This window comes from Bufo gargarizans, chromosome 6, assembly GCF_014858855.1.
Source record: "Bufo gargarizans isolate SCDJY-AF-19 chromosome 6, ASM1485885v1, whole genome shotgun sequence".
Classification (NCBI taxonomy): domain Eukaryota; kingdom Metazoa; phylum Chordata; class Amphibia; order Anura; family Bufonidae; genus Bufo; species Bufo gargarizans.
The window spans coordinates 363591048-363663136 of NC_058085.1; the positions used below are offsets into that span (position 1 = coordinate 363591048).

A 72089-nucleotide genomic window follows, 5' to 3' on the forward strand; every position below is an offset into this window, starting at 1 on the left:
GATGCCCTCCATCTTGAAATGTCTATAGCGAACGAAGACATTTAAGTGTTTGAGATTTATGACTGGCCAGAACTGGCCACCTTTCTTTTGTACCAGGAAGATACTGCTCAGAACCCCTGTGAAGGGACGGGGAGACAATTCTATGGCTCCTTTGAATAGAAGGGATGACAGTTCTGAATTTAGGAGCGACCGGTCCGAGGTCGGACCCCACGAAACAGCGGGAAGGCCCTGCGGGGTGGATACTAGCTCGATGGTAAATCCCCGGACCGTAGATAGGACCCACTGGTCTGAGGTGATCCTTGACCACACATGGGAAAAGTGACGGAGTCTTCCCCCAACCTGCTGGGAACTCAGGAGCGACACACAAGGATGACTTACCATATGGGCGCCTTGAGCCCGGAGTGCCACGGAAACTTCTGGAACGGGAAGGACCACCGCGGGACGGAAAGAAGGTGGGTTGGTACCTGGAGTCCTGCAGCGACTGTCGGTAAGTAAAGGAGCCACGGCCCGTGCCTCTGGGCTGAAAGTTGGAGCGGCCGGACAATCGGCCCCTAGGATTGCCGGCCCTGGAGGAAAAACGCGCCTGAAAGACGCGGCGCATAGAGGTCTGCGCTTTATCAAGGGCCGTAAAGGCGCCAACATACTTCCCCAGCTCCTTTATGAAGGGGTCTCCAAACAATAGGCCTTGCGCCTCTTTCCCGGATTCCGTCAGGGATAAATTTGCCAATTTAGGCTCAATTTTCATTAGTATGGCCTTTCTTCTTTCAATGGCAATTGAAGTATTAACATTGCCTGCTAGGCAAATCGCCCTTTGGGCCCAACCGCTAAGATCCTCAGGGTCCACCTGGGTGCCCGCTGCCTTAGCAGATTCGGCTAGGTCAAAAATTTTGGCCAGCGGACCTGTCATATCTAGTAATTTGTCCTGACAGGCTTTTAATGCAGAATCCAACCCCTTACGCGGGTTGAACCCCGTTTTAGCTAGGAATTGAACCACTTTAGGGTCCACACTAGGTGTCTCACAAATCCTGTGGGGAATCAGGGGTCTTGGGCACTCCGCCCGAAGCTTACTGCGAGCTTCTTTGGAGAGGGGAGTACGAATCCTCGCTTCCAAATATTGCGCCACATGAGTGGCGGGAAGCCATTCTGAGGACCTAGGATGGTGTAACTGGTCCGGATTAAATAGGGGGTCACCCATGGGATCCAGAATTGTGTCCTTGCCGGACTCTAGAGGGTCTATATCGGTCCCCGCTAATTTAGACGGGTCCTCCTCAATAGCAGGATCCACTGCCACATCAGTTAAATTATCTTCCCCAGAATGAAGGGGGTAATCATCATACGCCTCCTCAATGGACTCTGCGTCCGAATCAGAAACCTGCTCCGGTAAGGACCGGGTGGTCTTCCATGCACGTGCCCTTTCTGCCGGGCGTGAATTAGCTCTTTTGCGCGATTTGACTGCGCATTCATTGGATGGGCCGGAGCCCACATTCACATTTGTTCTGGAGGCAGGAGGGGGCATAACAGGGTTAGTTTGAGCCCTTAGGGCCTGGGATATAGTGTGTGATAAGGACACTGAAACTGTCCCCATAGCAGCTACTATTGCTTCTGAAATAGACTGCTGTAGATTAGCAGCCTGCAACTCCTGGGCAGAGGCATCATTAACCCTCTGAGGAGGGGAAGGTGAGACCTGACTGGATCGTCTCACTGGTACCGAGCTGGCCGGGGACACAGGGACCATAGACATTTTGAGATATATACCTGAGGAGTAGGTCACCCCACCAGATAGAAGAATAAGAGAACGCTGGCACAGAGAGCAGGAACCCGACGAGCGATGCGGACAGCGCACTGAGATACAGTGAGCCGACGAGGAGCGCAGGAGTAAGACTCCTCCCCTTCCAAGAGAGAGACCAATCAGAAGACAGGGAGGAGAAAGATGGCGTCCGAGAATCTCGCCCAGAAACGCGAGATCTCGGCGTCAGAGGGGAGAAATCAAAGATGGCGCCTGAGAATCCCGTCCGACGAGATCTGAGACGCCGAAGCCCGGGAAAACAGAGCGGGAAGGCACAGGTAAGAAGAAGGAGAAGGAAGTAGTCAAAATGGCCGAAAGATAATTAAGGGGCTATCGAAAACGGCACCGAACGGCCGGAGACCGACCCGGTGTCACAGGGGTGAAACGGGAGGGACCGCAAAGCGGCACAATTAACCCCTGCAAGCAGGGACAAACAAACAGGGTACACAATAAAGAAATGGCACTGAAAGATAAAACTAAGAACCCCTGTTCCAGAAGGAACTGGGGTAAAAGATATAACCCAAAAACAATCTCCAAAAGGTACCCCTTAGAAACTAAAATGGAGAAAAACCAATAAGACAGTAAAATAGAAGAAATTTTTTAAACCACTTATCTGAGCTGGAGCAGCAAAGAAAGAGGAAGTGTCCAGCCAGTGATGTCCCTTATATAGGGGTAGAAGGGGTGGAGCTGTTACCATGGATATTCTTATGGTTTTTTCTTCAATTGTCTTTGCTGCTATTTTCCAGTAAAGAAAGAGTTAAGCAAATACTCGCCTCCGTGTCTTGTAATAAAATACTGTTCCTATGTACAGGAATATAACTACTATAATACTGCTCCTATGTACAAGAATATAACTACTATAATACTGCCTCCAATGTACAAGAATATAACTACTATAATACTGCTCCTATGTACAGGAATATAACTACTATAATACTGCTCCTATGTACAGGAATATAACTACTATAATACTGCTCCTATGTACAAGAATATGACTACTATAATACTGCTCCTATGTACAAGAATATAACTACTATAATACTGCTCCTATGTACAAGAATATAACTACTATAATACTGCTCCTATGTACAAGAATATAACTACTATAATACTGCTCCTATGTACAAGAATATAACTACTATAATACTGCTCCTATGTACAGGAATATAACTACTATAATACTGTTCCTATGTACAAGAATATAACTACTATAATACTGCTTCTATGTACAAGAATATAACTACTATAATACTGCTCCTATGTACAAGAGTATAACTACTATAATACTACTCCTATGGACAAGAATATAACTACTATAATACTGCTCCTATGTACAAGAATATAACTACTATAATACTGCTCCTATGTACAATAATATAACTACTATGATACTGCCCCCTGTGTACAAGAATATAACTACTATAATACTGCCTCCTATGTACAAGAATATAACTACTATAATACTGCTCCTATGTACAAGAATATAACTACTATAATACTGCTCCTATGTACAAGAATATAACTACTATAATACTGCTCCTATGTACAAGAATATAACTACTATAATACTGCTCCTATGTACAAGAATATAACTACTATAATACTGCGCCTATGTACAATAATATAACTACTATGATACTGCCCCCTGTGTACAAGAATATAACTACTATAATACTGCTCCTATGTACAAGAATATACCTACTATAATACTGCTCCTATGTACAAGAATATAACTACTATAATACTGCCCCCTGTGTACAAGAATATAACTACTATAATACTGCTCCTATGTACAAGAATATAACTACTATAATACTGCGCCTATGTACAATAATATAACTACTATGATACTGCCCCCTGTGTACAAGAATATAACTACTATAATACTGCCCCCTGTGTACAATAATATAACTACTATAATACTGCTCCTATGTACAAGAATATAACTACTATAATACTGCTCCTATGTACAAGAATATAACTACTATAATACTGCCTCTTATGTACAAGAATATAACTACTATAATACTGCCTTCTATGCACAAGAATATAACTACTATAATACTGCTCCTATGTACAAGAATATAACTACTATAATACTGCTCCTATGTACAAGAATATAACTACTATAATACTGCCTCTTATGTACAAGAATATAACTACTATAATACTGCTCCTATGTACAAGAATATAACTACTATAATACTGCTCCTATGTACAAGAATATAACTACTATAATACTGCTCCTGTGTACAAGAATATAACTACTATAATACTGCTCCTATGTACAAGAATATAACTACTATAATACTGCTCCTATGTACAAGAATATAGCTACTATAATACTGCTCCTATGTACAAGAATATAACTACTATAATACTGCTCCTATGTACAAGAATATAACTACTATAATACTGCTCCTGTGTACAAGAATATAAATACAATACTACAATGTATAAGAATGTATTATAATCCTGTTTATGTAGAGGATGCAGATCACTGGCCTGGAGCAGGACATTACGGATCCGGTAGAGCTGTTTATGTTATATTGTTCAGTTGTATACTGTTTACTCACACAGTCTGGATATACAATGTCTTGCCTTTTCCAGCCACTACACGTATCTCGGGGGCTTCTGTGTCTTAGTCACTAATTCCTCTCCACATTCTGAGCTCCTGGATCTCGATGTGTTAATCCTTTTTTTCCTGTTAAACCAGTATGACACATATGGGATGGTTAATGAAGCTGGGAAGGTTGTATGGCGACAGCGGTGGTGTCTGCAGTATTCTATTGTGCACATTGTTGCAGCGTAGTCTTTTATGTATAGCCTCAAATACTATGGCTTCTTTGGCCACTGGAGTAACATGATGGTCTCGGGGCCCAGCTATGACCTGTTCACTATGAGAGGGCGCAAGTTCGACTGCACCTCTACACACTGGTTGCACCCTTGGCTTTGGGCAAGCGAATGAGTGGGATATGGACCTGGAAACGAGCAGTACCGGATTATAAGGATTCCTGGGATAATTAGTATTTGAGCCCTGTATGGCGGCATTATTTTAGCACATCATAAGAACAGCTGCTTATTGACTGTTTCACTGCGTGTGATAATAAAGAACTGAACAATAATAAATGTAGCAAAATCCACCATTGGCTATAAGCAGGCATGCTCAACCTGCGGCCCTCCAGCTGTTGTAAAACTACAACTCCCACAATGCCCTGCTGTAGGCTGATATCTCTAGGCTGTTTGGGCATGCTGGGAGTTGTAGTTTTGCAACAGCTGGAGAGCTGCAGGTTGAACATGCCTGGGCTATAGTAACATTGTAAGCAGAAGGTGGAGCTGTGGATTTTACTAGGACTTGCACTTGCTCTTGGTGACCACAAGGGGGAGCTACTTGTGTTTCAAGTTTCTTAAAAACCTGCTGAACAGCCCGGAGCGTGGCCACTGCTCACAAGGGAAATGTCTCACATATTTGCAGATTCTTCCCTCTTGGCTGTAAGTAGAGAAGACTAAATATTGTGACGCGTTGTTCTTCGCCGTGTGTGACGTCTGTGTGCTCGAGGTGAACGCTGGGGTGTAATAATAGTTAGACCGGTCACTACGGTCATTTTCTGTTTATTTCTTACGTCTCCTTTGACAGGAAAAGCCCCTTTATCTCGGTGCGCTCAGCTGCGTCCCACTCCGGGCGGAGACGTCATGTTATATGTTGACTTTTCGTATCACAATATTCCTTTTCTATTATTGAGAAGCAAAACCTGTATTGTTATTATATTTGTTAGATTCTTCCCGCGCCGTGATGTAATAGTGCCGAGGGCCGGCGGAAGCTGGGGTGCCGAGGGCCGGCGGAAGCTGGGGTGCCGAGGGCCGGCGGAAGCTGGGGTGCCGAGGGCAGGCGGAAGCTGGGGTGCCGAGGGCAGGCGGAAGCTGGGGTGCAGAGAGCCGGCGGAAGCTGGGGTGCCGAGGGCCGGCGGAAGCTGGGGTGCCGAGCGCCTGCAGGAGCTGGGGTGCCTCGAGACGCCCACGCGGTCACCTACAGTAACGCGGCTGTGCCGGACAGCCTCTCTCGTTAGAGAACACTCGCCGTGACACTGTACGCCGGGAGCAGAATAGAACGGCTTCTAGAAGTGCGACGAAACATAAAATCAGGTTTAATTGTAAAAAAATAAATATATAGATTTACATAGATAGACAGTGGAGTCCAGCTAATATCCACCGCTACCGCTGTGCAGCACGGACAGGGAGCGGCTGGTAGGTTGTCACAGGTGAATTGCGTTATGGATTTCGTTACCACGGACCATAACGCAATTCTATGACGGGAGGCATTCTGTTATTCATTCCGTCATAATAGAAGTCTATGGGCTGCAAAACGGATCAGTTTCATAACCGCAAATTCACTCATCTCTACTTATGATGCTCCGTAGTCTCCACGTCGCTAATTCGGAGTGGCGACATTTGTCGACTCGCCATACACTCACCGCAGCAGCACGAGATCAGTTCACACTGCGCAGTGTCAGAAATACCGCCACCCAAGGGCCCAAGCCAATAATCATCCCTTTACACAACTCTGATAAGGGCTCCTTCACACACTGCAGATCTTGTGGCAGAAAATTCTGCGACTGAAATGGAGCTTGCAGAAATCCATGCGCTTGCTGTCTCATTCAAACGATTAGAACGGATTTTCAGTCGCGGAATTTTCTGCCACAAAATCTCCCCTTTTAGGACTCATGCACACGACCGTATGTATTTTGCTGTCCGCAAAAAATACGGATGACGTACGTGTGCATTCCATAATTTGCGGAACGGAACAGCCGGCCCCTAATAGAACAGTCCTATCCTTGTCCGTAATGCGAACAATAATAGGACATGTTCTGTTTTTCTGTGGACATACGGAAACGGAATGCACACAGAGTAACTTCAGTTTTTTTTGCGGAACCATTGATATGAATGGTTCCGTATACGGTCCACAAAAAAAACGAAAAAAAAACGGAACGGACATGGAAAGAAAATACATTCATGTGCATGAGCCCTTATCCATGAGAGCAGCAAGCGATACGCGTCTAACAAGGTGCAGGATAAATACACTGTCTCTTAGGTCTGCATCATAGAGGTTAATAAGTCAAACTATATTGATTTTTTTTTTGCCCTTTTTTTTGCCCTTTTTTTTGGGGGGGGGGGGGGGGGGGTTCTTTATCCTCAGCACCCATTCACACACATCTGCAGAGTTGCATCACTACTGGACTGGAAAAATCATGGCCAAAACCACATGCTATACTGGTATTCTTAAGATTTGTTGCAGGAATTTCTGCAAGTAAAAAAAAAATAAAACAAATTTCTGCCTCGTTCAGATTGTGAAGCAAATTGGCCAAGTGTGAATTCCCCCTCACAATGGGGGTGGGGGGGGGGGAATCCCCCCCTCTTCCCCCCTGGCCTGCCATGTTACTACTCTTGCAAGAAGTAATAGGAAGCAGCGCAGTGATTTGCACAAGCGATCAAATGATCACAAAAAAAAACACAAAAAAAAAAACACACTAACAAGTATTAATACAAAACAAAAAATAAAAAACAAACAAAATTGGTATTGCTGCACCTGAAACAAAATTTCATTATCTTCCTTTATCCTGCAAAGCTGGAAAAATAAATCATTTGTCACAATTACATTTTTGGGTCACTTTGTCTCCCCTGCAAAAAAAATAGAAAAAAAAAACCTAAAAGCTGTATGTAACCCAGAACAAAACTAATAAAAAACACAGTTCACCCTTCAAAAACAAAACAAGCCCTCACAAAGCTTTATCAAAGGCCTCATGCACATGGCCGTTGTTCTGGTCCGCATACGAGCCACAGTTTTTGCGGCTCGGGTGCCGACCCTTTCACTTCAATGGGGCCGCAAAAGATGCGGACTCTGTGCTCCGTTCCGTGGTCCCCCCCAAAAAATATAACATGCCTTATTCTTGTCCGTTTTGCAGACAAGAATAGGCATTTCTACAATGGGCCGCCTGTTCCGTTTCGCTAATTGCGGAAGGCACACGGGCGGCTTCTCTGTTTTGCAGATTTGCAATTTGCAGACCTCAAAAAACGGAATGGTCGTGTGCATGAGACCAAAGGAAAATAAAAAAGTTAGGCCTCTTTCAGACGAGCGTAACAGATTAGGTCCGGATGCGTTCAGTGAAACTCGCACCATTTTGCAAGCAAGTTCAGTCAGTTTTTTCCACGCGGGTGCAATTTGTTTTGATGCGTTTTTCACGCGCGTGATAGGAAACTGGAGGTTTACAAACAACATCTCCTAGCAACCATCAGTGAAAAACGCATCGCATCCGCACTTGCTTGCGGATGCAATGCGTTTTTCACTGAAGCCCCATTCACGTCTATGGGGTCAGGGCTGCACGAAAAGCTCAGAATATAGAACATGCTGCGTTTTTCACGCAACGCAGAACTGATGCGTGAAAAAAAAAAAAAACACTCATGTACACAGACCCATTGAAATGAATGGGTCAGGATTCAGTGCGGGTGAAAGGGGCCTTATAGGTGCGAGTACATGTTTTTTTAAACACTATATAAACTTGGTGTTGGTGTAATAATCGCACTGAATACAGTGATCGTGTTATTTGTACTACGAAGTGGTCCGAAAAAAATACGGATGACGTCTGTGTGCCTTCCGTATTTTGCAGAACGGAGCAGCTGGCCCCTAATAGAACAGTCCTATCCTTGTCCGTAATGCAGACAATAATAGGACATGCTCTATTTTTTTTCGTGGAACAGAAATACGGAAGCGAAATGCACACAGATTTTATTTTTAATTTTTTTGCAGCATTGAAGTGAATGGTTCTGCCGATGAACGGACACGGAAACAAAATACGTTCGTGTGCGTGAGCCCTTAAAATGAAACTCAAAAAACAATGGTGAAATTGCGGAATTTTTTTTTCCATTCCAGCCCACCACCTTTTTCAGTTTTACAATACATTAAAACATTCAAAAAAAAAAAAAAAAAAAAAAAAAAAAAAAAAGTTATGGCTCTTGGAAGGCAAAAAAAAAGGAAAACAATGCCACCAAAATTGGCGTGGCCGTGGGGGGCGTAGGATCTCAGACCTGACATCTACATTTTCTGATGCATTATGGCGACAAACTGATTTGCAAAAAATGCTTTCCCATGGTCCGGAATGGACGGACAGTCGGTCATGCCACTGGGTAACGACAGATTCCGCAAAAAAACTGTTGAAAAACCCCCATCTGGGAGCTGTAGTGGTGGCCAAATTGGTTGTCACCCAGCTTTCCTGGTAAAAGACAGAAGTCTACAGCAGAACTCGGGACTCATGGGGGATTTCCTAATCTTTAATCTTCTTAAAGGCACAGTGCCGCTCTCTCCCCAGGTATGGCAGACGTCTGGTTGGCATGTCCTCCTGAGCGCTCTCTGCTGCATGTATTGCTGTCTCAGCCTGTCCCTGCCTGTCTGCTCCACTGACGTCCGAGCCTTTGTAGGTGTGTCTCACCTGTGCCTCCCCTCCCCCACCCCTCCCTGACATACTGCGGCTGTCTCACCTGCCTGCTCTCCTCTCCATTACAGGAAATACCTTTATTCCCGGTGGGACCGAGTGTGACTGTCACATCCCATTGATCGTTAGTCGTTTAGAGGGGGGGCGAGAACCTGCTGTGGACCCCCCCTGGGATATCTGCGCAGTGCACCGGTAAGACGATAAGCGGCATTTTGCTTTTGCTCTTTCAGTTCCTCCCAGTAACCTTTACACCCATCCTGTGCTCAGTGCTGCGTATACTGGCGGTCTTCACCCTGCACTATTTCCTAGGCCATGCTGGGAGTTGTAGTATCACAACAGCAGGAGAGTCGCAGGTTATGGCCCCCCTGGTCTGTAGTAGAACTTGGCTTTTTCCTGATAACATGCCGATGGGCCCTGCAGAGCCCCGGGGGGCCACGAATTGTAAAGTCCAATTACTTGTAGCTGATCTGTAACTGAGGTGTAATGTTTAACCGGATCTCTGACCCCCCTCCCTCGGAGTTGTCAGGACCAGGGAGGGGGTCAGATTCCACCCGCAGACCTCAAAATCACAGCTCGTCTCCTGGATAGTGAGATCTATCAGTTAACCATTTTACACCGGCCAGTGAGGAGGACCAGAAAGGGTTACCACCAGCGTGGCGCCGACGTGGACCCTGGTGACCGCTTATCAGGTGGGCGAAAGTTACCCCGGGACAGAGGAGGCCGCGCGTGACGACGTGGTTTAGGGGACATGTTGTAGTTCTTTTCTTATTCATTGTTTACCTTTTTTATTTTTTACGCAGCAGCCATGTTGTTCAGTGTCCATAGTCACCCTGCAATAGGCGAACCGCGACTAAAGGTTGGGGGAATGCCCACAAATGTATTTTGGCAATAACCACGTTGTATATTTTTAGCATGTGATCCCATATGATATCACAATGTGTCTTCCCTGGGTACGTGAGGTTATGGCGTGCATAATATATCTGTCCTGGCCTTAAGGCAATGCGTGCGATAATAACCACTAGTGCCCAAACGTCCTGCCCTGCGTTAATGCCCGTATGGCGGAGAAAATGCTGTGTGACATATATGACGGTACCCTCTGTCTACGTACTACTATCAAGCTTGCATCGCAATATATCACGTGCCATAAGTCACAGTCTAAGGCCTCATGCACACGACCGTATGTATTTTGCGGTCCGCAAAAAATACGGATGACATCCATGTACATTCTGTATTTTGTGGAACAGAACAGCTGACCCCTAATAGAACAGTACGATCCGTGTCCGTAATGCGAACAATAATAGGACATGTTCAGTTTTTTTTTTTGCGGAACAGGAATACGGACATATGGAAACAGAATGCACACGGAGTAACTTCCGTTTTTTTTGCGGACCCATTGAAATGAATGGCTCCGTATACAGTCCGCAAAAAGAAGGAACGGACACGGAATGAAAATATGTGCATGAAGCCTAAGGCCATGTTCACACAGCCTGTGCACCTCGGGGAAACCCTACATGTATCAGCTGTGGAATCTGCAGCAGATATCTGAGGTTGACCCTTGGATTTCTTACGCGGCTTCCCAGTCTGCATTCGCTCGGATCCGCCTGTGGATTTAGCCTCCTTTATGAGTCAAATCTGCATGTGGCCACCGTGGGCATAAACTGACCTGATCGTCGACTTGTGATCCACGGCGCAGATTTCATTTATACCAGTGAAACAGCTATGTCAGGCAACAAAATCCCCATCAGTAAATACAGCGTGAACGCGCCTCAGGGTACATGCACACGGCGGGTTTCCATAATTTCACTGCATTTCCGCACCAAAATCCGCTCGTGTTACTGGCTGATTCGGTTGCGGAATTTGACACGGATTTGCCCGAGATGTAAGCCTTGCCTCCTTTTACACGTTTAAAAAAAAAAAGGAATGTTCTAGAGGGAAGAGCCTTAATAAATATGACATTTGGCGTTTCATTTGAGGAATATGGCGCAAGAACTGAGGTACATCGTGTTGTCTTTGCCGCAGTTCGCCACCATTTTTCGTATATATATCTGACTGGCGTAATTACATTGATAAATGCACCTCAAATGTACGATACGATGTGTGCTGTTCGTATTTTTATTTTTTGTGGCCCCCATAGAAATGAATGTGTCCATGGATTGGACGCGGACTGAAAATATGATTGTGTGCATGAGGCCTAAGGTGTTCACTTCTGTATAAATAAAGCTTATTGAAATGATGACCCGATGAGCTGTTGCTGGGACCTCCCCAGGGCAACACTGCAACTAAAGACAACATATCATATATAAACTAATAGAACATAAAATGGAGGCGTTGCCCATGGCAACCGAGCGATCTCCTCACTGCAGTAGAAAACTGAAAGCTAGAATCTGATTGGTTGTTATGGGCAACTGCACTGACTTTGTAGATGAGGCCTATCTTTCTTCTCTCAATAAACTTTATTTATACGAAACTAGAGGGCAACTTGTCGGCATCAAAGGAGTTGGTTGTACTTATTTGAGTCGACTTTGTCCCCTAAGTTTTGTAAAGCGGCAATTTTCACAACACAAGTTGGTGATGTCGCCCCAGTTATGAATATTCAGACAGAAAACGACTCCCATCATACACCACTATTATACTCATTATTTCGCTGTCTGGTCACCGCACCTCCACTAATTATAGAATTGCATTTTCTGGAGCCATGGTTCCTGGGTCATCTGGCAGCAGGTTCACGTAATAAAGTCGCAGGGCGTGAGCGCCTCCGGGGAGGAGTCTGGCTAATTTTATCTTTACAGATACTGGTACGACAGCATGGCTAAATTGGGCTGCACTGGTGCCGTGGGGGTTAACAGAAAGTTCTTGGCGTGCCACTGCCTTGTCGCCTCACCTCAGACAGGCGGTCGTGAACTTACCTGTAAAAAAAATAAAGTGATTCAGTATCTCTTATGCAACTACAACTCCCAGCGTGTGCTGCAGGCCACTGGCGCAGAGGAAGATCAGAGTTTTCTGGATTGAAAATTTCTGCAACTTTCTGACTTTATTGTGCGACTTGCACCATTTGCATATACGGATAATGGATAAAACCGTTACAGGCCTATCGGTCTGTATGGTAAGCGCGGTGCTCATTCCTTAACCCTGCTTTCACACCTGAGCGTTTCTCAAACGCGCATTTTACGTGCGTTTTTGTCGCGCGTTTTTATGCGCGTTTTTTGTAATAGTAAACGCGCGTTTGAGTGATTGATTGCAGTGTCCTATGGCCACAAACGCGCGTCAAAACGCCCCAAAGAAGCTCAAGAACTTGATTATGCGTCAGGCGTTTTACAGCGCGATCGTACGCGCTGTAAAACGCCCAGGTGAGAACCATTCCCATAGGGAAGCATTGGTTTTCATGTGTTGAGCGTTTTACAGCGCGTTTGAACGCGCTGTAAAACGCTCAGGTGTGAACTTAGGGTAAAGGTCTGTTCAAACCTAGCAGTTGTGATGTGGTTTTTGATGCAGTTGTGGTTATTAAAGGTGAAAACAGTAAAAATTGCGTCCGCATGGAAAATCGTATTAAAACCGCATCATAGTTTTTTCCCAATGTGGTTTTAGGGTTCATGCACATGACCGTATCTGTGATGCAGTCTGTGTGTGGTGCACATTATATTGCAGACCCATTGACTTCAACGGGTCCATGGTCCGTATTGTACAAAAATAATCTTTTTTCAGATTCGGAAAGCACGCGGATAATCCATCCAAAAGTACAGAACATGTGCTATACTTGGCCGCAAGATGCGGACCATTGACCTGATAAAGTAAAAAAAAGTTGCAGACCACAAAATACATATGGTTGTATACATGAGGAGTTAATCCCACCTCAACTGCTACGTGAACCTTCTGGTCCGATTTTACGCGCTTCGACTGACGCCCTGCTCTGCCATAGTGGCCACCATTTTACAAAATCATGCGGCCATGTGGTGACCAGAATTTATCTACCCAGTCTTAAAGGGGGTTCTCCGGAACTGGGAACCCAAGTTGACATGGCAGGGTACAAAAAGTTATTATTTTTATTTTTTTTCCAAGTTTCACCTATTACAGGCACTCCGAGTCGATTGGAGCTCCCTTCCCTGCCACTTCCAGTCACCGCTGGACAATCAATGGCCTCAACTGTGACATGTTCAGGCATGGCAGGTGACCACCACGGTGATGTGCATGTAGATGGCATGTCACAAGCAGAGGAGAAGGGAGCTCGACTCTGGACCCAGACAGCTGAGATTTTGGTTTTAACTTTTGCACCCTGCCCAGTCATCTTAATGGAGTTTACTATTCTCCGAGGACCCCTTTAAGCTATAGGTACTATAATCATAAGCCCCTCTTCCACTTGCCTGCAGGAAGTCGCCCTCCTCATTTATGTGGCTGGCATTCCTCCTACGATCCAGTCCTACTACGGTCCTTTTACACTGGGCGTTGATCGGAATGAACATTTTCTCAATAATTGCCGCTTTTATATATGGCTCTGACCACCCGATGAACGATCGATCGCTTATTCTATGATAGTATCTTTTATCCGCCATTATTTCATCAACAAAACATCAGCCTGTGTAAACGGGATGTGCTGGCAACAAATGAAAAGTGTATAAGGAAGAATAATCGCATTAGCGATCATTCATCCCCATTCTAATGATTGCTGATCAGCATGTTGTATCTTTTGATTTAGCGCTCAGAGGATCTGCCCGTGTAAAAGGGCCCTAAACCTTTCTACCTGCAGGAGGCAGTGAGGTTAATGCAGAGACCTTTGTTGGTGCCCATCAAGCCCTGACCACCGATGGACACTCCCTTTAAATAACCTTTTCCGTTGTGTGTTTATTTTTCGTTTTCTCTTTTGTCACTTCTTTTGCGTTTCTCTTGAAAGTAAAGTGCAGGGCTCCATCACCAATCCAGCATAAAACTTCCTGGAAGATGACAAAAGTAAGAACCTAAACATGTTTACAAGTAGGGTGTCCACCCGAAATGCGTAGGTCTTGCTTATGTTTTTACTTTTGTCATCTTCCATGACTTAATAAAGGAAGTTTTGTGCTGGAACCTTGCACTTTACATTCTGGACTCTAGCAGGTAGCTCGCCCTGCATTTGGTCCATGCACCTAGAGATGTGGAGAAGGTGATTTAAAACAGAAAGTGATAGCTCATAAAATTTTTGCATTTCTCTTACAGATGGAGTGACAATGGAAAGTACAGATGAGCAAGGACCAGAGCAGGAAACCATCAGCTGGCAGACAGCTGTGAAGTCTACGTGCAGAGGAACAGGAGAGACAGAAGGCAGAGGCCTCGGTTATGAGACAGCCATGGAGTCAGACTCTGATTTACTGGAGAACTTGCGGCTGCCTACCTTGGAAATGCTGCGTAATGAAATCATAAATCCTGGGACACAGGCCAGTCTGTCTCCCTGCCATGAAGAACTGTGTCAAGGATCACATGACACATCATCGTCTAATGATGACACAGCAGAAATACATGTAGCCACCTCACCTGGTGAACTGGAGGCATCTCCTGCTGTGGTGGAGACCACTACCGAGGAGAGACCTCTAGACAGTGAAATGAAACACCATAAAGAGAAAAATAAGACTCCCTTTGAGACATCTAGTGATGATACGGATGAATGGGAGACCGCCAGCGAAAAGAGTGTTGTGCTTGAACCTGAGCTGTATGATGAAGAGAAGGTTGGAGATGCTGAATCCTGTGGTCAAGAGAAGCACAATGAGGATGCCGGACATCATGGTCAAAAAAATATCTTGGAGGACGCTGGGCTTCATGGTCTGGAACTAGTCACTGAGGATGCTGGGCATCATAGTCTAGAAAATATCTTGGAGGACGCTGGTCTTCATGGTCAGAAAACAGTCACTGGGGATGCTGGTCTTCATGGTCAGAAAACAGTCAGTGAGGATGCTGGTCTTCATGGTCAGAAAACAGTAGGTGAGGACGCTGGTCTTCATGGTCAGGAAACAGTCAGTGAGGACGATGGGCTTCATGGTCAGGAAACAGTCAGTGAGGATGATGGGCTTCATGGTCAGGAAACAGTCAGTGAGGACGATGGGCTTCATGGTCAGGAAACAGTCAGTGAGGACGCTGGGCTTCATGGTCAGGAAACAGTCAGTGAGGACGCTGGGCTTCATGGTCAGGAAACAGTCAGTGAGGACGCTGGGCTTCATGGTCAGGAAACAGTCAGTGAGGACGCTGGTCTTCATGGTCAGGAAACAGTCAGTGAGGACGCTGGGCTTCATGGTCAGGAAACAGTCAGTGAGGACGATGGGCTTCATGGTCAGGAAACAGTCAGTGAGGACGATAGGCTTCATGGTCAGGAAACGGTCAGTGAGGACGATAGGCTTCATGGTCAGGAAACGGTCAGTGAGGACGATGGGCTACATGGTCATGAAACGGTCAGTGAGGACGATGGGCTACATGGTCATGAAACGGTCAGTGAGGACGATGGGCTACATGGTCATGAAACGGTCAGTGAGGACGATGGGCTACATGGTCATGAAACGGTCAGTGAGGACGATGGGCTTCATGGTCAGGAAGCGGTCAGTGAGGACGATGGGCTACATGGTCATGAAACGGTCAGTGAGGACATTGGCATTTATGGTCAGAAATCAGTCAGTAAGGATGTCGGGATTGATGGTAATGAATTAGTAAGTGATCATGAAATTCATGGTCAAGAAATGATCAGTGAGGATGCTGGGCTTCATAGTCATGCCATAGTGAGTGAGGACGCTGGGCTTCATAGTCATGCCATAGTGAGTGAGGACGCTGGGCTTCATAGTCATGACATAGTGAGTGAGGACGCTGGGCTTCATAGTCATGCCATAGTGAGTGAGGACGCTGGGCTTCATAGTCATGCCATAGTGAGTGAGGACGCTGGGCTTCATAGTCATGCCATAGTGAGTGAGGACGCTGGGCTTCATAGTCATGCCATAGTGAGTGAGGACGCTGGGCTTCATGGTCATGCCATAGTGAGTGAGGACGCTGGGCTTCATGGTCATGCCATAGTGAGTGAGGACGCTGGGCTTCATGGTCATGCCATAGTGAGTGAGGACGCTGGGCTTCATGGTCATGCCATAGTGAGTGAGGACGCTAGCATTTATGGTCATGAGACAGATATTAAGGATCCAGGGATTCATGGTCATAAGGCAGTGAGTGAGAGCGCAGGTTTTCTTGGTCAGGAGAAACACAGAAAGATTGATGAAGCTCTGTTGGAAGAAATAGGGAAAGATGCTGAAATTCATGGACTGGAAACAGTGAATAAGGATGCTGAACCTCATGGTTATGAGACCAGGTCTTATGATCATGAGACAGTCAGTGAAGATGCTGAACCTCATGGGTATGAGGCAGTCAGTGAAGATGCTGGACCTCATGGTTATGAGACAGTCAGTGAATATGCTGAGCCTTATGATCATGAGACAGTCAGTGAAGACGCTGGGAAGTATAATCATGAGACAGTCAGTGAGGATGCTGGGCAGTATGGTCAGAAGACACTTAGTCATGAGATGTTCAGTGAGGATGCTGGTTCTGCTGGTCTGGATACAGTAATTGAGGAGGGTGAGCTTCATGGTCATGACGCAGTCAATGAGGAAGCTGGATCTCATGGACAGGAGACAGACAGTGAGAAGGCTGGGGCTTATGGTCAGGATACAATTAATGAGACGGCTGAGCCGGCTGGTGAAGAGATAGTCATTGAGGAGGCTGGGCCTCAAGAACAGGAGACTGTAAATGAGGTAGATGAGATTCATGGTCCAAAGTCAGTCACTGAGGAGACTATGCTTTTTGCTTTACAGATATCCAGTAAAGGGGCTGGCCCTTTTAGTCATGGCAACAAGATGACAGATAACAGGGAGGTCACACTTCATAGTCAGGACGCATCTAATGATGATATAGAGTCTTATGGTCAGGAGACTGTCAATGAGGAGGCTAAGGCTTGTGAACAGGAGATGGTCCATGAGGAAACTGGGTCTTTTATTCTTGAACCAGTCCATGACTTGACTAGGTATCCTAATGAGGACACAGTCAGTGGGTTAGTAGCTGGTGACATGACTAGGCCTCATGGTCTTAATGCAGAAGGAGAGCTACAGGGCAATGAGACACTCTTTGGGATTGAGAGTGAGGAGTTTGATGAAGACTGTAAGACTGCTGTTCCTGACCAGGCACTGAATGACGAAACCACCGATGATAAAAAAGGGACCTTAAATACAGAGCGACCATACGAAAATAGATTGATAAAAAGTGGAGAAATACTAGAGACTGATGAACTTGACCGCCATGAGACAGTTTGTCAAGCAACACTCAATGTCTGTGGAGAGAGAGATTCTGATGAGCCTTGCGATATCTACATAGAAGCCATCAATGAAGAAGTCCTGAATGTCTCTAAAGAGTCCTTTCATGAAGAGACACAGTTTGTCTATACGGAGAAAGACCATGAAGAAAAACAGGATATCTACAAAGGGATTGAAGGTCATAAGATGCAAGGCATCTATATTAAGGCTGTTGAAGAAAATGCTTTACGGGGTATACCTGACCCTGAGGATACAGAAGCTGGAGATGCCAGCATGATGGACATGAAGGAAGTTGTGAGTGAGGACAGAATCATCACTAAAGAGTCTAGTGAAGAAAGTGAAATGGCCAAAAAACGAGTTCAGATGAAAACTAATCAGGGCTTCGTAGGATCTTCAAGACTCCTTGATGAAAATGCCACCTTTGAAGATGAGCAGGATTATTATGTTTTCAAACAGAGATGGGATTTAACAGAAGCATCCAGTAAACACACACTAACTGAGGATCTAGAGCTTGCCTATGTAGAATTTGATAGGCTTGAAGACAAGCTACATAGTAGTAAGGATCTAGTAGGGACTGGTGAAGGACTTTCTGAAGATAATCCTAATGTATTGGACCAAGACACAGTGCATGAGCTGCAGTATACACAAGTTACTAATGATTTGTCATCAGATATGGACTGTACAATGAGTATCGAAACTCAACTGGATGTTCATAGTCCACGACTGATGGAAGAGAAGAGGCAAAATGAACCTTCTGAAAGTCTGTGGCTTGGATACAACGCAGAGCTCAATCTCCAAAAGGTGTCTTCTGGTGTCCAAGAAATCAGTGAACCATGTTTGCACCTATCAGTAGTACATACAGAACAAACCAGTGACTCAAAAGATGATTCAAGCCTCCAGCATCCGAGGTTAAGTGATCCAGAACCGGTTCCAGAAGAGGAAATGACCATGTTGGACACTCATGGTAAACTAAGTTTCTCACACGTGGATCATCATGTTCAAGAAGTTCCTCCGGATGAGCCTGACCACTATAAACTAGAATTTTTTCCTGTCAGATTAAAGGACATTGGGATTTTATCAGACGATATAGTCCGATCTAGTTCAAAAAGTAAAGCTCATGAATTGTTACAAAAGAGTATAGAGTCAAAATGTATAAACAGACAAGAAACCATGCAAGAACCTTTCAGAGAGTCATGCTACCAAGAAAGTACTTTGAGTGATGTTCATCCTGTGATTGGCTCTGGCCAAGACTCTAGTTCAAAAACTACAGATACAAATTTGGAAAATGTCAAACTCGTAAGAAGGCAGCGGAGTAACACAGATCCTTGCTTGATTCTTGACCAAGAAGAAAAGCCACAAGCCAGCTCCAGTACTGGAGGTTTATCGAGGGGTCGATTGAGAAGTGTGACTCCTCCTTGTGACAAATTTACCTCTTCTTATAGCCCTACTTCAGATGAAATTCTCACGCAACCCACAACCTCTGTCTTGTTTCCAATGCAGGATGAAAACAAAACTAAACATGGGACAACAGATACAAGATCAGCAAAGCAAAATACGTTCTACCCTACGCAAATATTTAACCCCATGCTTCTGCTAAGTGACATGCAAGAAGAGTCTGGGTTCTACCAGAACGAGAACTTTAAACAAGGCGACATGGAAAATACAAGTCAAGGGACCTTCCAGTCAGCACCTAAAAATAATCAGGTCCTTCTTCGCAACAAGAACACCAAAAACATTGTTGTAGAATCCAAATATTCCCTTAAATCTACTGAGGGACCATCTGATACAAAACCAATGATGGCTCCATCAGTGGCCCCTGTGTGGCTTCCTCCTCAACCCACTCGATACGTAGGAAATTCTGGTGGGGTAAGTGAAATTAGATCTATGAAACCATCAGAGAATCCCCTGGTGAGACGGCCCACCATAAGGCATAAAAAGAGCAACGTTGGAGCTAAACCAACTGCTAAGAGGTTCAGTAACTCAAACCTTCCTGCCATTCCTCAGAGAGATTATCCAACGGGACCAGGAATAAGTCAGTTACCAAGGATCCAACCAGTTAATATCAACAAGGTCCAAATTTCCTCCAAAAATAAACCTTTACCTCACCAGCAAAAGATTTCAGAAGAGTCTGATCAATCAAGAAGTTCATCTTCCATGGAAACAGTAAGAGGTAGGTGACAAGGTAATATTATCATACCTTGAAAACTTTTAAACATTTATAGTGATATGATGGGTTGACAAGGTGTATCACATTCTGACCTTTGTTCTAGTGTAGTGTCCTCTCTTGGTGGTGTTTGCGAATTGATCAAGGACTAAATTACAACCACTAATTGAAGACAGTGGAGACCATTGGTCTACAGGCTTATGCACAAAACCATATAAAATGGCATCACTGAAGTTTTGTATGGTGTTCCATAACTGCTCCATATGGACTGTGCCTAAAAAAAAAACCTCACAAAATACTGCATCACACAATGGTATGGCAACCACCATAGGAAATATAAGAAGCATATTATCCATTAAGAGCACATGGATCTGGTAGGGATCTGTACCCTGATCAAATGCATTAGGGTCACACAGCTGTTTGCAGAACCGTTGCAGTCTCTGGTTTTATTCACAAGGCCATTTTTTTTTTTATGGTCTGTGAATAATGGCTGTCAAAAAAATAGGACCGACAGCCCCCATACAATTAATTCCAGGGGGCGTTAAAAACGGACCATTTCAACCATTTTTAACACCCATTCTTTTTTCACCGTGAATGTAGCATTGGGCTTTAAACCATTTTTCAAATCCAAGCCATGTCTCGTCCTTACAAAAGATTTGCCCGGTTTCATGTGACCATACTACTTGGACCTCTCACGGTTCATCTGAACAAAACTTTAGTCAACATAGGGTTCTATGGTGATGGGGACTGAGAGAGAGGGGGTTGCTGGTACCATAATGCAGACATTAAACTAAGGGCCTATTACGGCCATCTTAAAGGGGTTTTCCAGGACTTTTAATATTGGTCATCGATATCAGATCGGTGGGAGGGCAGCTCAGTCTTCCCTTCACTGTTTACCTGCTCTTTGTCGATATCGCAGCCGTGAGCAGGTGTAATTACAAGCATTCACTTTTATAGGACGGGTCCTTCCTATAGGCTAATCATCAGGCTGCCCCTGTACAAGAATGGCAAGTACAGGAGAAGACCAGCAATAAGTAGTAATCAATATGCAGATCCAGGGGCGTAGCTAAATATAAGCTCAGACAAAAAAGAGTGGTAGGACAGCACCACTTACTTGAATTCATTCAAGAGGCTCTGCGGCGGTGCTCGTGACGTCAGGTCCCGGCCTCATAGACCCCACAAATACCAGAAAAAGCGAAGAAGGTCACGGCACTCAAAAGGCTATTCAGTGTTTTTATTACACCACAAAATCAGCAGCTGATTTTGTGGTGTAATAAAAACACTGAATAGCCTTTTGAGTGCCGTGACCTTCTTCGCTTTTTCTGCTAAATATAAGCTAATATAAACTGGTCTTTACTTTATGCAGCTTTCATCCAAGTGAGATACAGCAATAGTCTGAAGTCCCAGCAGGTATTGGCAATGTGTGGCAGGAATCTATCTCTTCTGCTTCTATCATATGCCTGGAGCTCTCTTGCAGGATAAGTCGTCTGCTTGTGGCTCTGTAATGTGGCAGGAATCTGGAGTCTTCTGCACTATCTTCTGCTGTATGGGGACTGACTAGCTGAGGAGGAATTTGGCTTGTCTTGGTCTCTGGACAGTACTCACAGTTGTGCTCACAGGGTATGGTTCTTTCTGGAGTTCTTAAGGTGGCTGCTTGCTTTCTACCAGCTGAGGCTGAAAGGCTCAGACTGGGAATGATGATCTTTTGTCTCAGCCGAGACAAGATACTGGCTTGGATCTCTAGAACTGGGAGCTCCTACACGCAAAGCCTTCCCCTAGCAGGGGTGGCTGACACACTAACTGAACTTCCTTCCCCACCCATGAGGCAGGATGTGGGAACATTCCACACCTCCTCAAAGAGGGGGGAGCTAAACTGGAATGTACTATTCCAGTCTAGAAACACTAAACTGAACTAAGTCCCTGATAACACATTGCTGCCACCTGCTGGTGTACATGGAAATTACAGCAAAATATATGTAACTGGCTTATAATATGCACATTTGTGAGAATATTAGATAAAATCACATTAGATGACAGTACAAATACACTTAACAAGTTGTAGCGGGGTAAAAGAGTTTCGTAACTAACTCTGGGATGTTACATTCCCCCTTACTTCGAGTTAAGCCGCCCTCGGCTTATGCTTAGGAGGGAGAAGAAGAACCAGCTCTGGGGTACCCAGGGCCGTCTTTAATATTGATTGGACCCTGGGCAAAAATTTACATGGGCCCCCTGGATCCCGCCTTCCCACACCTTAGCAGGCAATCACGCCCTCCACCACAACACAGACACAAAAAATCCACACATCTGGTAGAGTCCAGTGAATGACTGTAAATACTTCCAGTTCTGAAGACTCCAGCGGCTCAGGGTCAGTGCTCTGGGAAGCTGGGCTCAGGCTGGTAGTGGGCACCGCTCTGCAGGAAGGAGACCAGGGCTCGGCTCACCCTAGTGTTACAGTGCACCCCAGCACCCCACAGTATGCAGTATAGCACCCTATAGTATACAGCACCACACAGTATGCAGTTTAGCACCCCACGCTATACAGTATCCCACAGTATACAGCACCCCAAACTATACACAATACAGCCTCCTACACTATACAGTACAGCAGTATTGCACTCCACACTATACCGCACCGACAGTATACAGACCCCCACAGTATACAGTACAGCAGTATAGCCCACCACACAGTATACAGCCCACCACACAGTATACAGCCCACCACACAATATACAGCCCATTACACAATATACAGCCCACCACACAGTATACAGCCCACCACACAGTATACAGTAGTTTACAGTATATTAACCTAACAGCCCCTGTCACCTTTTTCTGATGTAATCTTTACACAAAAAAGCTCCACAGTTAACTTCTGCAACACTCAGTAGGACCTGTGATGACCTCATAGCCATGTGACCAGTAATTGCTAGGTTCCTGGTCACATGGTAATGATGTCATTAAGGTCCTAGATCACAACTCATTAAGGTCCTAGATCATTAACACAGTACGATCATGATGCCTGTGTAGCCGACAGCCTGACACCTGGGGCAGTAGCTAGCAGGGCTCAAGAGGCAGCTGCCTTGGGCCCCCCAGGAGCAACTGGGCCCAGGGCAGCTGCCCCTTTTGCCCCTTGGTAAAGACGGCCCTGGGGGTACCCAATAAAATACAAAGTGCTACATGTATTACACATAAAGACATACATAGACAAACATATAATGGCTATCCCAAGGTTCCTGCTCGCATTAGTAGGGTGTCCAATTCACAGTTTCCCTCTCTCGGTACAACCAGTGAACCAAGTACTGCACTAAGCAAACATTACTGACTGACTTTGAAGTGTTCTAAGCGCTGTAAACACTAAAGAAAGCATGGGGGTGTCTTTACTCAGTAATCCCACCATTATGTAATGGAATGCCCGCAAATGAAAGGGTGGCTTTATCCTGTATTCCCTTTCCTGCACTAAAGTCTGAATAATATGGCTTATAGCACGCAAAGGCTCAGAAGGGGAGGTATTTAGCATCTCCATACACTTCTGGCCATGTCACAGGAGGAGGGTAGTATAATCCTATGGAACTCCTGGAAGTAACACCTCAGGATGGGAGCAATTCTGAACATATAACAAACAGGAAGGAGGGGTCTATGACTTCTAACCATTCCCGAAGCAGCGGGGTTACCCGTGTAGTTACTGGACCTGCCAGGACTTGCCACTTGGTCCTACCCTGCGTACCTAGGATATATAACTCCAGATGTAGAGCATTAGTATTAAGCGTCCGCATAAAGGCAGTCCGTATAAAGGAATGAGAGAATGAGCTGTAAAATAAGGAATACGTGAGTAAGTTGCTACAGTTTTGGTTAAGTGCAATGTTAAGTGCAATTGTCACAAATAGTGCAGGAAGGTCACATTGTGCCACCTAAAAGAGAATACACACAATGGGCATGTTATACTTAAACGTTACATAAAATGTAAACTGGTAATTAGTGCAAAAATATTAAATAGGAAATCACAAAGAGCTCAGGTATACGTTTGAGTCTTTTCTTTGGGTGCAAGCTTGTAATGTTGCATTAAACATTTTTTAGTAAAACTAGTGCAATTTTATTAATGCAAGAGTAGGCTCAAAAATAACTTGAGTCCTTTGACTTGAAGTGCTTGATGTTGAATCCTCTGGAAACAGATAGTCAATTGTAATCCAAAGGAGATATAAAATAGCAGCTTAAGAACCATAGTTCCACAAGGTTATCGTGTAACCTGAGACAGGGGGTAAAACAATGAACTTGGACGTGAGGGGTTAAATGATGATGGGGGGAGTCGTTACAACTCATGACCATCAGGGTGAGGACAAAATAGGGCAACCTGAAAGAGAAAACGTTAAAAACACTGCCAACGGGTCCTCACCCGTCAGAAACAGTCCACGATGTGGCTCCCATTAGTCCTTATTTGTTGAAGAGGATGCATTTTTAGAGAAGGACATCCATGTCCTCCTCACTGCTCGAGCTACTGAAGCGCATCAGGGGGCGCTCTTGCCTCTGGTAGCTCAGGGTTTGGTGTTGGCTGTGAAGACAGCCTGAAGAATGCAGCTGTGACCTGCTGCAAGCCGGGATCCCTAGCCGGTGCAGAGGCGGTTAATACCTCCGGCTGAAGGGGTTCTGGAAGGCTACTTGCAGGTGCCTGGCGCAGCTTCCAAGGAAGAACATATGGCTGCACCATACTTTTTAACATATATTATAACCACTTTAAACATAATACTTTTAACATATATTATAACCAAGAAACCGTGGGATCCTAGAAGGCAATCTGAGCATCCGGTCCACGTTTTTTAAATCATTTTTTTACCCTCGGCCGCACTCTCCGACCCAAGGGCCCCAAATGCACGATTTATATCCCTGCAGGGCTATTAACCCCATCAGGGTCCCCAGTTTTCCATTTACCACCGAAACCTCATAGATGCACGCCGTAAAGATAAAGCCATGCACCTATACCAAAATATTGCCTCCCAGGTTCCCCTTCTTTAGTGCCACCAGACGACATAGGTGTCACCTCACCTATGCTCGTCACTCCACACCTTCAAAGCAGTCTCCAAACCATCGCGCAGGCCTAGCATCCACATGTCAATTCCAATGTCATTTAGATGCACTCCATCAGACCTCAAAAACAAAGGGGATGCCTCCTCCAAGTCCTTATGCCGAACCACAAAACCCCCATACCGCTTCACAAATCGGCCCACCTCCCTATTGACCTTGGCCCTAGCCCTGTTTAACTTCTCCACCGACCGTGCCATCTGCCAAGCTCTCCTTGCCACTATATCCGACCACACCACCAACAAGGACGGATAATCAGCCCACAACCGCAGCAAATCCAATTTTATGTCCCTAATGACGTCTCTGGAACGACGAACACCCAAATCATTCCCTGCAGCATGAATGACCACTATATCCGGAGGGCGATCAAGAGAAACATAAAAACTGAATTCTGGCAACACCCGTCCCCACAACAAACCTCGCAATCCAATCCAGCGGACCTGAAGCTCATGGGACTCAAAACCCAACTGCCTGCCGTTCCTCCGCACATCTGCTCTCTGGGCTCCCCAATAAACATACGAGTGGCCAAAAATCCAAGCCAGGCATGTGGTGGGCACTACAAAACAGAACAAAACCAATGAACAAAACAGCAGTTAACAAAGTGCAACCCCTCATACCTGAACCCCCACCGAGCCTAGCTAACCGGCTATCCAACAGCTCACCCTGTCACAGTAAATGAGGCCTAACATAGGAACGGAAACACGCGGATTCCCACCTACCCATACGCCGAATCACATCGTCCCCCAAGCCCCACCGAGCAGCCTCAGTAGCAGCTCCAATCCAAAAGGAGTGCGATGCAAACTCCGTGGCTTGGAAACCCGCCGCCCCCAAACACTTCCTAAAAACTGCCACAAACTGATAACGGGACAAGGCCGACCCGTCCACGTGCACAAAAAAAGCCCCTTCAACATCAGGCCGAACCCCCCAGAACTCCTCCAAACCACAGAACCCCACAAAGGGTGGCGCACAAAACGCCTCCCCCGCCCCTCCGGATCAGTTTTCGATCTACGCACCAAACAATCCAATCCTTCCGGGCAGCGCACCACATCCCCACCCCTCAAACCTCCATCTCCACCTATTTCTTGCCACCAACTCGGAAAGCCCCGAAAAATGCCAGTGAAAAAACCGCACGAAAAAGACACACCTCATACCCTGACACACAAGTAACCCCCACCTGGCTCCACAACAAATTCAATATCTCAAAAGAAACCGGGCGGCGCGTATCCCCAGTGAACACGTCTCCGATAACCCTTCAATGCCTGGCGCACCATAAAACATTTAGACACATCCGCCATTCCCCTCATGCGCAACCAGAAGGATATCGCCGACACCTGTTTCGAAATCACTGAATAAGACGAACCCGCACTAAACGCCAATCCTACCATATAAATCAGAAGCACCCGAAACTCCTCAACTTCTACCCACGCTATCACTGACTGAATAAGCCCCACCCCAATTTCCTCTAAACTCACATTCCATAACCCGCTCCACCCCTTCCTTTCTCCTACTGGAACACTCCCCTCATAACATAATTAACCCTATCCGCCACTTACTTCCCCCTAAGTCAAGCCGCATTTCGCTAAGGCTGCGCCCCGCTCCATTGCTTTTCTTCTTGTAAAGATCTCACTTTCCCTGCAGAGCCTGGGTCTTCCTGCCAGGTCTCTGGGGTGACTGCAGGGGTTAACGGCTTAGCCAGCAGGGTCACACCGGCAACAAAGGGGCCTCGGACGGAGCGCATAGGGGTGTATTCTACCTGGTCCCCTGCGTACAGGTTGTGACGGGCCTGTGGTAGGTAATGTCGCTTGAATGAGCGGCGGCCCACAAAGATCTCTGACCCAGAGTGGCTGTCCTGGAGAAATCCCACTCCTCTCTCCACTGAAAACCAGAGCACAGTACCAGTGCGCCTGGCCAATTTGGGGTCTCCTGGCTGGGGGTCATCTACTACTTGCTTCACCCACTCTTCTACGGTGGATTTGGACTCCCAGGCCGTCTGGGCATTAGCGGTGATCTCCCAGGGGACTTCGGGGTTTAGGCATCCCCGGGAAGCGGTGCAGGGGAAACTACGGACCGTGCCTGGGCCTCAGGGAGTGCATCTGCTCCTACCTGATGTTGCGGCCGGTTCCTCCTGGTAGTCATCGCGGGCTTCTGGTGCCGTCTGCGGTGCAGGCTGGTCCGAAGCCTGGGCAGCTACGTCAGCGGCATTCCTTCTCTGTCAGCAGTACTGGCGGAGGGATCCACTGCTTCCGGGCTTGCAGCAAAGACGGAGGGACCACTTCTCTTCACTAGTGTTGAGCGCGAATAGCGAATATTAATTGCAAATATCGCAACTTCGATAATTTGCGAATATTACGAATATACTGCTATATATTCGTTATATCGAATATTCCTAATTTTTTACATCTGAACAAATGATTCCTCCCTGCTTAAAATGCATGTGGTCAATGAGTCATTGGCCCACAAGCAAGAAGCAGGGAGGAATCATGACTTTAGATCAGGGGTGCACAACGTTTCCTGGTTGGGGGCCACATTGCCAGACTGAACCAATGACGAGGGCCGAAATGAAAATTTAAAGGTGTATTAACAACTGAAATTTTGTACTTATGGCAAATTGAACACATTATATACCATTAATGTCTAGTTACACTTCCAGGACTCCCATCTAATGGGAGAAATACATGAAAAATACATGTGAGCCGCCACAAGACATAGGCATACATGTCTGTTACCAGATGGTTGGGGGCCGCACAGAATGGTATCAAGGGCCGCATGTGGCCCCCAGGCCGCAGGTTGTGCACCCCTGCTTTAGATGTTGAAAAAAGACTAATATTCTAAAAAAAACAAATATATAGCGAATATATTAATTTTGAAATTTTTTAGAATATCGTTTTTTTTTTTTTTTTTCCTCCAAACAGTACAGTTAAACCCGTTTGACATACTCCTCCCCAGAAGCGTCCCCGTCACCATGGGAACGCCTGGTGGTTAGAATATACCATCGGATCTGAGTTAGAGCGTGAAAACTCAAATCCGATGGTATATTCTAACACAGAGGCGTTCCCATGGTGATGGGGACGCTTGAAGTTAGAGTATACCAACAGGCGCATACATACTGGCCCCCTGCTGCCTGGCGGCACCTGACCTCTGACAGGGCACTGTGATCCACACAATTAACCCCTCAGGTGCCGCACCTGAGGGGTTAATTGTGCGGATCACAGCACCCTGTCAGAGGTCTGGTGCCGCCGGGCAGCAGTGCGCCCCCCCACCCCCCCACTATAAAAATCATTCATGGGCAGTGCGCCCTACCCCCCCCCCCCCACCAGTATTACAATCATCGGTGGAAGTGCGCCCTCAATTCCCCCCCCCCCCCTCCCTCCCCAGTATTAATCATTGCTGGCAGTGGGCCCCCCCCCCCTCCCTTCCCGATCATTGGTGGCAGTGGCAGTTCCGATCGGAGTCCCAGCAATGTAATGCTGGGGCTCCGATCGGCTGCCATGGTCAGTTAGTCAGCATTGTACTTACCTGCGCTGGGGCCGCAGGGCGCTCCTTCTTCTCAAACTCACAGGTCTGTGTGGCGTATGCCTATAGCAATGCGGCACCTGAGGGGTTAATTGTGTGGATCACAGTGCCCTGTCAGAGGTCAGGTGCCGCCAGGCAGCAGGGGGCCAGTTAATATGCGCCTGTTGGTATACTCTAACTTCAAGCGCCCCCATCACCATGGGAACACCTTTGTGTTAGAATATACCATCGGATTTGAGTTTTCACGATCTAACTCAGATCCGATGGTATACTCTAACCACCAGGTGTTCCCATGGTGACGGGGACGCTTGTGGGGAGGAGTATGCCAAAGGGGTTTAACTGTACTGTTTGGAATGGGAAATAAAAAAAAATTATATTCTAAAAAAAATTAAAAACAATAATATTCGGTATAGTGCTATATATTAGTTTTTTTAGAATATTCGTCTTCCTTCAACATCTAAAGTCATGATTCCTCCCTGCTTCTTGCTTGTGGGCCAATGACTCATTGACCACAAGCATTTTAAGCAGGGAGGAATCATTTGTTCAGATGGAAAAAAATGACGAATATTCGATATAACGAATATATAGCAGTATATTCTGTAGTGCTATATACTCGTTTTTGACCAACACCTTTTTTCGCATAAAAATTTGCATTATGCGATTTATTTTTTTGTTTTTATATTTATTTTTTCTCAATAAAACAAATATCTCGAATACGAATATTCGCGAATATATGACGAATGTTCTACCATATATTTGTGAAATATCGCAAATTCTAATATTGCCCCTGCCACTCATCACTACTCTTCACCAATTGAGAAAGCTGAATCTCCGATGGGTGGTCTTCATATATTGGCTCTCCTCCAATAACCATCTGGTTCCATCTTGGTGAAGGGAGCGCCATCTTCCTTGGCTCCACTGTCGGGGTGTTTTCAGGAAGTGAGGGTGGAGCCCAGAGGGAGGAGTCTTCACTCCCTTGGCTCGCAATACAAAGTTCTTGGTGGGCAGGCTTTAGATTTCCCGCTTCTAGGGGGCGTATTCGGCATCTTTGCGCTCTTAAGAGGGCGTTCCTGAGTTTTCCTGCTTCTGGGCATGAAGAAGCAGCGCCATTTTGCGAATATGGCGAATTGACCCTTTGATTTCTGGGGGCGCACGTTTTAGCGCTTTCTGGCACATCAATAAAGCAATAAAGTCAGTTTTCAGGGTTTTGGCACAATTTTCAGATTCTGCAATACTGTGAAACATGCAATTTGATCCGGTTAAGCACACAATTCCGTTCTGTTGGCACACAGCTCGATCCTGTTCCAGTGACGCCAAAAGATGCAGTAAGCCGGATTCGAATAATGCACTCTGATGCTATAATATGCAATGACTGGGTCAGGTGTGAATGATAATCTATGGTTTTTGTTTGTGACGCCAATTGCAGCGTGCGCAGGGTACAGTCACAGGGCCCTTTAAGGTGTTGTAACTCACGTACCAGGTTAGAAATGCCAGAGTGGGGTAATGTCTCTGTATAGTAGTGGGTATAGGGTCAACTGAGTCTCCTACATGGGTACGCCTGGACTCCTGGATCCTGGCTCACTTGCAATAAAATTAGTGTGTTGCTAGTAGGAGTAATTGAGGGATTTAATAGCAGTAAACCAGATCCAGACTTGGAATATAATATAAACTGGTCTTTACTTTATGCAGCTTTCATCCAAGTGAGATACAGCAATAGTCTGAAGTCCCAGCAGGTATTGGCAATGTGTGGCAGGAATCTATCTCTTCTGCTTCTATCATGTGCCTGGAGCTCTCTTGCAGGATAAGTCGTCTGCTTGTGGCTCTGTAATGTGGCAGGAATCTGGAGTCTTCTGCTGTATTGGGGACTGACTAGCTGAGGAGGAATTTGGCTTGTCTTGGTCTCTGGACAGTACTCACAGTTGTGCTCACAGGGTATGCTTCTTCCTGGAGTTCTGAAGGTGGCTGCTTGCTTTCTACCAGCTGAAGCTGAAAGTCTCAGACTGGGAATGATGATCTTTTGTCTCAGCTGAGACAAGATACTGACTTGGATCTCTAGAACTGGGAGCTCCTACATGCACAGCCTTCCCTTAGCAGGTGTGGCTGGCACACTAACTGAACTTCCTTCCTCACCCATGAGGCAGGATGTGGGAACATTCCACACCTCCTCAAAGAGGGGGGAGCTAAACTGGAATGTACTATTCCAGTCTAGAAACACTAAACTGAACTAAGTCCCTGATAACACATTGCTGCCACCTGCTGGTGTACATGGAAATTACAGCAAAATATATGTAACAGGCTTTGAATATGCACATTTGTGAGAATATTAGATAAAATCACATTAGGTGACAGTACAAATACACTTAACAAGTTGTAGCGGGGTAAAATTGTTTTGTAACATAACTCTGGGATGTTACAAGTGTTGATTATAAAACAGGAGAAGGCATTAAGGGCAGACAGAACTTCTCCATGTTTTTTTAATCCATTCCTGATTTTGGTTTCAAAAACTGAAATTGGAGGCACCTTATGTGAGAACTGATATGGTCACCTTTACAGCTTCTGCTGAGGTTGTTGTCCAGCCTAGGACTTAATTTTGCTTTAGTGGACACATTTTGAAGGTTCTTTGATGCCTAATTATACGGTCATCCTAATTATACAACCGAAAAAGGTCCCTGCCCACCTCGGAAGATGGGTGCTAGCCTAATGACGGAACATTGCTGAGATAATTAACATCTCCAGGTCACAAGACCTCAAATACAAGTTAGTCCACTTTGAAGTCATCCTGTGGCATTCAGCTATGTTTATGTAGGAGTCCATGGGCAGGTCTGTCACAAAATCCATCATGTGGGGCTGTACCTTTAACGTGTTTTCTCATGTGCCACGTGGCATTGGCTGTGTATGTGGCAGGCGCAGCACTATAAAGTGCCTTTTGCGCTGTGGCATTAGAAGAATTTTCATATCTCTGACTTTTAGTCTAACCAGTCTGTCTATAACTCTGTAATTCCTCTAGCGCCGTTCTATGAGCACATCAAATGCTTGAAATAACTTCTTTATTAACTTAAACTTTTCTTCATATAACACTGCCGCCTCCGCAGCAGATAGTCCATGTACATAACACGTGTTGAAAAGGTATCACAAAATGGCGGTATGCATAAGATGGTGGTTCAAATGTTCAATCTGGTCATTCAACATATAAATGGTGGCTATATTTCTCTCTTCAGTATCTGTACTTTCACTTTAAGTTATTTAAGCACTTTATGATCTCTGAGAGGTATGTCTGAGGTCTAACGAATAGTTCTTCTTGCTGAATTTGGTCGCAATTTGCAGTATGCAGTTAGCAGTAACTATTTGCAGATTGGTTGAGTATGATCTGGTATGGTTGTATGCAGTTTAGATTGCAATATGGAATTTGAATGGTTGCAATTGTGAACTTTGTGGTTTGCAATTGAATTTGTGGTTTGCAATTGGTGGAACTGTAAGTAAACACACATATAACTGGTTCAGTATACAGTTCTAATCACTATATTAACAGTAGGAACCTGATATACCAGTTTAAATTAACTATTTTCGCCTCTCTGCTTCCATAAAACACATCTCTTAGGCTGGTTTCACACGGGCGTTGCGGAAAAATGTGCGGGTGCGTTGCGGAAACACCCGCGATTTTTCCGCGCGAGTGCAAAACATTGTCATGCGTTTTGCACTCGCGTGAGAAAAATCGCGCATGTTTGGTACCCAAACCCGAACTTCTTCACAGCAGTTCGGGCTTGGGATTGATGTTCTGAAGATTCTATTATTTTCCCTTATAACATGGTTATAAGGGAAAATAATAGCATTCTGAATACAGAATGCTTAGTATAATAGTGCTGGAAGGGTTAAAAAAAAATAAAAACGTTAACTCACCTTATCCCCAAGATCGTGTAGTTCCCGGTCGGTCTCTTCTCTAGCTGTGGGCTTGGGCTGAATGACCTTTGGTGATGTCAGATCACATGCTCCAATCACATGGTCCATCACCATGGTGATGGAGCATGTGATCTGACATCACCAAAGGTCCTTTAGCCACAGCTAAAGAAGAGACCGACCGGGAACTAGGCGATCATGGGGATAAGGTGAGTTAACTTTTTTATTTTTTTTAACCCTCCCAGCACCATTATACTAAGCATTCTGTAGTCGGAATGCTATTATTTTCCCTTATAACCATGTTATAAGGGAAAATAATACAGTGAATAGACTGTCACCTAGAACCCATGCGTGAAAATCGCACCGCATCCGCACTTGCTTGCGGATGCTTGCGATTTTCACGCAACCCCATTCATTTCTATGGGGCCTGCGTTACGTGAAAAACGCAGAATATAGAACATGCTGCGATTTTCACGCAACGCATAAGTGATGCGTGAAAATCACCGCTCATGTGAACAGCCCCATAGAAATGAATGGGTCAGGATTCAGTGCGGGTGTAGTGCGTTCAACTCACGCATCGCACCCGCACGGAAATCTCGCCCGTGTGAAAGGGGCCTTAGTGGAGTTAATGTCTGTTCAGCTTCTCTCTCTGTTGAATGATTCCAGCAGCTCCTGCTAGGGGAATTTCCCACACAGGCTGTCCGTGAGGCTGGCTGTGATTGGTCTTGACTCCTGCCCAGAAACAACAGTTTAATTCTATGCTTTCTGTTGTTTCTGCTGTATCATTAAGTTACCGTACATTATACACTGCCTGTCCCAAAAAAAAAGTCGCCACCTGTATTTAACTAAGGTAATAGTTATGAGCCTCCTATTGGATAATTACTGCATGGGCGATTATCTTTCAGCTGACAACAAGTTATTTAACCCCAACTGGTGCAATGAGTTGCTTCTCATTTCTTAAACAACCATGTCGAAAGACACATCTCGTGGTCGTGGAAAAGATGTTAGTCTGTTTGTGAAGGGTCAAATCATTGGCATGTATCAATCAGAGAAAACATCTAAGGTGATTGCAGAAACTACAAACCGGATTCCAAAAAAGTTGGGACACTAAACAAATTGTGAATAAAAACTGAATGCAATGATGTGGAGATGGCAAATGTCAATATGTTATTTGCAATAGAACGTAGATGACAGATCAAACGTTTAATCCGAGTAAATGTATCATTTTAAAGGAAAAATACGTTGATTCAAATTTTCACGGTGTCAACAAATCCCCAAAAAGTTGGGACAAGTAGCAATAAGAGGCTGGAAAAAGTAAATTTGAGCATAACGAAGAGCTGGAAGACCAATTAACACTAATTAGGTCAATTGGCAACATGATTGGGTATAAAAAGAGCTTCTCCGAGCGGCCGTGTCTCTCAGAAGCCAAGATGGGTAGAGGATCACCAATTCCCACAATGTTGTGCAGAAAGATAGTGGAGCAATATCAGAAAGGTGTTACCCAGCGAAAAATTGCAAAGACTTTGCATCTATCATCATAAACTGTGCATAACATCATCCGAAGATTCAGAGAATCTGGAACAATCTCTGTGTGTAAGGGTCAAGGCCGTAAAACCATACTGGATGCCCGTGATCTCCGGGCCCTTAAATGACACTGCACCACAAACAGGAATGCTACTGTAAAGGAAATCACAGAATGGGCTCAGGAATACTTCCAGAAGCCATTGTCAGTGAACATAATCCACCGTGCCATCCGCCGCTGCCAGCTGAAACTCTACAGTGCAAAGAAGAAGCCATTTCTAAGCAAGATCCACAAGCTCAGGCGTTTTCACTGGGCCAGGGATAATTTAAAATGGAGTTTGGCAAAATGGAAGACTGTTCTTTGGTCAGAAGATTCGAAGTTCTTTTTGGAAATCTGGGACGCCATGTCATCCGGACCAAAGAGGACAAGGACAACCCAAGTTGTTATCAATGCTCAGTTCAGAAGCCTGCATCTCTGATGGTATGGGGTTGCATGAGTGCGAGTGGCATGGGCAGCTTGCATGGTCTGGAAAGGCACCATCAATGCAGAAAAATATATTCAGGTTCTAGAACAACATCTGCTCCCATCCAGACGTCATCTCTTTCAGGGAAGACCCTGCATTTTTCAACAAGATAATGCCAGACCACATTCTGCATCAATCACAACATCATGGCTGCGTAGGAGAAGGATCCGGGGACTGAAATGGCCGGTCTGCAGTCCAGATCTTTCACCTATAGAGAACATTTGGCGCATCATAAAGAGGAAGGTGCAACAAAGAAGGCCCAAGACGATGGAACAGTTAAAGGCCTGTATTAGACACGAATGGGAGAGCATTCCTATTTCTAAACTTGAGAAACTGGTCTCCTCGGTCCCCAGACGTCTGTTGAGTGTTGTAAGAAGAAGGGGAGATGCCACACAGTGGTGAAAATGGCCTTGTCCCAACTTTTGGGGGATTTGTTGACACCATGAAATTCTGATTCAACATATTTTCCCCTTATAATGGTACATTTTCTCAGTTTAAACTTTTGTTCCGTGATTTATGTTCTATTCTGAATAAAATATTAGAAGTTGGCACCTCCACATCATTGCATTCAGTATTTATTCACGATTTGTATAGTGTCCCAACTTTTTTGGAATCCGGTTTGTACTTAAATTGTGTTAAGAACTGTCCAACGCATTATAAATAATTGGAAGGATAGTGGGGACCCATCGTATTCGAGGAAGAAATGTGCCGGGGAAAAAATCCTGAATGATCGTGATCGGTGATCACTTAAACGTTTGGTGAAATCAAATCGAAGAAAAACAACAGTAGAACTCAGGGCTATGTTTAATAATCAGTAAGGAAAGCCATGAAAAAAAGGCTTCAATTTGCTAGGGAGCATAAAGATTGGACTCTGGAGCAATGGAAGAAGGTCATGTGGTCTGATGAGTCCAGATTTACCCTGTTCCAGAGTGATGGGCGCATCAGGGTAAGAAGAGAGGCAGATGAAGTGATGCCCCCATCTACCTAGTGCCTACTGTACAAGCCTGTGAGGGCAGTGCTATGATCTGGGGTTGCTGCAGTTGGTCAGGTCTAGGTTCAGGAACAGTATGTTCAGGTAATTCCATCAATGGATTTGTTCTTCTCTGAGGGCATATTCCAAGATGACAATGCCAGGATTCATCGGGCTCAAATTGTGAATGAGTGGTTCGGGGAGCATGAGACATTATTGTCACACATGGATTGGCCACCACAGAGTCCAGACCTTAACCCCATGGAGAATCTTTGGGAGGTGCTGGAGAAAGCTTTGCGCAGCAGTCGGACTCTACCATCATTAATGCAAGATCTTGGTGAAAAATCAATGCAACGCTGGATGGAAATAAATCTTGTGACATTGCAGAAGCTTATCGAAACAATGCCACAGCGGATGCGTGCCGTAATCAAAGCTAAAGGCGGTCCAACTAAATATTTTTGGTGGCGACTTTTTTTGGGGGATGGGCAGTGTATAATGAATCTTGAAGACATATTATCTTTTCTGCTTCTGTGAACACAATATATAACAGTTATATGACATCTAAAAACCTGATGTCACAGTAAATATCTCTGCTTTTGTCTTTAACACATAAACATAGGAACTGTATGAAGGCTATTGGCAGGTCGAGGTGTATACACATATCAGCTCTACCAGCAACCTAGGCCGGCTACAGTGTACTGAGCAGAGTAAATGTGTGGCCAGCCGCGTACGCTTTACCTTTTGCTTTTTGTCTGCACTCTTATTAAATACATTAAAACCTGTAATTTAATCAGATCCGCTATTGGAAGGGGCGAGCGAAAACTACAGCCTCTTCCTAGGCCAGTGACGTGACGTTTATCAGGCACATGGCCTTTGCACATCTCAGTCCCATTCAAGTGAATGAGCCTGGGCTGCAGTACCAAGCACGGCCACTATACCATGTATGGCGCTATCCTGAGGATAGATCCTAAATATCAAACGCCTGTAAAATTCCTTTAATGTGGAGGAAATTGCATATCAATAAAGGATTTGTGGTGAATGGCTGACCTTGTGGAGAGGTCAGAGAAGATTGTGACCATACACAGACACATGTTCTATTTCTTCACAGAGGATGGCTATCCTGAGGTGAAAGAGAAGACTTCCAATAGTCCAGAGGCCGTACTACTGAGGTAAGTCCATGAGCTGAGCCCAACATAATGGTCAATTGAAGGGAGCCATGTTTGGGCTGAATCCCACTATAGTCTGCTAGCATCAAATGTTTACGTACAGTATGTACACAGTGACTGCACCAGCAGAATAGTGAGTGCAGCTCTGGAGTATAATACAGGATGTAACTCAGGATCAGTACAGGATAAGTAATGTATGTACACAGTGACTGCACCAGCAGAATAGTGAGTGCTGCTCTGCAGTATAATACAGGATGTAACTCAGGATCAGTACAGGATAAGTAATGTATGTACACAGTGACTACACCAGCAGAATAGTGAGTGCAGCTCTGGAGTATAATACAGGATGTAACTCAGGATCAGTATAGGATAAGTAATATATGTACACAGTGACTGCACCAGCAGAATAGTGAGTGCAGCTCTGGAGTATAATACAGGATGTAACTCAGGATCAGTACAGGATAAGTAATGTATGTACACAGTGACTGCACCAGCAGAATAGTGAGTGCTGCTCTGCAGTATAATACAGGATGTAACTCAGGATCAGTACAGGATAAGTAATGTATGTACACAGTGACTGCACCAGCAGAATAGTGAGTACAGCTCTGGAGTATAATACAGGATGTAACTCAGGATCAGTACAGGATAAGTAATGTAATGTATGTACACAGTGACTGCACCAGCAGAATAGTGAGTGCAGCTCTGGAGTATAATACAGGATGTAACTCAGGATCAGTACAGGATAAGTAATGTATGTACACAGTGACTGCACCAGCAGAATAGTGAGTGCAGCTCTGCAGTATAATACAGGATGTAACTCAGGATCAGTACAGGATAAGTAATGTATGTACACAGTGACTCCACCAGCAGAATAGTGAGTGCAGCTCTGGAGTATAATACAGGATGTAACTCAGGATCAGTACAGGATAAGTAATGTAATGTATGTACACAGTGACTGCACCAGCAGAATAGTGAGTGCAGCTCTGGAGTATAATACAGGATGTAACTCAGGATCAGTACAGGATAAGTAATGTAATGTATGTACACAGTGACTGCACCAGCAGAATAGTGAGTACAGCTCTGGAGTATAATACAGGATGTAACTCAGGATCAGTACAGGATAAGTAATGTAATGTATGTACACAGTGACTGCACCAGCAGAATAGTGAGTGCAGCTCTGGAGTATAATACAGGATGTAACTCAGGATCAGTACAGGATAAGTAATGTAATGTATGTACACAGTGACTGCACCAGCAGAATAGTGAGTGCAGCTCTGGAGTATAATATAGGATGTAACTCGGGATAAGTAATGTAATGTATGTACACAGTGACTGCCCCAGCAGAATAGTGACGGCAGCTCTGGAGTATAATACAGGATGTAACTCAGGATCAGTACAGGATAAGTAATGTATGTACACAGTGACTGCACCAGCAGAATAGTGAGTGCAGCTCTGGAGTATAATACAGGATGTAATTTAAGCTGATGCCTGAATATATTTCCCCCATCAAATTGATGATTTTATGAAGAGAAGTGAGGGCGCGTAGCTTATTGGTTGTCTGGGCGGCTTGTGACTGGGGTGAGTGTGGTCACTGTATATCTTCTTAATCTTGTGACTTTTTTATTCCAAGAGGGAGCCGCAGTAAGGCCAAACCACCTTCCTCGGTTTCATCACAAAGTATCCACCGCCGTTACTCCACATTCATAAACTCTTGTAAGTTTGCCTCTTTCACTCAGCAAATAGAAAAGCTCCTGAATAAAGAACGTCTTCCAGTCCGTATGGCCCAGGCCTTCCATTCATGACCGATGTCACCCGCGCTGCAGGATAACGCCCACAGGGATTACCCCTCCGAACTATAACTGTGTCTCAGGCTGTGTTCACTATCTGACAGGAATGCTGCTGCGTGCAGCGCTATTTATTACGCCAAAGCCATGGGCACCTAGTCAGATACTGACAGACCACATTAGCCACTGGCATCTCTCCTAGGATGGACCCAGCAGAGCACTGTGGCTTAGGGCATGTACCCCATGTGCCTCCCTATACATCTCTCCCTCTCATGTGCAGTACCTTCATTTAGCCAGGAGATGGCATTGTTGCACTCATGACTACTAATAATCCTCGTTTTTTGCAGCCAACCTTCTGTATCAGGAGTACAGTGATGTGGCTTTGAACCAGGAGATCCAAAGACAGAAACCGGGTGACTCCCCAGCGGAGGACAGCCAGCCCAGCTCTCCAAGAGTCCGGAGGAGGATCCTGTCCTCCCAGGACTCCTACCTGCAGCGTCTGTCCATCTCCTCCGCTGACTCCCTGTGGCAGGACATTCCGAAAATCCGGGACAGTGTGACCTTCCTGTCAATGACCCGAGAGGAGCAGAAGCTGCAGGAGGTGAGGAGAAAATCCACAATAACTATGGACAGGAAAGACCAGCTGATACCCACGACCCAATCAGACAGGCATAATGACACACTGTTATGGAGGATCTGTGGATGACACTGTTATGGGGGATCTGTGGATGGCACACTGTTATGGAGGATCTGTGGGTGACGCACTGCTATGAAGGATCTGTGGATGACACACTGTTATGAAGGATCTGTGGATGACACAGTGTTATGGGGGATCTGTGGATGGCACACTGTTATGGGGGATCTGTGGATGGCACACTGTTATGGGGGATCTGTGGATGGCACACTGTTATGGGGGATCTGTGGATGGCACACTGTTATGGGGGATCTGTGGATGGCACACTGTTATGGGGGATCTGTGGATGACACACTGTTATGGGGGATCTGTGGGTGACACTGTTATGGGGGGATCTGTGGATGACACACTGTTATGGGGATCTGTGGATGACACACTGTTATGGGGGATCTGTGGATGACACTGTTATGGGGGATCTGTGGATGACACTGTTATGGGGGATCTGTGGATGACACTGTTATGGGGGATCTGTGGATGACACACTGTTATGGGGATCTGTGGATGACACACTGTTATGGAGGATCTGTGGATGACACACTGTTATGGGGGATCTGTGGATGACACACTGTTATGGGGGATCTGTGGATGACACACTGTTATGGGGGATCTGTGGATGACACACTGTTATGGGGGATCTGTGGATGACACACTGTTATGGGGATCTGTGGATGACACACTGTTATGGGGGATCTGTGGATGACACACTGTTATGGGGGATCTGTGGATGGCACACTGTTATGGGGGATCTGTGGATGACGAAGACTGTTATGGGGGATCTGTGGATGACGAAGACTGTTATGGGGGATCTGTGGATGACGAAGACTGTTATGGGGGATCTGTGGATGACGAAGACTGTTATGGGGGATCTGTGGATGACACACTGTTATGGGGGATCTGTGGATGACACTGTTATGGGGGATCTGTGGATGGCACACTGTTATGGGGGATCTGTGGATGACGAAGACTGTTATGGGGGATCTGTGGATGACGAAGACTGTTATGGGGGATCTGTGGATGACGAAGACTGTTATGGGGGATCTGTGGATGACGAAGACTGTTATGGGGGATCTGTGGATGGCACATTGTTATGGGGGATCTGTGGATGACACATTGTTATGGGGGATCTGTGGATGACACACTGTTATGGGGATCTGTGGATGACACACTGTTATGGGGATCTGTGGAGAACACTGTTATGGGGGATCTGTGGATGACACATTGTTATGGGGGATCTGTGGATGACACATTGTTATGGGGACCTGTGGATGACACACTGTTATGGGGGATCTGTGGATGACATACTGTTATGGGGGATCTGTGGATGACACACTGTTATGGGGGACACACTGTTATGGGGGATCTGCGGATGACACACTGTTATGGGGACACACTGTTATGGGGGATCTGCGGATGACACACTGTTATGGGGGATCTGTGGAGGACACACTGTTATGGGGGGGATCTGTGGGTGACACACTGTTATGAAGAACCTGTGGAGGACACGCTGTTATGGGGGATCTGTGGATGACAGTGTTATGGGGGATCTGTACAGTATAGTATAGAATTTGACATGTCTTAAATGCCCTATCAACCCCTCTCCCCCCTTAAAGGTACAGTCACATGGTGTGGCCATGCGTTAGCAAAGATGCGGCCACGATATAGTCCTGTGATCCGCACCAGTATTCGAGTAACGCATTGCAAACTATTTTTCATTGTGCTTTGTTAATGGCTGCTTGATAAACCATAAAAGCTGCACAATGTGAACGCAGCCTAGGCTGAAAATCCATTGTCGTCCTGCTCACACTGCGGGGAATTCTACGCACTGTATCAGTCTAGGAGAACCTCCACAGCTGTGGAGGACTAGGATGGATTCTCAGTCTCTGGATTTAATTTCCATTCACTAACAGCAAATAGAGATCTTGAACACAGTGAAGAACTGACAGAGAGAGTTGTAGCACTATCCATTATACATTACTTACATCGAGCAGGAGACCCCTTTATCAGTTGCTGATGTCTCCCTGTCCTCAGGCTAAGTTTGAGCTCATCATGTCGGAGGCGCTGTACCTGCGCAGTCTGAACATCGCTGTGGATCATTTCCAGAGAAGCGCAGAACTCCAGGAGGTGCTAAGTGCTCAGGATCGACAGTGGCTCTTCTCCCGTCTGTCTGAGGTCCGGGACGCCAGCTCCGAGTGAGTATCCTCTCCTGCCAGCGTCTCCCCCGTTTTTTTCTATATGCTCCCAGAATGCACTTTGCTGCCACCTGTCTTACAGGAAATTAACCCCTTAAGGGGTTTTATTTTACCATATTAAAAATGACTTTGAACGTGAAATATATACTTTTTTATTTTATTTCATTTTTTACACAATAAGAGGGAAAAATTATTTTAATAACCTAAAAGCTGCAGTTTGAACAGTATATAAAATAAAAATTTAAAACATTTTCTGGTCCCTACGGCCCAAAACAACGTGGGTATTAAAGGGGTTCCCCGGTTTCAGATTGAATATTTTCTTTCATCTGCCCAGAATACCCCAGAGACTGCACAGTTCTGCCCCATATAGCTGTTTTTCATCTTTCCTTCCCCTGTTCTCACCATCACTGCATCCTGGCTGGATGTTTACATTCATAACTTCCTGTTGTCATCTGTTTCCTGCTGGGTTTTCTAACCAATCCCAGCATGCTTTGCTCTGTAATGCTTGCTCCACCTAGCTAACATGGAGAGGGGAGGTTGGGGGTGTAACTACTGCAGAGAGAACAGTGTGTAAGGAGGAGCAATTGCTGAGAAATATCACATAGCAGAGGAAGCTGATGGAAACAGGAAGTTCTGCATGTAAACATCAGACCAATAGGCAGTGATGCCAAGAACAGGGGAAGGAAAGTGCAGTCATGAAAAACAAGTATATGGGGCAGAAATGTGCAGTGTCTGGGCAGAGGTAAACATTGTCAAAATGGAGAAACCCTTTGATATCGACCCAATTTTGGGTCTTTGTGACCAGAAAATATGTCTGATTTTTGCACATGCTGGTTATATGGCAGTTTTTAGGTAATTCAATTTGTTTTCTATCTTTTTTATTGTGTTTAAAAAGAAATATTTTTTTCATGTTTAAAGTCATTTTTCAATACAGTAAAATCCCTAAAATAAAAATATTATTTTTTCTCTATTGTGCGACGGCTATTTCGACATATGACATGCCATGTTTTAGGGTCACCGCCTCAGGGGTAGGACTTTGTATATGATTGGTTGCCATTTTTTTTGTTTGTTTTTTATCTTTATAAGTTAATTTTATTATTTTTAAACCTTGTAGAGACTTAATTATTGAATAGGTGTTTTTTTTTTATTATTTTTTTATGACTTTTTCCATTGTACTTGGAGAAGCCGCTGTCCAGAGTCATGGTCATGTGACCTGTCCGTGGCGATCACATGATTGCTGGGACTAATGGAGGTAACGGTCACAGGATGTGGAGAACAGTCAAGCCTAGAGCAGTGTTGCCAGTTTCCATGCTTTCTCGAGACCTCCGCTGTTTATTCTGAGCTTCGTGGCCCATTAATAGAATGCTAGAACAACAGTGGAGACTGACACACGAGCACAGCAGAAGGAAAGAGAAAAAGGGGTTTATAGCAATGTACATTTTGGACATTCTGTGGACATATGGGTGACGGGCGCTGTAATAGCTCCCATCAGTGGTTGAGGGGTAAGTGCCCTTTAATTATACATGCATTTTTCTCTCAGTTTCCTCTTTGACCTGGAAGAAGAATTTGAGAGCAACATGTACAACTTCCAGGTGTGCGATGTGGTGATCAGCCATGAGCCCAACTTCCGCAGGGTCTACCTACCGTACGTCACCAATCAGAGCTACCAGGATCGGACCTTCCAAAGGCTGATGTAAGTCGCCCTGGCCTATCCACCTACAGGACATCCCTCACCGATACATTATAGAGGGACGGAGCCCTGAGCACAACCATAATGTCCCCCATCAGGGGGAGTGTTAAAATACTCACCACCCATATCACTTACTCGTCGGCACTTCAGCTGCTGTGAAACTACAACTCCCAGCATGCACACTTTCTTGGCTGTTCTTGTAACTCTCACAGAAGTGAAAGGAGGATTCTGGGAGTTGTAGTTTCAGAACAGCCGGAGTGCCGGAGGTTGGTGCTGCCCTCTGTTGGTTGGGGCCCAGAGCTGCATCCAGCAGATTTCCGTCTATTTCCATAGACTTGTGTAAATAAGGCTTATACTTTCCAACATACTTTGTAGTTTACATTCCTTGCCGTTTCCATCATCTCTGCTTTCTGTAAATGAATGGAAATATTCTTGTTTTACACCCAGAGGCTGATATGCTTCACACAGCGGAGGGTTTGTCACAAAATGTATCGGGATTGTTTAGACTGGATACAATTGTAGCAAACTCTTAGGATGTAAACAAGAATGTTCCCATTCACTGGTGGCAAGCAGAGATCTTGAAATTAGGTTCAGCAACTTTCTTTCCTCAATTTCATTACAACTGAGCCCTGGGGGATGTATGGCGCTTGTATTGTGTAGAATAGATCTGGGTCCCGCCACCCCGGTCCTGCCCTTCCCGGGATACCTGCGGCCATTGTCACTTGGACCGCAATGACTGATTCGTGTCTCCACGGCAGGAACGGTAACCCGCGTTTTCAGCAAGTTTTGGCCAAGTTGGAGAGTGACCCCGTGTGCCAACGACTGAGCCTGAAATCGTTCCTCATCCTTCCCTTCCAGAGAATCACCCGGTTGCGGCTGCTCCTACAGGTACAGGGACTCTGCTCATCCGTTATATCAGATGGGGATTGTAGTTCTTAAAGTCGGACATGACATGTGTCAGTCCCGATTTCCCCCCCCCCCCCCCCCAGGAACACCTACCTAACCTACCAGCAACGTCCACTTGCGGGGGGGGGGGGCATTGGCATAGTAATTTCCTAAATATTTTCCTCCCTTTGGCTTCTTTTGCACATGAATTTGGTGTCTTTTCATGTCGCATCTACTTACTTTGTGACAGTTAGTTTTTGCTGCTTAAAATGCCATGAATCTAAAGACATGCACCTCAAGTAAAAAAAAAAAAAAACACAAAAAACATGTGTGAAACCAGCCTTACGCCACATGAAAGATACAGATTGCGTCCGGGTGCGTTCGGTGAAACTCGCACCATTTCGCAAGCAAGTTTAGTCAGTTTTGTCTGCGATTGCGTTCAGTGTTTGTATTTTCTGCATTCAACGCAATCCGTTTGGATCCGATTTTCACGCTCATGAAAAAAAAAACTGAAGATTTACAAACAACATCTCCTAGCAACCAGCAGTAAAAAAAAACGCATCGCATCCGGATGTAAAGTGTTTTTCACTGAAGCCCCATTCACTTCTATGGGGCCAGGGCTGCGTGAAAAACGCACAATATAGAACCTGCTGCGGTTCTCACGTGAAAAACAACGCTCATGTACACAGACCCACTGAAATTAACGGGTCAGGATTCAGTGCGGGGTTGTCACGATGGCAAAATTTTGATTCGATTTTGATGCCATAAAAAAGTATTGCCATGCTCCATACCATGCGGAAAAAAAATAAGACGCCAAGAAAGCCGTGTGCATTACGCATTTTATAGAATGGCATTCACCGCAAAGGAGATATTTTTTAAGTTTGGACTTTTCGGACGTGGCGATATGTTTATATATGCGATTACACAGCTGGGGGCTCCGATCGGAGCTGCCACCAATGAGGAGGGGAGGAGGGCACCCTGTGGCCACTGCCACCAATGACTTTAATACTGGGGGGGGGGACGCATTACGCCACCAATGAAGATAACTAACCCATTAATACAAATACAGGCGGCGGGCACCAGCTGCAGAATCGCATAGCTGGCACCCGGCCTCTATGACAAGGCTCTGCGATCCACGGCAGTTAACCCCTCAGGTGCCTGAGGGGCTAACTGCCGTGGATCGCAGAGGCCTGTCATAGAGGCCGGTTATGCGATTCTGTAGCTGGCACCCGCCGCCTGTATTTGTATTAATGGGTTAGTTATCTTCATTGGTGGCGCAGTGGCCACAGTCCCTCCCCTCTGTCTTGTCAATGGTGGCAGCGGCACACTGGGGAGGCAGGGAGGGAAAGACTACTTCTCCACTCTGCTGCTGAGCAGGCTCGGACTGGCCCACAGGGGTACAGGGGAATCCCCCGGTGGCCCCTGAGCAAGGTGGGCCCCTAGTCTCCCACCGCCTGCATAAGTGGCACATAACACATTAGATTTAGTACATTACATACATATATTCAGTGTACAGCATCTCAACCAGCTTATCTTCATATAAAAAAAATGTTAGATTATTTATTATTTTTGAATGTATCCGTACGGTGGGCCCCCAAAATACATTTTACTGGTGGTCCCTAGGTACCCCAGTCCGACACTGCTGCTGAGGAGAACCTGGTGCGCGCTGAGAGCAGTGCATGCCAGCAGTAGTGCAGCCTAGTATCTGTAAAAGGCAAATCCCGGTACCGAATCGATCTGGGTACAAAAGTATCGACAATTTCATACCCGGTGCAACCCTTTGGGTGCTGTGCGTTCACTTCACGGTGGAAGGGGCCTTAGGGTTCACAAGTGACTGATTAGATGTGGATTTGCTGCCGTGGATTTTCATGCGAATCTGCCACGTTGTAAAGTACCACAAAGTGCTTGAGTTTTAGCAATTCTCAGTCACAAAAGCAGAAACTGACATGTGGTTCGGATTTTAACTCTGCAGATTTCTCGCTTTCCAATGCAATGAATGAAACTGCCTCTAATCTCACCGATTTTCTGCAACATAATCTGCAGTGTGTGAACGACGCACCTTTTGGTGTATTTTTCCTGCTGGAGATCAGAAGCAGTAATGCTGCAGATTTCCTGTTACAGAATATGCGCAGTGAATCGGTTACTTCTGAACAAAGTCTTAGGGTACCTGCACATTTATGTAAAAATCTGCACCAAAAGCACCCCCCCTCCCCCCGAGTTTTTCAGGGGGTTTTTTTGTGCAGATTATCTGCAGCGAACCAGTCACTTGTGAACCGAGCCTTAACATGTCTGCACATAGTGTAGATCTACGTACATAAAATCTGCATCAAATTGCCCCAAAAAATTTGAATAAGTTTGTGTTATTTATCTTGATTTTAGCGCATTTTTGTGTTTTTTTTTCTTCAGTTTTTTGGTGCACATTTTCTTCTGCAGAAAATCTGCAGCTACTTTGTGAGCCCAGCCTTAGGCCTCTTTCACACGACAGTATGTCCATTTCAGTGTTTTGCGGTCCGTTTTTCACGGATCCGTTGTTCCGTTTTTTTGCTTCCGTTGTGGTTCCGTTTCCGTTCCGTTGTTCCGTTCCGTTTTTCCGTATGGCATATACAGTATACAGTAATTACATAGAAAAAATAGGGCTGGGCATAACATTTTCAATAGATGGTTCCGCAAAAAACGGAACGGATACGGAAGACATACAGATGCATTTCCGTATGTGTTCCGTTTTTTTTGCGGACCCATTGACTTGAATGGAGCCACGGACCGTGATTTGCGGGCAATAATAGGACATGTTCTATCTTTCAACGGAACGGAAAAACGGAAATACGGAAACTGAATGCATATGGAACACATTCAGTTTTTTTTTGCGGAACCATTGAAATGAATGGTTCCGTATACGGAACGCAAAAAAACGGACCACAAAACGGGAAAAAAAAACGGTAGTGTGAAAGAGGCCTTAATGTGGCTGCGCACAGTGTAGATTTATGTGTGTGAAAATCGGCACCAAAACTGCCCCAAAAAATGCAAATAAATCTGCGCTATTTATTGCGTTTTTTTAATGTGTTTTTCGGCATGAATTTGATACAGATTTTCCACATGTCTCATTCTTTCATTTGAAATGGGTGAAATCGGCACAAGAAAAACGCAACAACAATTGACATGCTGCAGATTTCAAAATCCGCAACTTGGAAAAAAGCAAAGTGTGCATGAGACACACGAAAATCTGAGTTAAAAAAACAACGGACGTAATGGGCATCTTGTGCGGGCACCCGTAAGGGGTTGCATTTATATAGATGGCCTGTCCTCAGCATTTGGCAGGGGTCCGTCACCCCACACCTCTGCTGATCAGCTGTTACTGGAACTACACAGCGCCACCCATTTATAGTGGACGAAGCTGGTAACTGCAGTGCTTGTATTGAAGTGGATGGTTACCAGCTCCGTCCACTACATGATGGACAGACCTGTGTCGTTCCAGCACTGACTCATCCGCAGGGGGTGCGGGGTCTGAGGCTTACACCAAACTGATATTGATGGTCTGTCCTGTGCCATCTAGTGGCTGTTCAGTGCCACTACATTGAGGGATTTAGATTTTCCTCATGTTCATCACTGTGCCCTTCTGCCTTATGAATGCACTTCCTCGCTAGGTCAAGATCTCTGCTTGCTGTAAATCTCTTGAAGTTGTATGATAAGCAGAACAGATCTCTTATCTCTGCAGACAGCACCCAAATACACGGAGTATCAAACCCTGAGCTGTGTGCGCAGGAATAAGAGAGAGCTTCAGTCCCTGGGTGCAAACAACGAATGTGTCCATTCACTGACAGCAAACAAAGATCTTGAAAGTAACAGTCATACTAAACATAATACTAAGGGGGTCATTTATTATACAGAAATACTCCTATATTGGGAGTATATCTGGCGCAGATTGCTGCATAAAGGTTACTGGGACGTTTCCCTGCTAAAAAAGCGGGCGTGGCGTGGGAAGGGGACGGGACGGAATTTAGATTGGCGCTGTATGTAAAGGCCGGCGCCTCTTCATAACTTTGCCGGATCCACCGCCAGCTATAGGGGTTATTAAGATTGGCATCTAAAACGCCGGTCTTAATAAATGACCCCCTAAATAATTTAGAAAATTTTGGAACTTTTTGTATTGCACTGATTAACCCCTGATATCTCTCCTCATCTCCGCAGAATATTCTGAAGCGTTCTGCTCCGGGGTCTACAAAGGAGCTGGAAGCCACAGAGGCCCACAATGCGCTGGAGAAGGTGAGACGCTTGGATTCTCCGGCGATCCCATATACGTGCCTGGAGCGGTGATCCTTTATGTGCAGCGCATTCTCCGAGGAGACTTCCGGCATCTCTGTTCTGATGATCGCTGGGGGTCTCAGCTGACAGCAGTCGGTTATGCTATATCTGATGCAGCCTCCTCGCAGCTCACCATACAGAGCGCCATACGTTGTATAGTGGCTGTGCTTGGTATTGCAGCTCAGTCCTATTCACTTGACATGTGACTGATAAACGTGACGTCACACGGTCTAGTGCCGTTCAAACAGCGGATCGGTGGGGATGTTGGGTGTCGGACCCCTACCAATCAGATATTGATGATCTATCTGGGAGGACAGGTCATTCATATTATACTCTTAGAAAACCACTTTAAAGGAGTTCTCCGGGAATTATTTAAAATGTCAGCCCAGCATCCTGCTCTAGAATGTGAGGAGGGCTGGTTGCCTCCACTTCCAGAGCTGCCTGGTGGGTGAGGGGGCACAGCCTCACTGCCCTACAATAGATAATGATGCGATCCTGACTACCATATGTCACCATGTCTGAGCAGCCTGACAGGAACGCTTACCAGTATGTAGTATGTGCGGGAGCGTAGTGTGTAGTGAGCTCCCCCTCCAAAGGTATTAGTAGTTTAGGGCCCCGTGTCTCGTTAAACTCAAAGTGACAGGTGCCCCACCCCTTTTCACACCATGAACACTCCCAGAAACGCCCTAACCCCGCCCCGGATCCGCCCATTTCTCTCCCCTCGCCTCTCTCAAACCACGCCTAAATGCCGCCCACTTTGATATGCTTTTCATATCATTTTATACGGCTTAATATAAATTTTATATCAAAAGATAAGCTTTTCATATCCCTTTATAAGTCCTTATCAAATGATAAGCTTTTATTAACACTTTTTATCGCATTTATAACATTTTGATATGATTTTGTGCATTTTGATATAATTTTGATATGCCTTTTTATATCATTTTGTGCTTTGATTATCATTTTGATCTGAATTTTATATACGCCCATGCTTTTTTCATATCACTTTATAAGTCCTTATCAAATGATAAGCTTTTTATAATCAATGCCTTACAGACAATGACCTGTCTGGACAAGCCTTTTTGGTTTAACCCCCACCACACTGGACAACTGAGTCAACACACTGAATTTGAATTAAAAACCTGAAATGCCACATTCCTGCTATACTACTTGTTAGTTCATTTTAATTCAATGAAAATGAAATGAAAAGCATATCAAAGTGGGCGACATTTAGGCGTGGTTTGGGATGGGCGAGGGGGAGGGGAAGATCACCAGTCTTGTCGTCTAGGAGAGACCCCTGAAAGATGCTGGAGACGGCAGCTCCTAGTTCAGGGGTAGGCAACCTCCGGCACTCCAGCTGTTGTGAAACTACAACTCCCAGCAAGCATATTTGCTCTGCTTTTCTAAGAACTCATATAGAAATGAATGGAGCATGCTGGGAATTGTAGTTTCACAACAGCTGGAGTGCCGGAGGTTGCTGATCCCTGACCTAGTTGACAAGATGCCACTCGACCGGTTACAAGCTCTTCTGTTGGATCTGACTCCTAGATACCAATATATGGGGGATTTAAAGACTTGAGCTTCATGCCCATAACCGTAGCTTTGGACCGTGTCCAATCTGCATTTTGTTGCGGATCCACGTGGCCCCATTAAAGGGGTTGTCCAAGTTATATTTATTGATGACCTATCCTCAGGATAGGTCATCAATATCAGATCGGCTGGGGTCTGACACCCGGCACCCCCACTGATCAGCTGTTTGAAGAGAAGGCGCGCGCCGTGCCAGCGCTGCCTCCTCCTCACTGTTTACCTTCTTGCCGTTGCATCTGCAGCAGTGAGCAGGAGTAATTACACCCAAGCCGTTCCATTCATTTCAATGGTACGGATCGCTTCTATGCAGCAAAATAAAATAGTTGGTGACTTTTTGATGATGTTAGAGGAGTCCAGGCAGTCCCTGTATCTCTGTCTCAGAGAGTACCTTGTTTGTTTGGCAGCTGATCCGAGACTGTAATGAGAGCGTGCAGAGGATGAAGGACACAGAGGAGCTGATTCTGCTCAACCAGAAGATTCAGTTTGAGTGTAAGGTGAGTGTCTGTCCCAGGTCCTCAGTGGCCGTCCTTCCTTCAAGGCTGTGTCCTGCAGCCACTAGGTTGTTGTTTTTTCTGTCTATTTGCAGAATAGTGAGTGCAGCTCTGGAGTATAATGCAGGATGTTACTCGGGATTGGTACAGGATAAGTAATGTATGTACACAGTGACTGCACCAGCAGAATAGTGAGTGCAGCTCTGGAGTATAATACAGATATATAACTCAGGATCAGTACAGGATAAGTAATGTATGTACACAGTGACTGCACCAGCAGAATAGTGAGTGCAGCTCTGGAGTATAATACAGGATGTAACTCAGGATCAGTACAGGATAAGTAATGTATGTACACCGTGACTGCACCAGCAGAATAGAGAGTGCAGCTCTGGAGTATAATACAGGATGTAACTCAGGATCAGTACAGGATAAGTAATGTATGTACACAGTGACTGCACCAGCAGAATAGTGAGTGCAGCTCTGGAGCATAATACAGGATGTAAAACAAGTAATTTACTGATTATGGATTAAATGAACGTCACTGTGTGTGTGTGTGTATATATACATATATTTGGCCAGTCGGATTGCTCCTTGATTAACCATGAACGCTTAGTGTCGGTTCTTTGTCGTTGCAGATCTTTCCCCTCATCTCCCAGTCTCGGCGTCTTGTTAAACATGGGGAAGTGACGTCTCTGGAGTTCAATTCTATGAGCTTCAAATGGAAAGTCACCACTCGGCCTGTCTACCTGCATCTCTTCAACGACTGTCTACTGCTGTCTCGCATCAGAGAGTTAGTCTTCTACGTCTTAGCAACTCGTTTAAGGGGTTATCCCACAAACCGTATTACTGAGCAATGAGCAGGACATTGCAATGTACATGCAATAAGAGTATTTGGGGTCATTTATAAAGACCGGTGTTAATACTCCTGCGCTGGCGCTTGATGCTCCTAAATTATAAAGAGGCGTCTGCCTCAACAAAACTTAGGCTCATCTACGTCTGGCGCCTAAACTGACGCAAAACTGACGTGAGCGGAAGGGGAAGAAGTCACAGATTTTGCAGCAAATCCCTTTTGCGATTGAATCTGCGACTGATATACGCCAAAAAGTGGAGTATACCTAATCATAAATGACCCTCGTTTGGGGGAGGGGGGTATTATGTGCATTACATTTCCCTCTCTGGTAGCGCCCCCTGCTGGCATCCTTCTGGTCCGCTGCCTCCTGCGTTCAGAGGTGGAGCGGACATGCTCAGTAGTCTCCTCTCTATTGTCTCTTAGAGAAGCAGGTGAAGCAGGACGGACGCCTTTTCATGGGGATGTAAGGTCCATTGCAGACGAGCGTGAGCGGATTAGGTCCGGATGCTTTCAGTGAAAAATGCGCGATTTCACAAGCAAGTTCATTCAGTTTTTTATGCGATTGCTTTCAGTTTTTATCATGCGGGTGCAATTCGATTTAATGTGTTTTGCACGCACGTGATAAAAAACGGAAGGTTTACATACAACATCTCTTAGCAACCATCAGTGAAAAACGCATCGCAGCATCTGCACCTGCTTGCGGATGCAATGTGATTTTCATGCTGCCCCATTCACTTCTATGGGGGCCGGATTTAGTGCCGGCACAATGCGTTTGCTTTGACGAGCGAGTATTCCGCGCGGGTGCAATGTGCGACGTGAACACATTACGCCCGCACTGAATCCGGACCCATTCGTTTCAATGGGTCTGTGCGCATGAGCGTTGATGATGTTTTTCACGCATCACTTGTGCGTTTTGTGAAAATCGCTGCATGTTCTATATTTTGCGTTTTTCACGCAACGCAGGCCCCATAGAAGTGAATGGGGCTGCATGGAAGTGCGGATGCGATGCGTTTTTCACGGATGGTTGCTAAGAGATGTTGTTTGTATATCGTCATTTTTTTATGACGCGCGTGCAAAAGGTATTAAATCGCATTGTACCCGCACGGAATAAACTGAACGGGATCGCAGACAAAACTGAATGAACTTGCTTGCGAAACGCTCGTCTGCAAGGAGTCTAAGGCCCCTTTCACACGGGCGAGTTTTCCGCGCGGGTGCGATGCGTGAGGTGAACGCATTGCACCCGCACTGAATCCGGACCCATTCATTTCTATGGGGCTGTGCACACGAGCGGTGATTTTCACGCATCACTTGTGCGTTGCGTGAAAATCGCAGCATGCTCTATTTTGTGCGTTTTTCACGCAACGCAGGCCCCATAGAAGTGAATGGGGCTGCGTGAAAATCGCAAGCAAGTGCGGATGCGGTGCGATTTTCACGTACGGTTGCTAGGAGACGATCGGGATGGAGACCCGATCATTATTATTTTCCCTTATAACATGGTTATAAGGGGAAATAATAGCATTCTGAATACAGAATGCATAGTACAATAGCGCTGGAGGGGTTAAAAAAAAGAAAAAATAAAAAATAATTTAACTCACCTTAATCCACTTGATCGCGCAGCCGGCATCTCGTCTGTCTTCTTATTTGCTGTGTGCAGGAAAAGGACCTGTGGTGACGTCACTCCGGTCATCACATGGTCCGTCACATGATCTTTTACCATGGTGATGGATCATGTGATGAGCGCAGTGACGTCACCACAGGTCCTTTTCCTGCACACAGCAAATAAGAAGACAGAAGGAGATGCCGGCTGCGCGATCAAGTGGATTAAGGAGAGTTAAATTATTTTTTATTTTTTATTTTTTTTAACCCCTCCAGCGCTATTGTACTATGCATTCTGTATTCAGAATGCTATTATTTTCCCTTATAACATGGTTATAAGTGAAAATAATAGCAATCTACAGAACACCGATCCCAAGCCCGAACTTCTGTGAAGAAGTTCGGGTTTGGGTACCAAACATGCCGATTTTCCTCACGCGAGTGCAAAACGCATTACAATGTTTTGCACTCGCGCGGAAAAATCGCACGTGTTCCCGCAACGCCCGTGTGAAAGAGGCCTAAGAGTTATAAATCTGTAGGATAACGCCATCTATCATAGTGGCATGTCGGCGGGGTTCTGGGTGCGGAGCCCCCCCACCAAACACTGACATGAAGGGGCATTGTAGCGTTCAGTTGGAGGTCTCAGCACCTTGGACTCTATGGACCTGTGACACATTACTATGACCTGTCAGAAGCTTTCGGAAAGTTTATGTACACGAATTAAACAGGACCTATAGTTATCAGAGCATCCTGGTACATGAATAGAATAACAGACGTACAGTGAAGACTGACATATTCAAAGACAAATAGGTAAAGGTTGAAAGTGGACATGGAATTGATCTTTAAAATGTTACCTAACTAGTTGTCACCAGACATATGGAGATGATTCCAGATGAGATTCTGACCTGGGTTCTGGATTATAAGAATTTCTGAATGCCACGTTATATATGTGTTTATTGAGCGCAGCTGTTGATGTATTTCTCATCGTATCTTAGAGGAGGGCGTTTCGTCGTATTCGATCACGCATCTGAGTTCCGCGTGGAACGATGTGAAATTAAACTCCACACCAACCAGAAGAACATATTCCGCGTCTTCCTCCGGGATTCTGCTGCAATGGGGCGGGAGTCCTCTCAGGACGGAAGAGAGACGGAGTACATCTTCAGGACCGAGACGCAGTGAGTGTTTAATGCTGAAGCTGCTCATAGACCCAATACTGTGCCATTTTAACACCTCTGCTTTTTGTCAGTGAATGGGAATGATTTTATTTACATTTAGAGGCTGAAAATCTGTGTGAACTTCATAGATCTCTTCTCACTCCTGAGGGTTTGTTACAATTGTATCTAGCCTAGTCAATGCTGTATGAGCTAAGCAGATCGGCAGCACAAATCTACTGCATCCCCTGTCCTGATCAATGAGCATCAATAAGGGTAACAGGAGTCCAGAATGAGACATTTTGTCTATATAATGACATGTCGTGCAGCCTGGGCATATATTTTGCTAATATCATTACCTTTTTGTTGTTTCTTGTGAAATGTTTTGCATAAAAATATCGATATTGTTTAACCTTTCCAGGAGTCAGAAGCTGAGATGGATTTGTGCATTGTCTCCCCCCAAAGAAGAGACTGACTTCTGGGGGGTTCATGGTGAGATATTAATATTGACAAAGTAACTCCTATAATACTGCCTCCTATGTACAAGAATAATACTACTATAATACTGCTCCTATGTACAAGAATATAGCTACTATAATACTGCTCCTATGTACAAGAATATAACTACTATAATCTGCTCCTATCTACAAGAATATAACTACTATAATACTGCTCCTATGTACAAGAATATAACTACTATAATACTGCTCCTATGTACAAGAATATAACTACTATAATACTGCTCCTATGTACAAGAATATAACTACTATAATACTGCCTCCTATGTACAGGAATATAACTACTATAATACTGCCTCCTATGTACAGGAATATAACTACTATAATACTGCTCCTATGTACAAGAATATAACTACTATAATACTGCTCCTATGTACAAGAATATAACTACTATAATACTGCTCCTATGTACAATAATATAACTACTATAATACTGCCTCCTATGTACAAGAATATAACTACTATAATACTGCTCCTATGTACAAGAGTATAACTACTATAATACTGCTCCTATGTACAAGAATATAACTACTATAATACTGCTCCTATGTACAAGAATATAACTACTATAATACTGCCTCCTATGTACAAGAATATAACTACTATAATACTGCTCCTATGTACAAGAATATAACTACTATAATACTGCCTCCTATGTACAAGAATATAACTACTATAATACTGCCTCCTATGTACAAGAATATAACTACTATAATACTGCCTCCTATGTACAAGAATATAACTACTATAATACTGCCTCCTATGTACAAGAATATAACTACTATAATACTGCCTCCTATGTACAAGAATATAACTACTATAATACTGCTCCTATGTACAAGAATATAACTACTATAATACTGCTCCTATGTACAAGAATATAACTACTATAATACTGCTCCTATGTACAAGAATATAACTACTATAATACTGCTCCTATGTACAAGACTATAACTACTATAATACTGCTCCTATGTACAAGAATATAACTACTATAATACTGCTCCTATGTACAAGAATATAACTACTATAATACTGCTCCTATGTACAAGAATATAACTACTATAATACTGCCTCCTATGTACAGGAATATAACTACTATAATACTGCCTCCTATGTACAGGAATATAACTACTATAATACTGCCTCCTATGTACTGGAATATAACTACTATAATACTGCTCCTATGTACAGGAATATAACTACTATAATACTGCTCCTATGTACAAGAATATAACTACTATAATACTGCTCCTATGTACAAGAATATAACTACTATAATACTGCTCCTATGAAGAGCATTGCACGTTTATACATGAATCATCATCACCTCTTTCTTCTCACCATTGTTTGGTCTCAGGTCTCTCCCAGATGCAATGTTTAAAGTCCTATAAAGCACGAGAAAACGATGAACTGTCCCTGGAGAAGGCTGATATTCTCATGATAACGCAGAACAGTGATGATGGTGAGTAGAGATGTTTGGTGGGCGTGGGGAGAAGACGATGTGTCTAGGTTGCTCCTCGGGGGCGTTTCCTATGTTGATCTACTTCTTTGTACCTTGTAGGATGGCTACATGGTATCCGCCTCTCGGATCAGCAGTCTGGTTGGTTCCCACAGCCTAATGTTCAACCCATAAGCCGGAACGCTTGTCTGCGTAACCTGCAAGAAGAACAAAGATTGAAGACCGCCCGAGCCAAGCTGCAACCAGCTGGGGCCAAGGGGCAGTAACTGAGCAAGATGTCCTCCTGCTGCCTAACTCTGGTTCCCTCAAGCTTTCCTGCTCTTTGGCACTCTGTTGACACCCCATTGAGTTCTTAGACTGGGGCTACATGGAGACTCAAAACGCAGTTGCATCTATAATAATGTGTGTCACATGATATAGGGGGCGCAATACAAGACTATGTGTTTAAGTGGCAGCAACACAAATCTCAAGCTGGTTGCAGCCAGTGGTCAATGCAGTGTCCGACCATCTGCACCCAGATCAATCTGCCATCTAGCCCAAGTGGGAAGCAATTAAAGGGCCAGTTCCTGATTCAGTGTAAATGTAATACAAATAATCTGAACGCTGGCGATTTCTCCTTCACACAAAAAGAGCTATTTATATTTTTAATTATCAAACTTTCTGGGCGCCTTACGTATTTAAAAAAAAAATAATGATTGCAAAGTCTGAGCACTTTCCCGGGTTGTCGACCTCTGTAAATAATTTTACATTAAATTTTATAAAGCTGTGTGGACATATTTCTTCTGAGTAAAGTGATCTCAATCTCGAGTTGAAGAGGGTCATAAAAAAGTAATAAATTAGTTTACACACCTTTGCCGTGCCGCTGTGTGTCATGTACGGGAATGGCCACCAGATGGCAGCAGTCACAAAATTATTTTTTCTTCTTATAAAGTTTTTGGAATATTTATAAATTAACTAATGGATGATTGTATGAAGCTTCCAGATGTCAGACCGTTATATAAATGTTTGGGGCCTGAAAGCCTGGAGTTTGCAGATTATTATGGTGCAGCAGTGCAAGGATTTGGGGTAAGGGTCATTCTGGACTCTGTCAGTCATCCCATTGAAGAACTAAAAAGTTATCTTCTCCCCAACATAAATGGCTGATAACAGGAAGCTACTGTCCTATGGCCGCTGCTCTCCAGCCTGGAATAGGTGTCAATCTGGGAGAACACTTCACAGGGTGAGCATCTGGAAGAAGCAAAAACACGTGTAACACACCCTCTATTAATATCAGAAGATACCCCCCCCCCCCTAAATGTACTCGGGCCTCCAATAGCAGACAACATCCAAGACCCCCTAAATCAACCTCCGAACAGTCACATTAAAATTGAAAAAACCTTCCCAAAAATATAATTTTTTTTTAAAGCATATTTTTTTTTTTTTTTTTTTAGTCTTTATTTATAGAAGACATTTTAAATGTAAAAGAACATCTCAAATCCCAAAGGGATACATAGACACAGGCAACAAATCCAAATTCCAGTCCTCCTACAAAGATCACTGGACGGGAAAAAGAGCATTGTAAAACAACGACTCTGTGCTTATAAACCATTGAGCAGTCCCGTTATAGTTAAGGCATATTGACAAGTACAAGACCAGACAACCGTCCACGCACACATTCATACAACCTGGAGTTCCGAATTCCCGCACTCAAACTCAGATAGTACCCTGTGCACATAGCCACAGTCCCCAAATCTGGTCAAACAAAAGTGAGTTTGTACAACTGCAGGTCAGGATTTTTTAGAACATGAGTAGGCGGAGTAGCTTCTTTCCATATTTGGTAGGTACTATTTCCGAAACCAATCCCAACAGGCAAACTATAGGGGAGAGTATCCCCGGGAGCCACAACTTTGAGGAGACAAAATCACAAATCTCACTCCAGTACCGCCACACAAGACCATACCATCTGATATAAGGATCCTCTCGGCTCTCCACACCTGGTGCAAGAAGGGTCTGGGAGTCTACTCATATTATACAGACTGACTGGGGTGAGATAAACCCTGAGGACCCACTTAAGCTGGATGAGCTGATCACCGGTGCTTATCACCGTGTTCTTCCATACAGAGCTCAGTTCCTCCAGGTGAGACGCCTCCAGGTCCGGGATATCAACCCTCCAACACTCGAAGGAGCGACAGAGCGGTGACTCCTGCATTTTCATAATTTCAACATAACATGGGTTTATACGGTTGCTTCAACCGAGCCACCGATTCAATGGGGCCACATTTCAAAGACAAGGAGAAGGATTTAAATTGGGTCTCACAGGCGTGCCTCAGCTGGAGATACAAAGCAGATTTATAATGTGTGTCTTGTTGGTGCACAACTTGGGGACACAATTGCATTTTTAACCCTCTAATTCGTTTTAGCCTTAAGGACCAATAACATTTTGCCCCTTCATGTTCCAGAAGCCATTTCTAATCATTTTTTTTGTGGGATTAGCTGTATGTTTTTTAGGAACCATTTTGGGGTATATATTGTGTAGTAAATACCTTTTCATTACTCTAATTTTAGGGGGAAAGATAAAAAAAAAGAGCAGTTTAAACATTATTTTGTGGATATTTTTTTTTACGCCGTTCACGGTGTGGTTTAAATATCGTAATTATTATGTGGATCAGTGCAATGATGATAATGTCACATTTCTATATATCTTTTACTAGTTTTTCTTTCCTCCTGCAGGCTGTCAGCTCTGCAACTGCCACCGCACTCCTCCAGACTGAAGGGAAGGGGGAGCTGTGTTAGCTGCTCACATCTCTAGATAGGTAGCAGCTAGAGATATGGGGTTTGTATTGTTTGAAAGCTGACATTTCAAGCTTTCAAACAAAATCACGACATAAGATATCACTGTTAGAAAATGGGATGCAGTGAATGCAGCTGAAAGTAAAAGCAGGTTTTACTGCTTTTATTCCCTACTTGATTTCTAATAGTGATATCTTCTGCTTATGTTGTGCTACTGCTGGAATGGAATGCCAGCTTTTAAACAAGACCAGGCTTGTGTCTCTAGCTGCTACCAATCAGGAGATATGAGCAGATAAAGCAGACCTCCCCCCCCCCCCTCCCTTTCCTAAGACCAGAACCCAATAAATAAATTCATAGACCCATATCAGATCCCCACACCAGACCCCCAAAATAATTTCATACCCCTATATTAATATCAGACCTATCGATGAGTGAATCGGTGCCGCTTTTCTGGCACAAGCGAGCTTGATAAATTCTCCATCTTCCTTTGGGTCTTGATGCTGGGGGGCAGTGAACTAGAGCTGAGAGAGGGGAGGATGATTTTACTGCCCGTTATCTACTGGATCAATCCAATAATATCTCTTACCCCAATTACCCTTTTCTTTGTATCCGTCAGTGAACAGAGGAAAGGTACTGCTGTGATATTGCCTTCACTATGTGGTAGCTCCACTGCTTTCTCTATTAACCAGATAAATGTGCAAGAAGCAGGGTGACATGGGGTACAGCAGCCATGAAACGCATACCCCCAAAATGCATGCTTCCCTATGCTATCTATTTACCTTCTAACTTCTGAAATTTGAGCTTCAGGCGTCTCCTGCCTTCTGTTTCTGCAAAATCATAAACAATAAAGGGCCGCTCCCTTGTGAAATACCTTAGGTTTCCCAGATAAGGACTCAAGGTGAGAATACCTTACCGAATAATGTTGTGGGAATCCATGCGCAGCACTAGGAAATGGCGCGGTCTCTCCTGCAGAGAGGGTCGGTCAGGCTGCTGCGCTTGTTCGCCGGAATACACATAGGAACACGTTTGCTCAACAAGGAGCATACATAAAACACTATAAATAAAAGGCTAGCCATGCGTTTCAGTGGCGGCCGCCACCTTCATCCGGCTGTGAGGTCAGAAGAAAATACATACATTTAACTCGGGCTAACCACAAGAGACGGCAATCGGGCCAATCAAAATATAAAGACATCCAGAATACACGTAGTGGACTCAAATGGACTGAACCAGAAGAAAATACATACATTAAACTAGGGCTAACCACAAGAGACGGTAATCAGGCTAAGAAATAAAGACATCCAGAATACATGAAGTGGGTGGGGGGGAATGAAAACATAAATTTTTTTTTAGAGAAAAAGCGTGATCCAAAATAATCAAAATATAATCAGAACATACAGCCAGGTCCATAAATATTGGGACATGGACACAATTCTAACATTTTTGGCTCTATACACCACCACAATGCATTTGAAATGAAACGAACAGGATGTGCTTTACCTGCAGACTGTCAGCTTTAATTTGAGGAGATTTACATCCAGATCAGGTGAACGGTGCAGGAATTACAGCAGTTTGCATCTGTGCCTCCCACTTGTTAAGGAACCAAAAGTAATGGGACAATTGGCTTCTCGGCTGTTCCATGGCCGGTGTGTGTTATTCCCTCATTATCCCAATTACAATCAGCAGATAAAAGGTCCAGAGGTCATTTCCAGTCTGCTATCTGCATTTGGAATCTGTTGCTGTCAACTCTCAAGATGAGATCCAAAGAGCTGTCCCTATCAGTGAAGCAAGCCATCAGAGAGACAACAAACCCTTCAGAGAGATAGCAAAAACATTAGGCGCGGCCAAAACAACTGTTTGGAACATTCTTAAAAAGAAGGAACGCACCGGTGAGCTCAGCAACACCAAAAGACCCAGAAGACCACGGAAAACAACTGTGGTGGATGACTGAAGAATTCTTTCACTGGTCAAAAAAACACCCTTCACAACAGTTGGCCAGATCAAGAACACTCTCCAGGAGGTAGGTGTATGTGTGTCAAAGTCCACAATCAGGAGAAGACTTCAACAGAGTGAATACAGAGGGTTCACCACAAGATGTAAACCATTGGTGAGCCTCAAAAACAGGAAGGCCAGATTAGAGTTTGCCAAACAACATCTAGAAAAGCCTTCACAGTTCCGGAACAACATCCTATGGACAGAGGAGACCAAGATCAACTTGTACCAGAGTGATGGGAAGAGAAGAGTATGGAGAAGGAAAGGAACTGCTCGTGATCCTAAGCATACCACCTTATCAGTGAAGCATGGTGGTGGTAGTGTCATGGCGTGGGCATGTATGGCTGCCAATGGAACTGCTTCTCTTGTATTTATTGATGATGTGATTGCTGACAAAAGCAGCAGGATGAATTCTGAAGTATTTCGGGCAATATTATCTGCTCATATTCAGCCAAATGCTTCAGAACTCATTGGACGGCGCTTCACAATGCAGATGGACAATGACCCAAAGCATACTGCAAAAGCAACCAAAGAGTTTCTTAAGGGAAAGAAGTGGAATGTTCTGCAATGGCCGAGTCAATCACCGGACCTGAATCCGATTGAGCATTTCACTTGCTGAAGACAAAACTGAAGGGGAAATGCCCCAAGAACAAGCAGGAACTGAAGACAGTTGCAGTAGAGGCCGGGCAGAGCGTCACCAGGGATGAGACCAGCGTCTGGTGATGTCTATGCGTTCCAGACTTCAGGCTGTAATTGACTGCAAAGGATTTGCAACCAAGTATTAAAAAGTGAAAGTTTGATGTATGATTATTATTCTGTCCCATTACTTTTGGTCCCTTAACAAGTGGGAGGCACATATGCAAACTGCTGTAATTCCTGCACCGTTCACCTGATCTGGATGTAAATCCCCTCAAATTACAGCTGACAGTCTGCAGGTAGAGCTGACAGTCTGCGGGTAAAGCTGACAGTCTGCGGGTAAAGCTGACAGTCTGCAGGTAAAGCACATCTTGTTTGTTTCATTGCCAATCCATTGTGGTGGTGTATAGAGCCAAAAATGCTAGAATTGTGTTGATGTCCCAATATTTATGGACCGGACTATAATATAATATAATTTATGTGGATATCCAAACGTTGCTTCATCTGAATGCAGATATATAATTTGTGTGGATCCAAATATCCCTGTGCAGGAGATGCATCTGCGCATAAATACATTCTCTTCCATAATAGAGCTAGACATAGCGGAACACTATTAATATCAAAGGCCGCCGGACTAAAAGTACTGCATGTCCGACTTTTTAGGCTGGCGGCCACCCGCCGTGCTCTGCCGTGCAGCGCCGGAGCTCTGCCTCCGTCCCCATTATAGTCAATAGGGACGGAGCGGCCGTCCGTCAGCACGGCGAAATAGCGGCAGGACGGATCTGACAGGGTGAACAGCCTGTCGGATCCGTCCTGCCGCTAGTGTGAAAGTAGCCTAACTCAGCTTCTTCTGTTTGCTGCACTTCTTCTCTGTAGTCTGACTCTAGGTTATGCCAGGGAACTTTCCTCCTGGCTCCTGAGGCTTCAAGCTTTGGCCTCCATGGCCAGCAGAGCTTAGGGTGCTCTGGCTGGTGTGGGCACGTCTCTGCGCACCTGTCCCCTAGCTGGGGGTAAACTAGACTGCAGCTAACTGGTCCCCACCCTTCCTGCAGGAAATAGGTCTAGCCCACTTCTCCACAGAGGGGGGTTAGAATGGAATGGAAGGTTCCATTCTATCTAAGTATAGCTCTGCCGTGTTTGCTGCCACCTGATGGTGAACCAGGCACATTACATGAGAGCATAACAGTTGCATAACAAAATAGGAATGCACGTTGCGGAAGACCTGGAATAAATAGATTTATTTTTTTGTTTGTTCATGGTAATGCAAACGGAGCCGTTCTGAACGGATCTAAGCGTTTGCATTATAGGTGCGGATCCGTCTGTGCAGACACCAGACGGATCCGCACCTAAACGCAGGTGTGAAAGTAGCCTTAGGCTGATGGCATACATTTTCCCCCTCAGATGCCGTGGTCAAATGTGACCACAGCATCTGAGCAGTCCGGCAACGGAAGCCATGCGCTCCTGCTATAGAAACAGCATTCCCGAGCTGAGATCGGGGAACCTGTTACAGTACAGTCGTGGCCAAAAGAGAATGACACAAATATTAGTTTTCACAACGTTTGCTGCTAAACTGCTTTTAGATCTTTGTTTCAGTTGTTTCTGCGATGTAGTGAAATATAATTACACGCACTTCATACGTTTCAAAGGCTTTTATCGACAATTACATGACATTTATGCAAAGAGTCAGTATTTGCAGTGTTGGCCCTTCTTTTTCAGGACCTCTGCAATCCGACTGCGCATGCTCTCAATCAACTTCTGGGGCAATTCCTGACTGATAGCAACCCATTCTTTCATAATCACTTCTTGGAGTTTGTCAGAATTAGTGGGTTTTTGTTTGTCCACCCGCCTCTTGAGGATTGACCACAAGTTCTCAATGGGATTAAGATCTGGGGAGTTTCCAGGCCATGGACCCAAAATGTCAACGTTTTGGTCCCCGAGCCACTTAGTTATCACTTTTGCCTTATGGCACGGCGCTCCATCGTGCTGGAAAATGCATTGTTCTTCACCATGTTGGATTGTTGGGAGAAGTTGCTGTTGGAGGGTGTTTTGGTGCCATTCTTTATTCATGGCTGTGTTTTGCGGCAAAATTGTGAGTGAGCCCCCTCCCTTGGATGAGAAGCAACCCCACACATGAATGGTCTCAGGATGCTTTACTGTTGGCATGACACAGGACTGATGGTAGCACTCACCTTTCTTCTCCGGACAAGCCTTTTTCCTGATGCCCCAAACAATCGGAAAGAGGCTTCATCGGAGAAGATGACTTTGCCCCAGTCCTCAGCAGTCCATTCACCATATTTTCTGCAGAAGATAAATCTGTCCCCGATGTTTTTTTTTGGAGAGAAGTGGCTTCTTTGCCGCCCTTCTTGACACCAGGCCATCTTCCAAAAGTCTTCGCCTCACTGTGCGTGCAGATGCGCTCACACCTGCCTGCTGCCATTCCTGAGCAAGCGCTGCACTGGTGGCACTCCGATCCCGCAGCTGAATCCTCTTTAGGAGACGATCCTGGCGCTTGCTGGACTTTCTTGGACGCCCTGAAGCCTCTTTCCTTGAAGTTCTTGATGATCCTATAAATTGTTGATTGAGGTGCAATCTTAGTAGCCACAATATCCCTGCCTGTGAAGCCAGTTTTATGCAACACAATGATGGCTGCACGCGTTTCTTTGCAGGTCACCATGGTTAACAATGGAAGAACAATGATTTCAAGCATCACTCTCCTTTTTAACAGGTCAAGTCTGCCATTTTAACCCAATCAGCCTGACATAATGATCTCCAACCTTGTGCTCGTTAACAAGACGATTACTGAAATGATCTCAGCAGGTCCTTTAATGACAGCAATGAAATGCAGTGGAAAGTTTTTTTGGGGATAAAGTTAATTTTCATGGCAAAGAAGGACTATGCAATTCATCTGATCACTCTTCATAACATTCTGGAGTATATGCAAATTGCTATTATAAAAACTTAAGCAGCAACTTTTCCAATTTCCAATATTTATGTAATTCTCAAAACTTTTGGCCACGACTGTACACTAATAGCCCGAAGCCTCAAATAGATTTCAGAGGCCATTAGATGAATATACCAACACAGGCCACTAGGTGCCAGCACTGTATTGTTATATTGAAAAAGAAGTGTTCAATGAAAATGCCCATACAATTAAAATATAACAATATTAATGCCATACGGCAAAGCAAATGCCGTAACAGGAAAAAAATTAAAAACTTGCAATTTGCAATTTTTTGGCACTTCAACTCCCCAGAAGAAGTGATCAAAAAGTCACACAGACTTCAAAATGGTATCACTGAAAAGTACAGATTGCCCCGCAAAAAATGAGCCATCAAACAGCCCGTACACATAACTGCAAAAAAGTTATAGGGGCCAGAATATGGTGCTAAAAAAAAAATATATTTTTTTTTCTCAAGGTTTTTAAAACAAAATTCAGTATAAAAACGCAAGAACAATGATACAAGTGCGGCATCACTGTAACCATACTGATCCAAGGAATGAAGGTAACGGGTCAATTTTCCCGCATAGTGAATGGTGTAAAAAAAAAACCTGTCAGAATTGCATTTTTTCCCAATTCCAACTTATTTTGATTTTTGTTTACCACGTTCCACTATATTGTATGCAACCGTAAATGGTGCCATTAGAAAGTACAACTTGTCCTGTAAAAAATAAGCCCTCATAAGGCAATGTGAATGGAAAAATAAAAAAGTTAGGACTATGAGAAGGCGGGGAGTGAAAAACGAAAACTCAAAAATGGAAAATCGCAAGGTCCTCTAAGAGTTAGGCCTCATGCACACGACCGTATGTATTTTGCGGTCTGCAAAAAATACGGATGACATCCGTGTGCATTCTGTATTTTGCGGAATGGAACAGCTGGCCCTTCATAGAACAGTCCTATCCTTGTCTGTAATGCGGACAATAATAGGACATGTTCTATCTTTTTGCAGAACAGAAATACGGAAACGGAATGCACAGGGAGTACCTTCCATTTTTTTGGCGGACCTTTTGAAATGACTGGTTCCGTATACGGTCTGGGACAAAAGTGGAACGGACACAGAATGAAAATACGTTCATGTGCATGAGGCCTTAAAGCAGAAGCCCCTTCCGATATTTCCTGTGATGGACGATCAGTGACTGCAGGTATTTTACTAATAAACGCAAATGAAGTCTAAAGCAGCTTTCCTATAGTTTCCATTCCTCACCATTTTCAAGATCCTTGCTTGCTGTCTGTGAATGAGAACATTGTAGGGTGCGTGCAGCGTCTCAGAGCTCTCCCTCTATAGATCTGTCACCAGAGCGACTTCACGGATGATCCACCGTCACGTTTTCTATGTGAAGTTTCCAGATCCATAATGGGTTGGGCAAAAAAGCTATAAAAACAAAAAATAAATAAATTGGGGGCTGGAGCTATAAAATCAGGGGAAGGCCTCGCAGCGCAAAACGGTAAGTGTTTTCTGGTCTGTAAACTGTGCGTCCTCTAAACATGGACACCGGCCGTGTGCACGCCGCATGATGGTGCGGACCCATTGACTTCAATGAGTCCGTGGTCCGCATGTTGCGGCGAAGTATCGGACATGTCCTATCTTCTGCGGCACGGCTGCATGGATGTGGAAGCATTTGTGCCGCAAAAGACAGGACACATGGCCGTGTGGCTGCACCCAACACATAAAAACAAAAAAACACAAAAAGCGCACGCAGGATGGAAAAAACACTAACTTTTTCTATAGCTTTTTTAACAAAAAAAAAATAAAATAAACACTTTATGGAGCACCAGATCTGAACATTTACCATCAAAAAGCAGAAATTGTCATTTTCTGTGCCGTGATCTTCCACCAATAACCATTGCACGCCCTGATGAGTAACGTACAGCGCGTGTGTTACATCACTGGCCGCTCTACCAGTTTGTACTCGCCGCCCCCATAGACATTGCTGACACTGGGGGTCATTTATCAAACAGGTGTAAAGGAAAACTGGCGTAGTTGCCCATAGCAACCAATCCGATTCCACATTTCATTTTCCAAAGGAGATCTGAATAGTGAAAAGCACAATCGGATCGGTTGCTATGGGCAACTACACCAGTTTTCCTTTACACCAGTTTGGATAAATCTCCCCCAGTGAATTTTTCATGCACACGGCCGTTGGGCGCCATGGTCGTATTGCGGCCCGCAAATGGCCGGTCAGCAATCCACGGCTGCCGGCCGTGTGCACCCCGCATCAAAGACGTGGACCCATTCACTTGAATGGGTCCGCAATTCGGCAGATGCGGAACAGAGTCACGTAAAGGAACACCGGAAGCACTATGGAGTGTTTCCGTGGTGTTTCTTTCCGTGGTTCTGCACCACAAAAAAAAATTACAAGTCATATTTATTCGCGGCACGGACATACCATGGACACATTCAAGTTGAATGGGTCCAGCCCGCTGCACGAATGTTGCCCGTGCATAGGAGACCGCAGTGCACGGAACGGCCGCACATCGCCCGTGTGCATCAGGCATAAAATTCTGACTTAACTTTTTAATTTTTTTACAATAGGGGTACATTCCCACAGGACGGAGACGGCTGATCTGCGCGCGGCTTCCGCACGGAAACTGCTTCCAGAACTGATGTTCAGATCTGCACATGGAAAAAAAGTGTCATGTGCGCGAACGCCGTGGATCCCGTGTAAATCAACGTGGGGCTTAATTTCAGCAAATTTTATTTTAATTGCAGATTTCCAGAAAAGGTGCAAAATCCGAACGTTCCCTTTGCCTGACATTGGGTGGAATTCCTGTTAAATCCACGGCAAATCCCCATCTAGAGGCAGATTTTTCTCATTCACCCCCATTTATTTTATTTTCAATTAATTAAAAATGCCTCATTTCCATGATCTCCAGAATTGTCACTATATTTCTCTGCATCAACCTCCCCCCAAACCTGATCTAATGAGGGCTCTCAATCACCTGGGATTCCCCAGCCAGGACCAAACCACCTGCACTGGAGGGGGGGTCGTGTGCCCCGTGTGTGATGGTACACTGGGTATCCCCGGGCTGGCAGCTTTCTCACCTCTCCACTTCCCTTGGATAGATGACTGTTTCCATCGTATGGGTATTAGACTGATGGCACACGGTCACAGGAGATGGAGTCCTCCCCCGGCACAGAATGGAACCGTCCAAAAAGTTTGCACAAAGTTGCAACCTAGTGCAAAATGAAGGTAAATGTGCAAAGAGCTGAAGAGATGGAGAAGATGGAAGAAGAGGCAGGAGCAGGTTTGGAGGAAAAGGAGCAGAGCCGGCCCTGCGCCCCGGGTAATATCCTCAGCAATTATCAGCGTCATTATCGTATTTATTGTATTGCTCATTACTGCTGATTGAGGGAAATGCGAAGTAATAAAAAGCAGATCAATGAGGAGTCAGCCTGCAGAGCCCCTCAGTGCCCCCCATTTGCTGCCTGCAGAGCCCCTCAGTGCCCCCCATTTGCTGCCTGCAGAGCCCCTCAGTGCCCCCCATTTGCTGCCTGCAGAGCCCCTCAGTGCCCCCCATTTGCTGCCTGCAGAGCCCCTCAGTGCCCCCCATTTGCTGCCTGCAGAGCCCCTCAGTGCCCCCCATTTGCTGCCTGCAGAGCCCCTCAGTGCCCCCCATTTGCTGCCTGCAGAGCCCCTCAGTGCCCCCATGTGCTGCCTGCAGAGCCCCTCACTGCCCCCCATGTGCTGCCTGCAGAGCCCCTCACTGCCCCATGTGCTGCCTGCAGAGCCCCTCACTGCCCCCCCATGTGCTGCCTGCAGAGCCCCTCACTGCCCCCCATGTGCTGCCTGCAGAGCCCCTCAATGCCCCCCATGTGCTGCCTGCAGAGCCCCTCACTGCCCCCCATGTGCTGCCTGCAGAGCCCCTCACTGACCCCACCAGTGCTGCCTGCAGAGCCCCTCACTGCCCCCCATGTGCTGCCTGCAGAGCCCCTCACTGCCCCCATGTGCTGCCTGCAGAGCCCTCACTGCCCCCCATGTGGTGCCTGCAGAGCCCCTCACTGCCCCCCATGTGCTGCCTGCAGAGCCCTCACTGCCCCCCATGTGGTGCCTGCAGAGCTCCTCACTGCCCCCCATGTGCTGCCTGCAGAGCCCTCACTGCCCCCCAGTGCTGCCTGCAGAGCCCCTCACTGCCCCCCATGTGCTGCCTGCAGAGCCCCTCACTGCCCCCCATGTGCTGCCTGCAGAGCCCCTCACTGCCCCCCATGTGCTGCCTGCAGAGCCCCTCACTGCCCCCCCATGTGCTGCCTGCAGAGCCCCTCACTGCCCCCCATGTGCTGCCTGCAGAGCCCCTCACTGCCCCCCATGTGCTGCCTGCAGAGCCCCTCACTGCCCCCCATGTGCTGCCTGCAGAGCCCCTCACTGCCCCCCCATGTGCTGCCTGCAGAGCCCCTCACTGCCCCCCCCCATGTGCTGCCTGCAGAGCCCCTCACTGCCCCCCATGTGCTGCCTGCAGAGCCCCTCACTGCCCCCCATGTGCTGCCTGCAGAGCCCCTCACTGCCCCCCATGTGCTGCCTGCAGAGCCCCTCACTGCCCCCCATGTGCTGCCTGCAGAGCCCCTCACTGCCCCCCATGTGCTGCCTGCAGAGCCCCTCACTGCCCCCCATGTGCTGCCTGCAGAGCCCCTCACTGCCCCCCATGTGCTGCTTGCAGAGCCCATGACTACTCCCCTTTAGGCCCCTTTCACACGGGCGAGATTTCCGTGCGGGTGCGATGCGTGAGTTGAACGCATTGCACCCGCACTGAATCCTGACCCATTCATTTCTATGGGGCTGTTCACATGAGCGGTGATTTTCACGCAACACTTATGCGTTGCGTGAAAATCGCAGCATGTTCTATATTCTGCGTTTTTCACGTAACGCAGGTCCCATAGAAATGAATGGGGTTGCGTGAAAATCGCAAGCATCCGCAAGCAAGTGCGGATGCGGTGCGATTTCCACGCATGGGTTCTAGGTGACAGTCTATTCACTGTATTATTTTCCCTTATAACATGGTTATAAGGGAAAATAATAGCATTCCGACTACAGAATGCTTAGTATAATAGTGCTGGGAGGGTTAAAAAAAAAAAAAAAGTTAACTCACCTTATCCCCATGATCGCCTAGTTCCCGGTCGGTCTCTTCTTTAGCTGTGACTAAAGGACCTGTGGTGATGTCAGATCACATGCTCCATCACCATGGTGATGGACCATGTGATTGGAGCATGTGATCTGACATCACCAAAGGTCATTCAGCCCAAGCCCACAGCTAAAGAAGAGACCGACCGGGAACTACACGATCATGGGGATAAGGTGAGTTAACGTTTTTATTTTTTTTTAACCCTTCCAGCGCTATTATACTAAGCATTCTGTATTCAGAATGCTATTATTTTCCCTTATAACCATGTTATAAGGGAAAATAATAGAATCTTCAGAACATCAATCCCAAGCCCGAACTTCTGTGAAGAAGTTCGGGTTTGGGTACCAAACATGCGCGATTTTTCTCACGCGAGTACAAAACGCATTACAATGTTTTGCACTCGCGCGGAAAAATCGCGGGTGTTTCCGCAACGCACCCGCACATTTTTCCGCAACGCCCGTGTGAAACCAGCCTTAAGCACAGAATATCCGTTGCAATTCAGATGAAATGTAAACATGTTCCAAAAATCCTATGGATAGATAATCAAAGCAAATGATTGCACTTGATTTAGGCCTAATTCACACATATATTCTGATGTTTTATATGATATCCGTGTTGCTTTAGTTTTTTGCAGACCCCATTGACTTTAATGGGTCTGTATCTTTCAGCTAAGAATAGGGCATGTTTTATCTTTTGCGGAACATACATGGATGCGGAAAACTGACGGACGATCTGTGTGTCTTCCGCATCCGTAGGTCCATTCCACAAAGGATAGAAGATGTTGTAGTCTAAGGCTACTTTCACACTCGCGTTTGGTGCGGATCCGTCATTGATCTGCACAGACGGATCCGTTCAGAAAATACAAACGTCTGCATCTGTTCAGAACTGATCCGTTTGTATTATCTGTAACATAGCCAAGACGGATCCGTCATGAACACTTTTGAAAATCAATGGAAGACGGATCCGTCATGAACACTTTTGAAAATCAATGGAAGACGGATCCGTTTTCGATCCGTTTGGTTCAGTTTCGTCAACGTTTTGGTGTCCGTCTCCAAAGCGGAATGGAGACGGAACTGATGCCTTCTAAGCGGATCCTTTTCCATTCAGAATGCATTAGAATGCAAACTGATCCGTTTTGGACCGCAACGGATTTCACAAACGGAAAGCCAAACCGCCAGTGTGAAAGTAGCCTTAGCCCAAAAATATTGACCATCTGAAGTCAATAGGTCAGCAAAAAAAATATATATGCGGAGGCCACACGGACAGTATCCGTATTTTGCGGATCCGCCATTTGCAGGCTGTAGAACGGATACGGTTGAGTGCATGAGGCCTAATGTAATGAGTGCGTGCGGTCTGAGAAATACTCTCCGTATGAAGGATGCATTTTCCGGGTTGATCGCTGCACGTATGAGGCGAGCTCCGCGCGTCATAGTGATGCTATGAGGTCCTGACCGGTCCTCACATGATGCCACGAGTTCAGCTCAGATCGGCAGAGGCTGCCCGGATTAAAAAATAATAAGAATATTGCGCACGGACCGTGTTTCCTGGCAAGCACCTGCTTGTGTGAACACAGCCTTAGGCCCCTTGCAGACGAGCGCGAGCGGATTAGGTCCGGATGCGTTCAGTGAAAAATGCGCGATTTCGCAAGCAAGTTCATTCAGTTTTGTCTGCGATCGCGTTCAGTTTTTATTGCGCGGATGCAATGCGATGTAATGCGCTTTTCACACGCGTGATAAAAAACGGAATGTTTACAAACAACATCTCTTAGCAACCATCAGTGAAAAGCGCATCGCATCCGCACTTGCTTGCATTCATTTCTATGGGGCCAGCGTTGCGTGAAAATCACAGAATATAGAACCTGCTGCGATTCTCACGCAACACACAAGTGATGCGTGAAAACCAACGCTCATGTACACAGACCCATTAAAATGAATGGGTCCGGATTCCGTGCGGGCGCAATGTGTTCACATCACGCGTTGCACCTGCGCGGAATACTCGCTCGTGTGAAAGGGGCCTCACAGTTCTGAACGGCAGCTCTGCGTCTGTGTGGAGTCTCTGGATTCAACATGAATGCTGACCTCGGCAGGAACACCAGGAGACTGGGAAAGCTGGGTGACGAGTCAACACCCGTAAGAGCGGTGATGGCGGCGATATTGGTTGTCACTCAGCTTTCCTGGGAACAGATGAAACAAAGTAAAGGTTGAGTGGAATTTTGGACAGTTTAACAGGAGAGGATATTGGCTATGGATGCTGCTCATGGGAATGATGTGAGTGATTTTCCGTGTCGCCGATCAATGCAGATATAATTTCTTTCGATTACAGCCAATTAACTCTTTCAGGCCCAGGGCAGTGAAAGGGATAACTGCGGTTTAAGCCAAGTAATATTTCAGAGGTTTGGAACAGACGGTGAAGGAGTCCAACCAAGGTTATTACTGGTATATCCTGTACAAGACTGAGCCCCAGCTAGAGTGAGTTCTGTTACAGCGCCACCTAGTGGTAGAGAGTATGTGTGTATACACAGGTGTCTGCCATGGTGTGAGGTGTCAATCATGTGGAAGGTTTGAGCTGTCCGTAGACCTGAATGACCGCGGATTCGTATGCTGCAAATCTGCAGCAGTTTTCAGTAGCAGAAAAGTGGACGAGTTTTTAAAAAATCTCTTCCACGCAATGCAAAAAACTATACACCACAATTTGACCTGCAGAAATCTGCTCCTGAATCCGCTCTGTGGCCGGGCACTTAAATGTAAACCTGGCAGTGCAGTAAAGACACCAACATCGGGGGGCGTGGCCAGCTAGGCATGTGAGCGGTCGCACGCTGAGAGAGCTCCCGCATCTGCCCGGCCATTTATCCTGATTATACCCTGGTTACAGCAAAGATATTAAGACTGAAAAGTCGGGGATCAGTGCGGTAACCGAGACTGAGGCTCTGGACAGGGAAGCAAACATGTCAAGGAAAAGAGACGGCAGAGGTGCTGATAAGGAGTCCCAAGATGGCGC

At 45.4% G+C, this 72089-nt stretch overlaps 1 protein-coding gene across 5 annotated transcripts; it reads left to right on the forward strand.

Annotated features, from left to right (window-relative positions):
* Nucleotides 1-5194: 5194 nt before the first annotated feature.
* LOC122940080 lies at nucleotides 5195-56351 on the forward strand. Of its 5 annotated transcripts, none has more exons than XM_044296423.1 (17): nucleotides 5195-5278; nucleotides 9342-9462; nucleotides 14455-16303; nucleotides 16376-19737; nucleotides 36335-36395; nucleotides 38023-38105; nucleotides 38524-38777; nucleotides 40899-41059; nucleotides 42600-42752; nucleotides 43508-43637; nucleotides 47820-47894; nucleotides 49925-50014; nucleotides 50647-50801; nucleotides 53450-53629; nucleotides 54027-54097; nucleotides 55484-55588; nucleotides 55688-56351. In XM_044296423.1, the coding sequence occupies exons 3-17, from the start codon at nucleotides 14466-14468 to the stop codon at nucleotides 55849-55851; spliced, it is 6882 nt and encodes a 2293-aa protein (XP_044152358.1). In that variant the 5' UTR covers nucleotides 5195-5278; nucleotides 9342-9462; nucleotides 14455-14465; the 3' UTR covers nucleotides 55852-56351. The 5 variants fall into 5 exon arrangements, with proteins under 5 accessions (XP_044152358.1, XP_044152359.1, XP_044152357.1 ...); XM_044296424.1 differs by having other exon boundaries at nucleotides 14455-16231; XM_044296422.1 differs by having other exon boundaries at nucleotides 14455-16007; nucleotides 16044-19737.
* Nucleotides 56352-72089: the final 15738 nt, after the last annotated feature.

What these genes read in the sequence shown, in the direction of transcription:
- LOC122940080 (XM_044296420.1), top strand. Translation starts at nt 14,466, where the DNA reads ATGGAAAGTACAGATGAGCAAGGACCAGAGCAGGAAACCATCAGCTGG. An exon ending in TGACTTCTGGGGGGTTCATG is followed by an intron (nt 54,098 to 55,483) that starts GTGAGATATTAA and finishes GTTTGGTCTCAG; the next exon opens with GTCTCTCCCAGATGCAATGT. An exon ending in AACGCAGAACAGTGATGATG is followed by an intron (nt 55,589 to 55,687) that starts GTGAGTAGAGAT and finishes TGTACCTTGTAG; the next exon opens with GATGGCTACATGGTATCCGC.